Source organism: Trichechus manatus, unplaced genomic scaffold, assembly GCF_000243295.1.
Source record: "Trichechus manatus latirostris isolate Lorelei unplaced genomic scaffold, TriManLat1.0 scaffold00122, whole genome shotgun sequence".
NCBI classification, from domain to species: Eukaryota; Metazoa; Chordata; class Mammalia; order Sirenia; family Trichechidae; genus Trichechus; species Trichechus manatus.
In genome coordinates, this window is record NW_004444058.1 from 6,390,515 (window position 1) to 6,459,303 (window position 68,789).

At 47.6% G+C, this 68,789-nt stretch overlaps 3 protein-coding genes across 3 annotated transcripts in view; 1 reads left to right on the forward strand and 2 right to left on the reverse strand.

Annotated features, from left to right (window-relative positions):
- NWD1 (NACHT and WD repeat domain containing 1) overlaps nucleotides 1–2,593 on the reverse strand; it is a 95,437-nt gene extending 92,844 nt beyond the window's left edge. Inside the window, 1 exon segment of the mRNA XM_004384514.1 lies at nucleotides 2,471–2,593. Coding sequence (XP_004384571.1) covers nucleotides 2,471–2,593 — 123 coding nt within the window.
- A 20,923-nt stretch (nucleotides 2,594–23,516) lies between these two features.
- TMEM38A (transmembrane protein 38A) lies at nucleotides 23,517–46,000 on the reverse strand. Its single transcript, XM_004384420.2, has 6 exons — nucleotides 45,876–46,000; nucleotides 30,805–30,961; nucleotides 29,683–29,867; nucleotides 26,758–26,845; nucleotides 25,696–25,813; nucleotides 23,517–25,049 (listed from the first exon to the last, which is right to left on the reverse strand). The coding sequence occupies exons 1-6, from the start codon at nucleotides 45,997–45,999 to the stop codon at nucleotides 24,819–24,821; spliced, it is 903 nt and encodes a 300-aa protein (XP_004384477.1). The 5' UTR covers nucleotide 46,000; the 3' UTR covers nucleotides 23,517–24,818.
- Nucleotides 46,001–47,041: 1,041 nt separating this feature from the next.
- Nucleotides 47,042–60,328, forward strand: SMIM7 (small integral membrane protein 7). Its single transcript, XM_023738763.1, has 5 exons — nucleotides 47,042–47,188; nucleotides 47,270–47,311; nucleotides 47,815–47,870; nucleotides 53,365–53,455; nucleotides 56,941–60,328. The coding sequence occupies exons 1-5, from the start codon at nucleotides 47,163–47,165 to the stop codon at nucleotides 56,954–56,956; spliced, it is 231 nt and encodes a 76-aa protein (XP_023594531.1). The 5' UTR covers nucleotides 47,042–47,162; the 3' UTR covers nucleotides 56,957–60,328.
- Nucleotides 60,329–68,789: the final 8,461 nt, after the last annotated feature.

The following is a 68,789-nucleotide window of genomic DNA, read 5'->3' on the forward strand; positions in this document are numbered from 1 at the left end:
ATTTTTTGAGCCAATGGTTAACACAGCTTTTATTAAAATTAATACAATAACTAATGGACCACAACTACCACGGCCTCCACCGGACTGAGTCCAGTACAGCTAGATGGTGTCCGGCTACCACCACTGACTGCTCTCACCGGGATCACAACAGAGGTTCCTGGACAGAGCTGTAGAAAAATGTAGAACAAAATTCTAACTCACAAAAAAAGACCAGACTTACTGGCCTGACAGAGACTGGAGAAACCCCGAGTATGGCCCCTGGAAATCCTTTCAACTCAGTAATGAAGTCACTCCTGAGGCTCACCGATCAGCCAAAGATTAGACTGCCCCGTAAAACAAAACGAGACTAATGGGGCACAGCTGTCCAGGGACAAGGACTAGAAGGCAGGAGGGGACAGGAAAGCTGGTAACAGGGAACTCAAGGTTGAGAAGGGACAGTGTTGACATGTCATGGGGTTGTTAACCATTGTCATACAACAATATGTGTACTAACTGTTTAATGAGAAACTATTTTTTCTGTAAACCTTCATCTAAGTACAATTTAAAAAAAAGAAAAAAATTAATATGCTATAGACTTACAATGAATACAATATATTAAAAGCAGGGTGTTGTGGATTGAATTGTGTCCCCCAAAATATGTGTTGGAATCCTCACCCCTATAATACCTGTGAATGTGATCCCATTTGGGAATAGGGTCTTCTTTGTTGTGTTAATGATCCCTATCAGTGAAGAGTGGGTCCTAAACCTAGTCGCTTCTGAGTTATAAGCAGCAGCATAGACACAAAGAGAAGCAAGCACAAACTGGGGAAGACAGAAGCACATGTGAGGATTGCCAAGGAACCAAGGAACACCGGGGCTAGGGAAGCCGAGACAAGGATCTTCCTGCAGAGCTGATAGAGAGAAAGCCTTCCCCTAGAGCCAGTGCCCTGGAGTCAGACTTCTAGACTCCTGAATTATGAGAAAATAAATTTCTGTTTGTTAAAGCCAGGCACTTGTGGTATTTCTGTTACAGCAGCACTAGGAGGCTAAGACACAGAGGTCACAAATACTCACAACTCACTTCTGACTTTTTTTACTCCATTTGACGTGACCTCTGCTCTTGAGGTTATTCAGGACTATTAATTCTGTATGATGTAAACATTATATGTATATACAGAGAGAGAGTTGCTACTGTGCCATTCTGCCCAACTCCAGACTCAGCAAGGTAACATTTGCAGCTTGAAATTGACCATATGGGAGTATTTACACCACGGAAATTGGCAGATAGTACAAATCAAGTGTTGTTAAGTTTTTCCTAAATTTTTGGAGAGCTTATGGTTAAATATTTTCCAGCATACCATTCTATGTAGTCGTTTCCCTCATGGAATTTACAGCCTGGTCAGTGGAGCCAGGCATTAAATAGGTACACAAACACATACGTTAGATAATTACGGCTTATGGAATGTGCGATCAGAGAAGGTTAAGCGGGAAGCTTATACACAGATGTTCAAAGCAGCACTGTTCACAATAGCCAAAAGGTCTACCAGAAGATGAGTGGATAAACAAAATGGTGTATCCCTACAATGGCATATTACTCAGCCATAAAAAGGAATGAAGCACTGATACAGGCTACAACATGAATAAACCTTGATAACATCATGCTGAGTGGAAGAAGCCAGACACAAAAGGACTAATACTGTATGATCCCGCTTATATGAAATAGGCAAATGTATAGAGACGAAAGCTTATTAGTGGTTACCAGAGGTGGTAGGGAGGGTGAAAGGGGGAATTTTAACTTAGGGAGCATTGAGCTTCTGTTAATGGTGGTAGAATAGTTTGGAAATGGATAGTGGTGATGGTTCCACAACATGATGGAGTAATTAATGTCACTGAATTGGACACATAAAAATCGTTGATTTGGCACATGTTTGTTACGTATATTTTTACCACATAAAGCAGTTTTTTTTTTTTAAAAAAGAAATATGTGTGGGCTGTGCTGGAGGATAACAGAGACTACTTTATATTGAGGGGCAGAGAGGGGCTCCCTGAGGAGGGAGTGTTTACGCACAGGTCCCAAAGGGTGGGAAGAGGAAGGAGGAGAGAGGACTCCGAGCTGAAGAGTCCTGAGTGGGGTCTGGGGCTTCACGGGTTCCAGGATGTGCCAGAGGCTGGTATGGCCACAAGTGGTTAAGGGGAAGTTCATAGGAGATAAGGTTGGGGAGGTGCATTTGATGTCTGTGATGCAGTGTGCTCATCATAAATATTAGCTGCAATGTCATTTAGCACCACCAGCACCTCTACTGAGTGGGATTCAGCCTGGCTTATCTAGGAGGAAACGGAGGTTCCAGAAGGTTCCACCACACCGTGTCCCGCATGGGTCACTGGCTGAACTACATTCTCGTCCAGTCTCCCAGAGCCCCCCGGGCCATGCCCCTGGCTCTGGCACCCCGAGAGAGCTCACTTGCCTCTAGGGCCCCAACCCTGCGCCCACCTTACCTGAGACCGTGGAGCTGATGAAGATGGCCACGCTGCTGGACGGGGGTGCTGGCAGGGGGCCTGGCTGGCCCTGGAGGAGTCGCCGGCGGGTGCCCGGGCTGAGGGGGCCCACGCTCATGCTGCTGCCCACCTGGAGGACCCTTACCCACCTTGGAGACCTCACGCCCTCCTGGGAGGCCAGCCGGAGAGGGCCATCTGGAGTTGGGGGGCCTGTCTCACTCTCAGGGGCCCCTTTGGTGACCTGCAGCCCTCGTCACAGCTTGCGTTGGTCTGCAAGTGCTAACGGGGGGACACTGGGCAGTGGCCTTCAAGCCAAGCCCCTGGACGTGGGTCCTCCAGGCTCTGGAGCCTTTTCCCCTCAACCAAGTATCTCCTTGCCCTCACAGCTCAGCGGTCACCACAGCAACTGCGGTTTCCTGGCACTGGGCTTTGGGGCCCAGGGACCAGCCAGCCACTCCAACACCTGGGTCCCCTGGGAACTCTGTGTAAGTCGAGCTGGGCCCAGGTGTGCAGAGGGGAGCCTGCGGGATGCTGGGAGTCGTGCCCAGCCCTGGCAGGGCTGGCAAGAAGGACAAGGATCAGGTGAAGCCCCCACCACGTCCTGCTCTCACCTCCCCTTCCAAAGAAGCAAATTCCTTCCAAGCCTAGGTACCCTCAGTATTATTTAAACCAGCAATTCTCACCTGGGACCATTCTGCCCCCAGGGACGCTTGGCATTGTTAGGAGTCATTTTTGGTTGTCACTATGAGGGGGGGGATGCTACTGGCATTGAGTGGGTGGAGGCCAGGGATGTTGCTCAACACCCTACAGAGCACAGGACAGTCCCCACAAAAAGAATAATCTGGAACCAAATGTCAGCAGTGCCGAGGCTGAGAAACCATGCTTTCCATCAGCAAGCCAGATACTCCTGCCTGCAGAAGGCAGGAACATTTGATAAGAAGGGAGATTAGCAAGTCTCTGAGGGACAGTTAAACACCTGTTCATAACAAACGGAGATGTGCCCTTTGAAATAACCAAAAACATGGGTTGAGCATAGAATTACCATAACAAAACCAGTTGCTGTGGAATCCATTCCGACTCATGGCAACCCCATGTGTGTCAGAGTAGCACTGTGCTCCACAGGGTTTTCAATAGCTGATTTTTCAGAAGTAGATTGCCAAGGCTTTCTTCTGAGGCACCTCTGGGTGAACTCTCATCTCCAACCTTTAGGTTAGCAGCCGAGAGCATTAACAGTTTGCACCACCCATGGACTCCTAGAACTACCATATGACCCAGCAGTCCCAATCTTAGGTATATCCCCAAAAGAATTGAAAGCAGGGACTCAAACAGATACCTGTGCACCCGTGTTCATTGCAGCGTTACTCACAATCGTCAAAAGGTGGAAGCAATCGGAGTGCCCATCAACAAGTGTATGGATAAACACAATGTGGGCCATCCATACAATGGAAGGTTATTCAGCCATAAAGAGAAATGTTTGATACACGCCGTTATGTGGACAAACCTTGAAAACATGATGCTCAGTGAAAGAAGCCAGACAAAAAAAAAACACCACATATTGTGTGATCCCACTTACATGAAATGTCCAGAATAAGCAAATGCATACAGACCAAAGTTCATTAGAGGTGACCAGGAGATGGGGTGGTGGGGATAGGGATTCATTGTTTAATGGGTACTGAGTTTCTATATGGGGTGATGAAAAAGTTTTAGAAATCGTGGTGATGTCTGTGCAACGTGGTGAATGTAATTCATGTCACTGAATTGCACACTTAAAAATGGTTAAAATGGCAGATTTTGTTACATATATTTTACCACGATAAAAAAGTTAATTTTTTAAAAAGTAGGAACCCAATAAAAGTGATAGCATGATTTTACACATGTTAAAGGAGCCCCTGGATGGCACAACTACTAACTAAAAAGTTGGCAGTTTGAATCCACCCAGAGGCACCTCGGAAGAAAGTCCTGATGATCTGCTTCTGAAAGGTCACAGCCTCGAAACCCTATAGAGCAGTTCTACTCTGCACACATGGGGTCACCATAAATCAGAGTTGATTCGATGATAAATAACAATTACCAACAAATGGTAAAGAAATATATAAATACTACAATAAATATAATGCTTTAGTTCAAAAAGAAAAAAGGGGGGGGGCTGTATTGACAAGGGAAAGACTTTTTCCCACTTCAACATTGTTTAAAATGTCCTTGTGGTATAAGCCCTGGCCACCTGCCTACCAATAGTAATAAACCACCATAGAGACAGAGAGAGGATTGTGTACCTTGGCGCCCATGGGCCTGGTTTGAGTCCTGGCTCCTCCATCGCCTTCCTGGATGATTTAAGCAAGTGGTCTCCCTCTTGAGGCAGCAGACACATCGTCTGTGAAATGGGCACAAGAACCATCAGGCCGGGCTAGGGTTAGAAGAGTGGGGTACTCGCCTCCGGAGCAACATTTAAGGGAGCCCAATGTGCTGATGCAAATGGTGAACGTGCTCCAACTGAAAGGTTGGAGGTACGAGTCCACCCAGAAGCACCTCAGAAGACAGGCCTGGCGATCTACTTCTGAAAAATCAGCCACTGAAAACCCTATGGAGCACAGTGCTACTCTGACACACGTGGGGTTGCCATGATTTGGAGTCGACTCAATGGCAACTGGTACTGGTTATGCAAAGTTTCTCCACCTCGGCACTGCTAACATTCAGGGCCGGATCATTTTCTGTGGTGGGGCTGTGCACTGTAGGGTATTGAGCAGCATCCCTGGTCTCTACCCAGTAGCACCTGCTCTCCAAGTTGTGACAACCACAAATGTCTCCAGACATTGCCAAGTATCCCCTGGGGGCAAAATCACTCCTCCCAGTTGAGAGCCCCCGGGATAGATAGATTGGTAGGTAAGTAGGTAGGTAGACAGGCAGGCAAGCAGGCAGGCAGATAGGTAGGGAGGGAGGGAGGGAGGTAAGGAGGGAGGGAGGCAGGCAGGCAGATAGGTAGGTAGGTAGGTAGGCAGGCAGGCAGGTAGGCAGGCAGGCAGATAGGCAGATAGACAGGTAGGGCAGGAGGGAGGGAGGGAGGGAGGCAGGCAGGTAGATTGGTAGGTAGATAGGTAGGCAAGTAGGTAGGCAGGCAGGCAGGCAGGCAGGCAGGCAGGCAGGCAGGTAGGCAGATAGGCAGGTAGGCAGGTAGGCAGATAGGCAGGTAGGCAGATAGGCAGGTAGGCAGGTAGGCAGATAGGCAGGTAGGCAGGTAGGCAGATAGGCAGATAGGTAGGTAGGTAGACAGATATAAATAGATCAAGATAGGTAAGTGATAGACAGACAGGGTCTCATGTTAAGGTAGATTTCTTAGCTTTGGCACTGTTGACATTTAGGGTCAGATCGGAGCCCGGAGGTGCAGTGGTTAAGACCAAAAGGTCGGCAGTTGGAATCCACCAGCCGCTCCTTAGAAACTCTATGGGGCAACTCTATTTTGTCCTGTAGGGTTTCTACGAGTCAGAACCAACTCGATGGCAACAGGTTTGGTGTTTTTTTGTTTGTTTGTTTGTTTGTTTGGTTTTCGTTCTCTGTGGTGGAGGTCATCCTGTGCAGTGTAGGGTGTTAGTAGCATCCTTCGCTTCCACCCACTAGATGTCAGTAGCACCCCCTCCCCTGGTTGTGACAACCAAAATGTCTCCAGACATTGCCAATGTCCCCTAGGGGTTAAGGTTGCCCCCCTACCCCCAGTTGAGAACTGCTGGGGTACACATCCAGCTTATTCCAGCCTCAGGGCCTTTGCATGTGCTATGCTGAACTCTCCATATCAAGTACATCTCAGCTTCAGTGCCACCTCCTGAGAGCTCTCTGACAATCCCCTTGCTCAGTGCCCACCCCCTAAATCTCTCTCTAAACCCTCACCCTATTTTAATTCTCTGCACAATACTCACCACCGGCTGATTTAGCTCTTCTTTGTATGTCTGCTGTTTGACTCTGCCACGAGAGTGCGAGTTCCATGAGCACAAGGACCTTGTCTGTGGGGTCAGTGAGCCAGGCACGTAGTAGGTGCTCAGTTGTTGTTGTTAGTTGCCGTCCAGTCGATTCTGACTCATAGCAACCGCTTGTGTTACAGAGTAGAACTACTCCATAGGGTTTTCCTGGCTGTAATCTTAATGGAGAAAGAGTGCCAGGCCTTTCTTTTGAGGTACCACTAGGTGGGTTTGAACTGCCAACCTTTCGGCTAGTAGGTGGGCCACCCAGGAGCTAGGTGCTCAGTAAATAGTTGTTAAGTCAACAAGCCCATCTTTCTCGACTTTTCTTTGTTACCTCAGGCAACTCGGCGAGACTGCATTGCTCTGAAAATCCCAGTGCCCACCTCACAGTGGCCACCTTATTTTCATTGCTGCTCCACCTCTCTCTCCACTCACTGGTGGTGAAAGGGCCAATTCAGAACCCTCTGGGGAAGTAGGTCAGAGAAGTAAGTTTTCCAGACCTGATGGTGCCCGGAAGACTACTCCCAGCAACCAGAGTCACTTTTGTCTTAGAGACTTTGCTTGTCTCTCCCTGCCCCATTCTCCCAGCAACGGAGATAATGAAAGAAATTGTTTGGCTCACGACACTGGCTTAGCTGGGCTCCTGGCCAGACACGGCAGTTAACCAATGTGTGCTGGGTAATACAGCTCATTGTAGGAGATGTCACTTGTTGGGGGGTGTATGAGGTGCCAGCAGGTCAGCAGACGTCACCGGCAATCTACACAATGACCCCGAGAGGGAATATTATGATTATGTCCCACAGAGGAAGAAAAGGAGGCGCAGAGAGATAAAGCGCCTTGTCCCTGAGTCTTGACTTCCTGTGCCTGAATTTTCACAACGACCTGGGTTGATGAATGGTATGATTAAATTGTGTCGCCCAAAGTCCTTGGAAATGGAATTGCCTTTGTTATGTTAATTAGATCATACCTGAGGGAGGGAGAGAGAGATGATTGATAGATGATAGATAGGTAGATAGATACATAGACAGACAGACTATAGACAGACAGATAGATGATTGGTAGATAGATAGATGACAGATAGATAAACTGCCATTGAGTAGGCTCTGACTCATGGGGACTCCATGTACAACAGAACGAAATATTGCCCTGTCCTGCGTCATCCTCAGAATCACCAGCACGTTTGAGTCCATTGTTGCAGCTACTGGGCCAATCAATCCATCTCACTGAGGGTCTCCCTCGCCCTCGATGGCCCTCTGCTTCATCATACATGATGTCCTCCTCCAGTGATTGAGCCCTCCTAATGACGTATCCAAAGCAAGTGAGTCAGACAATGTTCTATTGTGACCCATAAGCCTTTTACTGGCTAATTTTCAGAAGTAGATCACCAGGCTTTTCTTCCTAGCCTTAGTCTGGAAGTGCTGCAGAAACCTGTCCCACCATGAGTGACCCTTCTGCTATTTGAAATATCAGTGGCATAGCTTCCAGTGTCACAGCAACACCCAAGCCACCATTGTATGACAGACTGACAGACAGGTAGTGGTACCTGAGTAGGGTGGGTTCTAAATCTGATTACTTCTGAGTTATAAAAAGAGCAGATTAGACACAGAGACACACATACATAAGGGAAGACAGATGCCATGTGAGGACAGTCTTCAAGTCAAAGAACAAAGGAACACCAAGGACAAGGAAGGAATCAATATGGCCCAGACCCTGATTTGGACTTTTAGCTTCTAGAATGGTGAGACAATCAATTCCTGTTCTTTAAAGCCACCCACCTGTGGTATTTCTGTTACAGCAGCACTAGGGAGCTAAGGCAGTGAGACAATAAAACACACTTATGCATATAATGAGTCTAGCACCGTGCCTGGCTCATGGGAAAAAAAACAAAACAAAATCAAACTCCTTGCTATCTAGTAGACTCCGTCTCATGATGACTTCACGTGCTGCAGAGCAGAGCTGCTCTGTAGAGTTTTTTTTGGCTGTAATCTTTACAGAAGCAGATTTCCAGGCCTTTCTTCCATGGAGCATCTGGCTTGGTTTGAACCACCAAACTTTGGGTTAGTAGTTGTCATGGGTGAATTATGTCCCCCCAAAATGTGTGTATCAATTTGGCTGGGCCATGATTCCCAGTATTGTGTGGTTGTCCTCCATTTTGTGATTTTAATTTTATGTTAAAGAGAATTAGGGTGGGATTGTAACACCCTAACTAAGGTCACGTCCCTGATCCAATGTAAAGGGAGTTTCCCTGGTGTGTGGCCTGCACCACTTCTATCTTACAAGAGATAAAAGGAAAGGGAAGCAAGCAGGGAGTTGGGGACCTCATACCACCAAGAAAGCAGTGCCCGGAGCAGAGCGCATCCTTTGGACCTGAGGTTCCTGCGCTGAGATGCTCCCAAACCAAGGGAAGACTGATGACAAAGACCTTCCTTCAGAGCTGACACAGAGAAAAAGCCTTCCCCTGGAGCCGGCACCCTGAATTCGGACTTTTAGCCTACTGGATCGTGACAGAATAAACTTCTCTTTGTTGAAGCTGTCCACTTGTGATATTTCTGTTATAGCAGCACTAGATGACTAAGACAGAAGTCAAGCACAAACTATTTGCATCACCCAGGGACCTTGGCTCATGGGAAGGGCCAGTGACATCTTGGCCATTGTTAATTACTATTATTACTGCCGCAAGTTTCATCCACCAAGTGGTGGAGCCAGGAATCCAACCCAGCTCTGCCTCCAATGTCGATGTTCCAGCCAAGCTTATTTAAACCTAAATCTCTAGGGCCCGGCTTCCCAACCTCAGCACTGATGACATTTTGTTCTGGAACATTCTCTGTGGTGGGGGACTTCCTGTGCACTGTAGGGTAGCAGCATCCCTGGCCCCCACCCACCAGGTGCCATTAGCATGCCCCACCCAAGTATGCAACCAAAAATGTCTCCCAACATCACCAAATGCCCCCTGGGAGGGAGAATCATGTCTAGGTGAGGACTCCTGGGTTAGGGGATTCCGCTGCCTCCGCGAGACTGTTTCATCATCATCTGAGCTACTAAAGTTCTAGGATGCTGCACACATTTAAATCCACACACTGACTGGGGAGGGAGAGAGGAGGGAAATTACAGAAGCTGGAGGGTCACCCTGGTTTATACCGTCTAACCCATCCGGAATTTATTCCGATGTATGGTGTGAGCAGGGACCAAACTCAATTTTTTTCCAAATAATTAATACAGGGTTTCTTCCCCTTGGCATTGCTGCCATTTGGGGCTGAGTTATTTATTCTCTGTGGTGGGGTCGCCTAGTGCACTGTAGGCTGTTGAGCAGTCATTTGATGCCAATAGGACCCCTCTCCCCACATGTGACAATCAAACATGTCCCCCGATACTGCCAAATGTCCCCTGGGGCAGAATTGTCCCCACTTGGGAACCATACCCCTAGACCTAGTAATAATAATGTTATGTTTTGGGGAACTCTTAAGATTTGTTGTTGCTAGGTGCCGTCAAGTCAGTTCCGACTCATAGCGGCCCTATGCACCGCAGAACGAAACACTGCCCGGTCCTGCGCCATGCTACAGTCGTTGCTATGCTTGAGCCCATTGTTGCAACCACTGTCCATCTCGTTGAGGGTCTTCCTCTTTTTCGCTGACCCTCTACTTTACCAAGCATGATGTCCTTCTCCAGGGACTGATCCCCCTGATAACACGTCCAAAGTATGTAAGACGTAGTCTCGCCATCCTTGCTTCTAAGGAGCATTCTGGCTGTACTTCTTCCAAGACAGATTTGTTCGTTCTTTTAGCAGTCCATGCTATATTCAATACTCTTTGCCAACACCACAACTCAAAGGTGTCAATTCTTCTTCAGTCTTCCTTATTCATTGTCCAGCTTTCGCATCTTTGACATCTTTGCTTTTCAACACTTTAAAGAAGTCTTTTGCAGTAGATTTGTGCAACGCAATGCATCTTTTGATTTCTTGACTGCTGCTTCCATGGGTGTTGATTGTGGATCCGAGTAAAAGGAAATCCTTGACAACTTCAATATTTTCCCCGTTTATCATGACGTTGCTTATTGGTCCACTTGTGAGGATTTTTGTTTTCTTTATGTTGAGGTGTAATCCATACTGAAGGCTGTGGTCTTTGATCTTCATCAGTAAGTGCTTCAAGTCCTCTTCACTTTCAGCAAGCAAGGTTGTGTCATCTGCATATCATAGGTTGTTAATGAGTCTTCCTCCAATCCTGATGACCCGTTCTTCTTCGTATAGTCCAGCTTCTCAGATTATTTTGCTCAGGATACAGATTGAATAGGTATGGTGAAAGGATGCAACCCTGACACACACCTTTCATGACTTTAAACCACGCAGTATCCCCTTGTTGTGTCTGAACAACTGACTCTTGATCCGTGTACAGGTTCCTCATGAGCACAATTAAGTGTTCTGGAATTCCTATTCTTTGCAATGTTATCCAAAATTTGTTACGATGCACAGAGTCGAATGCCTTTGCATAGTCAATAAAACGCAGGTAAACATCTTTCTGGTATTCTATGCTTTCAGCCAGGATCCATCTGACATCAGCTATGATATCCCTGGTTCCATGTCCTCTTCTGCTTAAGTTTTGAGTGCTTATATATTGTTTCTAATTCTCCCACCTACCTGGGGGTTTCATGTTACTACCCTTGTTTACTGATGGTGAAAGTAAGCCTCAGAGAAGTTAAACAATTTCTTCAAGGTCACAGGAAGTGATGAAGCTGGCGGGGTGGGGGGACGTCAAACTAAATTGTTATTCCAAAACCCAACAATTATTGGTTAAACTGGAATCTGTAGATATTAAAGAATTATTGGCAAAGTTTTCTAAGTGTGATAATAGGATTGTGGTTATGATTTTAAAAAGGTTTTTTTTTTATTTTTTAGAGACACGTAATAAAATATTTATGGAATGATATAACACCTGCTCCTTCAGAATAATACTATGATTAGTCATTCGGGAACTACAAATCTAAACCACAATGAGATTACATGTCACATCAGTAGGATGTTTAAGATTAAAAAAAATAAAAGGCAGAAAATAACAGATGTTATTATTATTACAAGCAAAGATGTGGAGAAATTGGAGCCCTTATCCATTACTGGTGGGAATGCAAAATGGTAGCTGCTGTGGGGAACAGTTTGGTGGTTCCTCAAAAAGTGAAGCATAGAATTTACTATATGCCCCAGCACTTTCACGCTTAGGTATATACCCAGAAGAACTGAAAGCAAAACACAAATAGAAACCTGTACACCCATGTTCACTGAAGCATTTTTCACAATAGCCAAAAGGTGGAAACAACCCAAGTGTCCATCAACAGAAGAATCGATGAACACAATGTGGTCCATCCATGCAATGGAGTATTACTCAACCATAAAGGGAAATGAAGTCCTGATACATGCTATGACATGGAGAATCTTGAAAACATCATGTTGTGTGAAATAAGTCAGACACAAAGGGACACATGTCTTAGGCGAAGTTCTCTAGAGAAGCAAAACCAGTGAAGTGTGTATGTGTATATATATATATATATATATAGAGAGAGAGAGAGAGAGATTGAGATTTATCTCAAGGAAATGGCTCACACAGTTGTACAGGCTGGAAAGTCCCAAGTCTGTGGGTCAGGCTGAAGGCTGAAGGCTTCTCCTGACTTACATAGCTGCAGGGGCTGATGAACCCAAGACTGGCAGGTCAGATGGCAGGCTGCTGCCTCACAGGCTGAGGAGGCCAGTGAATCCCAAGATCGGCAGGCAATACAGCAGGCAGCTGGCTCATGTCCCAAGAACCAGAGGTCAGATGATGACAAGCCAGATGCAGGATCCAGAGCAAGGAAATGAGCTTTGTCAGAATGTCCATATATATGTTGGATGTAAGTCATACCCCTGAGGAAACTCCTCTTACAACTGATTGGCTGATCATAACACATCACATCACGGAGGATGACTACATCATTACATAACTGCCAAATTACATCATTACGTAACTGCCAAACTACATAATTACGTAACTGCCAAACCACTAAGAATCATGGCCCAGCCAAGGTGACACATAACCTTAGTGATCACAGACACATATTGTATGATTCCATGTATATGAAATATCTAGAATAGGCAAATGCATAGAGCCAAAAGAAGACCAGAGTCCTTGGGTGGTGCAAACTGAACATGTCCGGCTGTTAATCAAAAGCTTGGAGGTTCAAGTCCACCCACAGACTCCTTGGAAGAAAGCCCTGATGATCTACTTCTGAAAAATCAGCCACTGAAAACCCTATGGAGCACAGTTCTACTCTGACACATGTGAGGTCACCGTGAGTCAGGGCTGACTCGAGGGAAACTGTTTTGTTTTTAAAGAAGAAGATTAACGATTAAGAGGTAGAGTGAGGGACGAATAGGGAGGTAAAAAATAACACTACAAGATGGAGAAGGGGATAAGGTGATGGTGGTCGGGGCTGGGGCTGGGGGGTCATTGTCCCATCCTATGTACTTTTGGGAGTGTTTGGAATTCTCCATAGTAGGAGTAAAATTTTCTTCAATCTGTGCTCTTGGAGAATAGTCATTATGATCCCAATTTTTTTAGTAGGTTTCGAGCCCCAGCTCAGCGGTTTACGATACCTCCTCTGCCACCCCTGCACGGCTATATTCCCACCCGACAGAAGAGGAACCCAGGCTGAGAGATGCTAGAAACCTAAATTGAAAATCTCAGCAGGCAAGGAGGTGCCTGGGCTCAGCATTAACGGGAAAGCAGCGCCCCCGTGAGGCCAATTCGGGAACTGCCGCGTGAATGGACTGAAGAAGCTTGAACTGGCCAACCTCCAAGAGGGGACTAAGCTAAGGAGAGCAGGCACTCACTCTGCCACAACATTGGAGGCAGGGCGCCAAAAAATCCAGCAATCAAGATAAATAATATTTTAATGCAATTTTTTTAAGTATTGTGGTGAAATATATATAACAAAACATTTGTCATTTCAATCATTTTTAGGTGCACAATTAAATAACATTGATAATGTTTATCATGTTGTACAACCATCCCCATCACCCATTTCCAAGTTTTTCATCCTCTTTAACAGAAACTCAGTAACCTCTTCCCTCCCACTCACCCCTGATAACCACTAATAAAATTTTGTCTCTGTGCATTTGTCTATTCTAGATATTTCATATAAATAGGATCATACAATATTTGTCCTTTTGTGACTGACTTATTTCACTCAGCATATTTTAAAGTTTGATCCATGTTATAGCATGTATTAGAACTTCATTACTCTTTATGGCTGAATAATATTCCACTATATGTATTTTGTTGTTAGTTGCCACTGAGTCGACTCTGACTCATGGTGACGCTATGTGTGCAGAATAGAACTGCTTCATAGGGTTTTCAAGGCTGCAGATCGGAAGCAGATTGCCAGGCCTGTATTCAAAGGTGCCTCTGGGTGGGTCTGAACCGCCAACCCTTTGGCTAGTAGTTGAGCGCTTAACTGTTGGCACCACCCAGGACTCTGATCCTCTACCAATTATGATGTCCTTTTCTAGTGATTGGTCTTCCCTGATGACGTGTCCAAAGTGAGTTGAAGTCTCACCATCCTTGTTTTTAAGGAACATCTGGTTGTATCTCTTCCAAGACTGACCTGGTCCCTCTTTTGGCAGTCCATGGTACATTTCTATATGCGATATTATTCGCCAAGACCACAGTTCAAATATATATATATATGTGTGTGTGTATATATATATATACATACACATATATACATATATATACACTCTATATATATATACACATATATATACACGTATATATGTACACATATGTATATATATATAGAGAGAGAGAGAGTCCCTGAGTGGCACAAATGGTTAAGCACTCAACTACTAACCGAAAGCTTGGCAGTTTGAATCCACCCAGAGGCGCCTCAGAAGAAAAGCCTGGTGATCTACTTCTGAAAAATCAGCCATTGAAAACCCAGTGGAGTGCAGCTCTACTCTGACACACATGGGGTCGCCAGGAGTTGGAATCGACTCAACAGCAACTGATTATATGTATGTTGTTGTTAGTTGCCGTCGAGTCCATTCTGACTGTCGGCCACCCATGTGTGCAGAGTAGAACTGCGCTCCATAGGGTTTTCAAAGCTGAGACCTCTTGGAAGCTGTAGTGCAATGAATCGCTTTTATATGGCCTTTCACACCATGGTCTTGAAACTCCCACCAAATGACCGGGTGAGACTATACAAACAAGGTACTTGTGGCCCTCCAAGGGGATTGGATAGCTTACTAATGATGCAAATAAGGTGCTTGGTACCCCTGTGGGGGTTGGACCATGCAAATAAGGCATATGGAACCCTAATGAGGGGAATGGTCAGTTTTGCCATCCCGCTAGGCTTAAAATGAGCCATCCCAGAGGCAGATGGTGGGGGTTGGGGGGAACCTCACTACCGCCAAGAAAGAAGAGATGGGAGTGGAGCACGTCCTTTGGACCTGGGGGCCCTGCAACGAGAGCTTCCTAGACCCAGGCGATGGAGACACAGAGCTGTAACAGAGGAGACGATGCAAGACAGTGTGAAGCGGCAGCAAGTGTGGCAGAGAACTAGTAGCAGCAGAACCAAGAGACCGGCAGGAGATGGTGTGGTGGGCTTCCCGGCCCACAGAGCGAGAAAGCTAAGCGCCTTTGGGCAGGAGGCTTGCTGGTGGAGCGGGGTGCCTCCAGGCACTTGTCGGCAGAGTTAAAGAGCTTTGTAACACTTGCCAAAGGGGGGCAGAGGCCAGGCCAAGAGGCTGAAGGCCAAAGAGAGAGACAGGCCTGCCTGCAGGCACAGCCAAGCTGTCCTGACCGAAGAACTGTATCCTGTCGTTCCTGATCCTGAATTGTAACCTGTTACTTCCTTAATAAACCCCATAATCGTGACTATGGTCTGTGAGTCTTGTGTGGCCATTGCAACGAATTATCAAATCCAGCAGAGAAGTAAAGAGTGCCGTGGGAGGGACAGCTGGTGTCAGCATTAGTAAAAAGACTGAAGCGTGGAGGTATGTTTGGCCTCCACTTCATAGGGATAAGCCTTGGGCTGATGTTGATGGTGATTTTCCCTCCCCCTTGTGAAGTTAGATGAGGAGGTCTGATGCCTCAAGCCATTTTTATAGAAGCAAATTGCCAGCCCTTACTTCCAAGGTACCTCTGGGTGGGTTTCAACCATCAATCTTTTGGTTAGTAGTCTAGCTCTTAACTATTTGCATCACCCAGGGATGCATACATATCTAATTCCTCTACCTGTGAATGAATATGACCCTGTTTGGAAAGAAGGGTTTTCTTTTGTGATGTTAATGAGATCACACCAGAGTAGGGTGAGTCCTAAACCTATCTCTTCTGTGTAATGTCTTACAAGAAGAGCAGAACAGACACAGAGAAACACACACGAGGGGAGACAGACATCAAGGAACACCAAGAATACCTGGGGCTACCAAGGAAGGAACCTCTCCTGGAGCCAATGCCCTGATTTGGACTTCTGGCCTCCAAGACCGTAAGACAATCAACTCCTATCCTTTAAAGTCATCCACTTTATGCTATTTTCTTCTGGCAACCCTAGGAGACTAAGAGACTCTGGAATGCTCTTCCCCCATCTTCTAATCTTCCCTGTGTATTTCAAAGCCCCTCCTCCAGGAAGCCTTCCTTGATCCTTCCGGGCCACTCTGAGTCCCCATGGCACTTCTTCCCTCTCTCGGGGAACCCCTGGAGGGTGAAGAATGGGCCCTTGCATCTCTGTGCCCCCAATGCCCCACACAGGGACAGACACACTATTTGTTGAATGAATTGATGTCGATCCTGATTATGGTCTGTTTTCTCTTTTAATTGTCTTTTTAAAATTATTATTACTATATTATATATTATATTATTATTAAAATTCTTATTGTGGTCAATATATACACGTAAAAACATTCGACAACACAACTTCCATGTGTACAACTCAGTGAGTTTGACTAAATTTTTCATGTTGTGCCACCATTTGCACTATCCTTTTCCTAAATATTCCACCACCATTAACACAAACACGCTGCCTCCAAACAAAAATTTCCCCTTCCCCCTCCCCTCCTACCTCTGGTAACCACTAATAAGCTTTGGTTTCTATATATTTGCTTATTTCATAGAAGTGAGATCATACAGTATTTGTCCTTTCGAAACTGACTTACTTCACTCAGCTTGAAGTTTTCAAGATACAGTTCATTTCTTCTACGAATTTTCACATTGTTTTAGAGTTAGAAAGAGACCTAAAAAGCATCTAGTCCAAAGGTTGGCAAACGATTTATGTAAAGGGCTAGAGAGGAAATATTTTCAGCTTTGCGGGCCAGATGGTCTCTGGTGCAACTACCCAGTGCTGCCATTGTGGTGAGAAAGCAGTCATAGACAATACGTCAATGAATGAGAGTGGCTGTGTACCAATAAAACTTTATTTACAAAAACAGGTAGAGGGCCGAATTTGGCCCGTGGGCCATAGTTTGCCAACCTCTGACCCAGTCCAACATTTTCATTTGACAAGGGATAGGTTTGCCTGGCTTACACGGCAAGTTAGCGGCAGAATCAGGACTCAATGCTCAGGCCCGCCAACTCTCTCTCTGTTATCGTCACTTGAACTTCTCAGCTGGCTTCTGTGGGCTCAATTAGGATCTCGTTTCCTCTGCTAATTAAGCTGGAACTTTTCCCAGATCCTACAGGCAGGTGCTAATGAGAAGGCCCAACGTAAAGCTGGAGAGTCGCCTGGGAAACACAGAGGCAGGACAGGAACTTACCTTTGCTCAGCAATTGCTCAGCGTTGGGGGTTGTGCTTAGCTCGCTCCCTGTGTGCATCTTAAACCAAAAAAATCAAACCCATTGCTGTCAAATTGATTCTGACTCGTGGCAGCCCCATGTGTTACAGAGTAGAACTGCTCCATAGGGTGTTCTTGGTTATAATCATTATGGAAGCAGATCTCCAGGCATCTTCTCTGTGGTGCTGCTGGGTGGGTTTGAACCGCCAACCTTTAGTTTAGTAGTTGAGTGCAAACCATTTGTGCTACTCAGGGACTTGTGCATATCTTACTCTTCCCTAAAGAGATGCGGAGAAGTGAAGTATAAAGGAAAAAGTATAGACTCTGGAATGAGACGGGTCTGGATTTTAATTCTACTCTGCCATTAGCTCTATGCAATCGAGGCCAAATTACTTCACCACTGAGCCTCGTTTTTTTTGGCCATAAAATGAGGGTAGCAACCCACCTCAAAGACATGTTATTCTTGTTTATTGGCATCAATCCACTCCAACTCATGGTAACTTTGTGTATAGCAGAACAAAACGTTGCCAGGTCCTGCGCCATCCTCACAATTGTTGCTATGTTCAAGCCCAGTGTTGCAGCCACCCTGTCAAGCTCAAAAGACATATTGTATGCGAAAAACCTTCTTCAGAGTTTGGCATGTTGCCAGCACTTAAGAAAAATTTCTAGGCTCAGTCTTGGCCTGGATTCACTTATGAGATCGGGAGGGAGCCTTTGAGGTGGCCCCTGTTGGTCCCTGCCTCCTGATGTTCACGCCTTGTATCATCCCCTCCTGTCTCAGCTCCCTGGTGCTGCCATAACAGAAATACCACGAGTGGGTGGCTTTAAAGAATACAAATTTATTCTCTCACAGTTCTGGAGGTGGAAGCCCAAATCAGGGTCTCATCTGTGTCGATCCCTTCCTTGTCGGTAGTCCTGGTCGTTCCTTGGTGCCTCACATGACGTCTGTTTTCTCTCCTGTGGGTGTCTCTGTGTCTATTCCACTCTTTTTATAACTCAGAAGTGATGAGGTTTAGGACCCACCCTCCTCTGGTATGACCTCATTCACATCACAAAAGAAAATCTCCTTTTCCCCAACAGGGCCATATTTACGGGTACAGGGGTTAGGACCTCAGCACATATTTGGGGGTGACACAACTCAATACATAACAGACAGCCACATGATTGATGATGGAGGCAGCGATTGGAGTGATACGGCCACAAACCCAGGAACACCTGGGGCCACCAGAAGCTGGAGGAGACAAAGAAGTATCCTCCTCTGGAGACTGGGGAGGGAGCACAGCCCTGCAACACCTCGATTTTGGACTTATGGCTTCCAGCACTGTGACAGAGTAAATTTCTGTTGTTTAAGCCAAGTTTGTGGTCAATTGTTACGCAGTCCCAGGACACTCATATACCCCTCCTTGGATTCTTGGGACAATGAGGAACATAAGACAGATTCGGTGCTCATTAAAGAGCGCACGAGGAAATCCCTTGGAAGGTGGACACTACTCTCTCTTGTTGGTATTAGACCCAGGCACCCCACAGCTCTGCATCCACCTCATCTTTCACGCTACAGATTCTTTCAGAACCTTTCAGGATCTTCCTCTCCATTCAAGACCAAGCAAGCTATCGAGCCACTCCTACAGCTAAAAATCAGCCTGGACGGAGAGCCAGCCTCCGAGTTCTCACATCATCACGAGCGCCAGGGCCAGCCAGTGGCTGCTGTTGGGGCCCGCCCCCTTCCCGGAATAGACTGGGGAGCTATGTTGGTACAGTCTGTGCTCGCAGATGGTGAGACCCCACAGCATTTGTGAGGGGAGGCTGGAAGCAGCTTATCTCCCCTGCCTGGTGCCGAGCAGCCCAGGTAGGAGGTCTCCCGGCACTTCACAGAGCTGGGTCTGTAATCCCCACCAGACCTCCCGCCTGAGCCAAAGGCTTTACAGAGACTCCACCCAGTGAGAAAACCGAGGCTCAGGGAAGGGGGGGGGTGTCCGCCCATCACACATCGCAGAGGGACAAGGCTAGGATATGATACAGTCTTGACGGCTCCAGACCTGCACTACTCCCCACCACCTTCCTTCTTCATCTCCTCTTCCTCCTCCTCTTCTTCCTCCTCCTCCCCTCCTCCTGCTCCTCCTTCTCTTCCTCCTCCTTCTAATTAAGACATAACTTAAGCAAGGAAAAACAAGTTACTGTTGAGTTGATTTCAACTCATGGCGACCCCATGTGTGATAGAGTACAACTGTGTTCCATAGGGGTTTCTTGGCTGGTTTCTGGGCGACACAAGTGGTTTGTGCTTGACTACCATCCTAAAGGTTGGTAGTTTGAACCCACTTAGCAGCACCACAGAAGAAAGACACAGCAATCTGCTTTCGTAAATATTACAGCCAAGAAAACCCTACGAAGCAGTTCTACTCTGTTTAACACATGGAGTCGCCACACACTGGAATTGACTCGATGGCAATGGGTTTGGTTTTTACTTTCTAGTTTAATCTTTATAGAAGCAGATCACCAGGACTTTCTTACGTGGTTCCGCTGGATGAGTCAGCTAACCAGCAGTCGAGCGAAAACTGCTTGCACTACCCAGGGACCTAAGGTATAAAACTCACCCTTTTCAGCATACAGTTCTGCAAGTTATGACAAACACAGCTGTCGAGCCATCACCACAGTCAGGATACAGGGCAGTCCCATCATCCCTCAAGTCCCCCTGGGCCCATTTGTAGTCAACATCTCCTCCCACTTCCAGCCCCTAGCAACACCCAATCTGTTCCCTGTCCCTATATGTTTGTCTTTTCCAGAATGTCTTATCAATGGGATCACACAGTAGGCAGTCTTTCAAGTCTGGTTTCTGTCCCTGAAAAAATGCCTTGAGACTCAGCCTCATCATCTGGAGTGTCAGAAGCTCATTCCTTTTCATTGCTGAGTAGTGTTTCATCTCGTGGCTGGACCACAGTTATTTATCCACTCACCTGTTGATGGACAGTTGCTTGTTGTTTCCAGTTTTGAGGGATTACAAATGCTCTGAACATTTATACCCAAGTCTTTGTATGGACACGTGTTTTCATTCATCTTGAGTGAATACCTAGCAGTAGAATGGCTGGGTCATATGGCAGGTGTGTGTTTAACTTTTTAAGAAACTGCTAAACTGTCTTCCAACGTGATTGTACCATTGTACACTCCCCCCAGCAGTGTCTGAGAGTTAAAGTTGCCCCACATCCTCACCAACACTTAGTATGGTCAGTCTTTTCCATTTTAGCCATTCTAGTGAGGGTGAAGCGGCCCTGGTGGCACAGTGGTTAAGTATTTGGCTGCTAACTAAAAGATTAGCAGTTTGAATCTACCAGCTGCTCCTTGGAAACCCTATGGGAAGTTCTACTCCGTCCTATAGGGTTGCTATGAGTCAGCATCGACTGACAGCAGTGGGTTTGGTTTTTTTGTTTCAGTGAGTGTGAAAGTAGCCCGGGTGGCATGGTGGTTAAGAGCTCAACTGCTAACTGAAAGGTCAGTGGTTCGAATCCACCAGTGGCTCCACAGGAAAAAGCTGTGGCAGTCTTCTTCTGTGAAGATTATAGCCTTGAAAACCCTAATGGGGCAGTTCTACTCTGTCCTATAGGGCCTTTATGGGTAGGAATTGACTCATGGCAATGGGTTTGGTTTGGTTTCTTTCGGTGAGTGTGAAGTGGTATCTCACTGTGTTTCAGTTTGTGCTTCCCTGATGGCTAAAGATGTTGAGCATCTTCTCATATGCTTATTTATATGCCAATCGAATATCCTCTGTGGTAAAGTGTCTGTTCAGATCTTTCCTTCATTTTTTTAATTGGGTTGAAATTCACATAACATAAAATTAACCATTTTAAAGTGGGCAATTCAGTGACATTTAGTCCATTCACAATGTTGTGCAACCACCACCTCTATCTAGTTCTAGAACATTCTCATCATCCCAAAAAGAAACCCGTGCCCATAGCAGTCACTCTCCATTTCCCCCTCCCCCAGCCGCTGGCTACCACTAATCTGCTTTCTGTCTCTATGGATTTGCCTGTTTTGGACATTTCATATCAGTGGGATCGTACAAGATGTGTCTTTTGTGTCTGACTTATTTCACTCAGCATGTTTTCAAGATTCATCCACACTGTAGCATGTACGAGGACTTCATTCCATTTTATGGCTAAATAATACTCCATTGTATGGATAGACTACATTGTGTTTATCCATTCTCTTTTGCCCATTTTAAAATCAGGTTTGTTTTCTTATTATTGAGTTTTGAGGGTTCTTTATATATTGTGGATACTGAGTCAAAATCAACTCGATGACAGTGGGGATATTCCTGCTGGACTGTGGCTCAGCTGTCATTCTCGTAAAAGGGTCTTCAGGAGACGAGCCTGCGCTTAGCCACAAACCCCAATCACCCATTAATTCTCCCTCCTACCCTGTGGGTGGGAGTCCTGATGGCTCAGTGATTAAGCGCTTGGTTGCTAACTGAAGGGTCAGCAGTTCAAACCCACCAGCCACTCCGCAGAAGAAAGATGTGGCACTCTGCTTCTATAAAGATTTACAGCTTTGGAAACCCTGTAGGGCAGTTCTACTCTGTCCTATAGGGTCGCTATGAGTCAGAATCAACTTGAGGGCAATGGGCGGGTACCCCAACAGGCAGGGGTAATCACCACCCCTTTTTTCCCCCAAAGCAAACAGACTCAGAGAAGTGATCAGCCTGTTGGCGGAAGAATTGGTCGTTACAGGTTGAATTAAACCCAAACAAAATCCATTTCCATCTAGTCAATTCCAACTCACAATGACCCTATAGGACAGAGTAGAACTGCCCCACAGGGTTTCCAAGCAGCGGTTGGTGGATTCAAACAGCCATACTTTTGGTTAGCAGCCGAGCTCTTAACCACTGTGCCACCAGGGCTCTCTAATTGAATTGTGTCCCTCTAAAAGATATGTTGAGGTCCTCACCCCTTCACTGGTGAACGTGGCCTTCTTCAGGGAAATAGTGTTTTTCTTTGCAGATGTTATCAGTTAGGCTAATGAGGTCATACAGGAGTAGGGTGGGTCCTAATCCTAATTCCTTCTGAACGGTGTTTTATATAAGGGCAGACATGGAAACAGTCTCACACACAGGGGGAAGACAGATGCAGATGCATCTATAAGCAGCCAAGGTATGGCAGTCACTAAAAAAAACCAAAACCCGTTGCCATCAAGTCAATTCTGACTCATAGCGACCCTATAGGACACCGCAGAACTGCCCCAGAGGGTTTCCAGGGAGCGGCTGGTGGATCCGAACTGCCGATCGTTTGGCTAGCAGCTGAGCTCTTAACCACTGCGCCACCAGGGCTCTGTGGGAGCCACTAGAAAACTAGGAAAGAGACACAGAATTGTTCCCCTCTCTAAGTCTCCAGAAGGAATCAACCTACAGAGACCTTGATTTGGACTTCTAGCCTCTAGAACTGTGAAACGATCAACTTCTGTTCTTTAAAGCCACCCACTTTGTGGTATTTTGTTATGGCAGCTCTAGGAGACTAAACCAAACCTATTGCCATCCAGTAGCTTCCGACTCATAGCAACCCTTTAGGACAGAGCAGAACTGCCCCATAGGGTTTCCAAGGCTGTAATCTTTATGGACGCAGTCTGCCACATTTTTCTCTCACGGAGCAGCTGGTAGGTTCAAACCACTGACCTTTTGGTTAACAGCCGAGTGCTTAACCAGTGCACCACTAAGGCTCCTTTAGGAGACAAGACAGCATCTAATTGTGGCCTTAGTTTATTTCCTTGATTACTACAAGGTTGAACATCTTTCATATTTGTTATTTTAATCTCAGCTTCTTGAAATTGCCCATTCACACATCTTGCCCATTTTTCTGTTTGCTCGCTTTCCTTTTACTAATTTATTTGTAGAAATTATTTATATAATTTGTGTATAAATTATTTGCTTGTTAGGTATTACAACAGTGCAGTCTTTTCAACAGCGTCTTGTTCTTTTCTAATTTGAGTCTTTCTTTTGCCTTTAATCACTTGAAGTGTATTTACTGCATATTATATTATACATCTGATAATTCTTTTATGTGAAGTTCTTGAGGATTTGATCTTTCTCTACAATACTGGGATTCAAACTCAGGTCCACTTGACCCCAAATCCCAGAGACCTCCCCCACTGCCGCCATCTTCCCTGGCAATCAGGAGCTACCTTGAGCTTCACTCCAGTAGAAGGTCACAGCATCTGGGGATACAGACCCCACCTGTGTCACTTCGTCTTGAGGCTGAGAGCATGGGAACAAATCAGACCAGCATCAGGGTTCATTCACAATGGATTTATTTGCTGACCTCTCAAGGACATGCAAGGGGATGAACTTGGGGCGTGACAGCTTCAGAACCCACCCAGCTTTCAGGCATCACCCGGAAAAAGGCACTTTCCTAACAGCTGGGCAACTCCTGAGACCACCACCAAGCTTTGGCCAACCTCATGCTGATCTCTAGGTTGCCCCCAGCTCCTGGTGGATGCCCTGAGCATGCCCTGAGCACCTACTTATAGTCCTAAGCCCAACCCCCACCTGAGACTGGAGATGCCCAACCCCCACCTCAACATCTCATGCTATTTGACCTCTCCCGGCAGCCTAGGACCACCCACTCGCTCAACCCACAGCCAGTCCTTGGCCCTCCCAGCACAAGGCTTGGCACAGAGCAGGCATCAGGATGTTTGCTGAGTGACTGAAGGAGCCACAGTGAACGAGGCCAGAATGACGGAGTTCTGATGCTTCCAGGGTCCACACTGAGAGCTCTGGGCTCCTGCCAGAGCTGGGTCTTAGAATACTGGCCCAGTCTGTAGCACTTCTTGGGTTCAAGGGCAGTGGAAGGTCAGAAAGAGTCTTCCCCACACCACAGGCTCTCAAATCCAGTCTCGACATGTCTTCTGGAGGCCTCCTCCATGCCGAGTTACCGGCGGGGTCCCCGATCTGCAAACTCAAACGATCTAAAATGCAAAGCCACTTTCAATCATAATTAATAACCCCTCCAACACCACTGAGCCTACGAGCTTATAAAGCTTTTTCATGTCCACATGAAGACCTTCTCTGGCCAGGCGGCCCACACCCCATCAGAAGCGGGTGCGAGGCTTCTGCCCATTGTACAAAGGAGGAACAGGAGGCTCAGAGAAGGCAGGTAACTCCCCTGGGGATGCCCAGCTAGGGCTGGAACTTTCCAGGCACAGGGAAGTGGTCTAGGCCCTGGAGAGCTTACGCAAGAAGAGACTTCAAAATCGTGCCAGGGCCTCTATGCTGGGAGCAGGGCATGGGTCACAGCAGGGACTCAGCAAATGTCCATCAAATAAATGACTCAGAGTTCCTTAAAATTCTTTGAGTCAAGAACACAATTTTAGGGAAAAGTAGAACCAAGAAAATGACAGCAGGGTTTTTGGTTGGAGCTGCTGCTGGGATTCTGTGTGGCCCCCTGAAAGCTAGGAGCCTGGCAGAGAGGGCGACCCCCTCATCCCTGTACCCCCATATCTTACTTAATCTCATAAGCCCCAGGAGGTGGGCAGATGGCCCCAGTTTGCAGACAGGGAGTCAGGGCCCAGAGGGGTAAGCCAAGCCCAGGATGCCCCCTCCCTGGTGCCCATGGCCCCTGGGCAGCCCCCTAATCCACTTTCTTGGACTTCTTCTTCCTGGAGCCCTCACTCAGCTCCTCCTTGGACTTGGAGGGCAGGGGTGAGTGCAGAGCACCCTGGCTGTCACCATGGGACGTGCCCTGGCTCCCATGGTTGTCATGATGGTCATCCCCACAGCCTTCTCCGAACAGCATGGGGCACATGTAGCCCTCCAGGACATCAAACGGGGATCCGTGGGAGTGGGTGGCTGTTAGGAACACCTAAAGAGGAATAGAGGGGGAAGCAGGTGGGGAAGAGGGGACAGAAGGTCAGCAGAGTCAAGGGCAGAGGTAGCCTAGCCTGAAGTCTGGCTGTACATGCCCCCAGGAGGGGGACCCACCATCCTGGTGGGGTCCCAGGATACGGGACTTCTAATGGTAAAACCAGGACTGGCATACCTGCCCCCCTCCCCAGTGGTTTCCACTGGGCTCAGAGAGGTACAGGGCGTGGCCTGGGGTTACACAGCAAACAAGGGACAGAACAGGACTTGGACCATCTGCTCCCCTCTCCTCCTCCCCTGAAATTGAGGTTTACGTCGGGGGAGGATATGCCTCTGTGCTGGGGCCTTCCATCTCAACTCAGGGTGGGTCCCCCCATGGGGGGCTCAAGACTTAGCATGGACCAGCACTAGCCCTGGTCTAAGTGCCCCAGCGCCTCTTCCTGTGCTCTCTGCAACCCGAGGCTCCAATTCTGCCCATTTCCCAAATATACCTGGCACCCCCAGGGTAGGACCTCTGCCAGAGTGCTTCTCCTTCCCCCATCCTCACCCCACCGGCTGGACCCTGCACCGAAGCTCCCCCCTTTCTGTGCTGGCCACCCTCAGCCAGAAGTGACCGCATCCTGAGCCCCTCCCCAACCCCAGCTTACCTTGCAGGACACCATGAACATGGTGAAAATGAAGATGAGGCTGGCTTTGGAGATGGGGAGCCAGCGTGTCTGCTGGAGGGTGAAGAGCACGGCTCCATACAGGCTGGCTTTGGTGGGGCTGGAAGGGAGGGGCGTGGCTGGTCAGGGCTCCGTGGAGGACCCTCCGCCCTGCTCCCACCCCAGCTTCTCCTGAGTGTGAGGTGGGAACACGCACTGGCGGCTTGGATGAGGTGATGTTGTCCTGAATCCTAGCAAGTGACATAAGTGCTCTGGGTCTATGCGTCCTCATCTTTGGGCTAAGGACAGGGCAGACTTCTCACAGGGAGGAAATGAGGTACCCCGTGTTTTCCAAAGAGTAAGATGGGAGAAGATTTTCAGTGGTATATAGGTGAGCCCCTTAACTTTGTCACATTTAACTGGCTATGGCTTTATTTATTGTGTCTTGGGGAAAATGTAAGTAGCCCAAAACTAAAAGATCTTTTAGAAATGTGTGAGGCTAAATACAATGCAGGGTCCTGGGTTGAGTCCTGGATACTGTACCTGGCCTGCCCACTGCTCCTCACCTTGTCCTGGCCACACTCCCCACCCAACCCCATGCCCCCCACCTTGTCCCAGCCAGACGCCCCACCCCACATACCCCACCCTCCCACCCCATGCACCCCACTCAACCTCACGCTCCCAACCCCACTCTCACCCCATGCTCCCCACAAAGCCTATGCTCTCCAGTACACCTCCCTTATGCTCCCCACCCTTCACTCCCCACCAAGCTGCACACTCCCTACCCCCACTCTCCCACCTTAGCCCCTCTGAACTAGGCCCCATCTCTTCTCTTTCCTGACTTGCTGCTTTGCAGAGTTGGTGACCAGAGGGCTCCTTCCCTGCTGAAAGTCCTGCTCATTCTTCAAAACCCAAATCAAGTGTCAGCTCTCCTCTGCAGCTCTGCCCACCCCTGCCCAGCTCCTGGAGGGGAGAACCTCGGGCTGAGGCCTCTTCAAGTTACCTAGCCCAGGGTGAGGCCCGAGGCACTCATGAACATGGGAAGGTGGGTGGGTGGCTACTCACAAGGACATGTGCAGGATCTCGTTGGTCTCCGGCTTCCAGACGCCTCGGAGCAGCTGCTCAACGTTGGACATGAGGGTGACTCCAGAGCCTACGGGCAGAAGCGTCTGAAGGAGTCACTCCAGCTCCAGGTTCCCAACGGGCAGCCTCCCCGCCCCTGAGGCTTCCCCTAAGGGGCATGCAGCCTGGGTATGTGTGATCACCAGATGCAGGTGAGGAAACTGAGGCTCAGAGGGTCACATGGCACATTCAGAGCAGAACTAGCATGAAGGAGTATTGAGGATTGAATTGTGGCCCCCTCCCAAGATATGTGTAGGAGCCCTGGTGGTGCAGTGGTTAAGCGCTCGGCTGCTAACCTAAAGGTTGGCCGTTCAAACCCACCAACCGCTCCACGGGAGAATGATATGGCAGACTGCTGCCGTAAAGATTTACAGCCTTGGAAACCCCATGGAACAGTTCCACTCTGTCTTATAAGGCTGCTATGAGTCAGAATCGACTTGACAGTAGTGGGTTTGGATTTTAAGGATATATGTGGAATCCTAACCCCTATAACTGTAGACAGGAGTCCCTGGGTGGCACAAACAGTTAACAGCTTGACTACTAGCCAAAAGTTCGGCGGTTCAAACCTGCCTAGAGCTGTGTCAGAAGGCTTTGAAAGACCTGCTTCTGAAAGATCACAGCCTTGAAAACCTTATGGAGCAGTTCTACTCTGACACACGTGAGTCCAAATTGAGGAGATGGAAATTAACAACATCCCTGTGGATGTGATCCCATATGGGAACAGGGCTTTCTTTGTTATGCTAATGAGCCCACATAGGATACAGTGGGTCCTTAGGTTATCACTTCTGAGTTATAAGGAGCAGCACAGACACAGAGGCGAGTGAGCACAAACAAAGGAAGATAGGTAGGTGCCCCGTGGAGATAGTCAATGAATGCTGAGAAGAAGCTAGAGAAGTTGAGACAAGGACCTTCCCCTGCAGCAGAGAGAGCCTTCCCCTACGGCCAGCACCCTGAATTTGGACATCTAGCCCCCGAACCGTGACAAAATAAACTTCTGTTCACTAAAGCCACCCAATTGTGGCACTTCTGTTATAGCAGCACTAAGAAACTAAGACAAGGAGTAATGGTGGTACCTTCCCCCCACCCCCCCACCCCTGCAAAGTGGGTCTTGGACACACCTGGCGTGGTCTGCCCGGATGTCCCCAGCCCAAGCTTCCAGAACTCTCTCAGCTTCTCTCCTCCTCGGGCTCTGAGTTTTCAATCTTCCAAGCCACCCACCCTCTGGGAGGCATGCTATACCCTTGGGAAACTGCTTTGTAGTAGAAGCTTCCTGGAGAGGGAGAATAAGGAGACCCAAGTGGAGATATAATGTTAAATTTCTGAAAGAATCTCCCATTTATCCCAAAGGAATTGGCTAATGTGGAGGCTTGGGCACCCCCACCTGGAGGAATAGGTGAGACAACTGGGTGGGGTGTGCTGATATGTACCGGAGGTTCAAACTATACCTCACATAGGTTCTCAAATGGGGGGCAGGGGACAATGGCAATGCCTGGAGACATTTTTGGTTGTCACAGTTGGGAGGGTAACTACTGGGATCTAGTAGGTAGAGGCTGGGAAAGCTGCTCAACACCCTACAATGCACAGGACGGGCCCCGCCACAGAGAATGAGCCAGCCCCATTATGGATTAAGTTGTGCCCCCCCCAAAAAGAAATATGGAAGTCCTAACCTCTGTACCTTGAATGTATCCCTGTCTGGATATAACGGTTTTCTTTTATTACGTTATTTCGGTCATACTAGAGTAGGGTGGGCCCTAAACCTAATGCCTTCTGAGTGGTGTCTTATAAAAAGAGCAGAACAGACACAGATACACACACAGGGGGAAGACAGATGCCAAGGAAAGCACAGGGACTCTCGGCCTACTGACAAGGAAGGACCCTCCCCTAGAACAGATGCCTGGATTTGGACTTCCAGCCTCCAAAACTGTGAGACAATAAATCCCTCTTCTTTAAAGCCACCACTTGTGGTGTTTTTTGTCCCTGCAGCCCTAGGTAACTAAGACCAAACCAAAAACCAAACTCACTGTCATCTAGTTGACTCGGACTCATGGTAACCCCATGTGTTACAGAGTAGAACTGAGCTCTATAGTGTTTTCTTGGCTGTACTCTTTATGGAAACAGAACTTTTTTCCATGGTACCACTGGGTGGATTTGAACCATCAACTTTCAAGTTAATAGTCAAGCACAAACCATTTAAGCCACCTAGGGGCCTAACCAGTTGCTGTCAAGTCGACACCGACTCATGGCGACCCCACGTGTGCAAAACAGACCTGCACTCCATAGGGTTTTCAAGTTTGTGACCTTTCAAAAGCAGATCGCCAGGCCTTCCTTCCATGGCCCTGCTGGGTAGGCCAAACTGCCAACCTTTAGGTTAGTAGTCGAGTGCAAGCTGTTAGTGTCACCCAGGGACCTAACCAGTTGCCAGTGAGTAGATTCCAATTCATTGCGACCCCATGTGTGTCAGAGCAGAACAGCGCTCCATAGGGTTTTCGTGGCTGGAACATTTATGGAAGCAAATCACCAGGCCTTTCTTCTGCAGCCCCGCCAGTTGGGTTCCAACCTCCAACCTTTCAATTAGGTAACAAAAGCAGGCCCCAAATATTAACATTGCTGCAGTTAAGAAACCCTGCCCTAGAGACATCAGCTATCAATGTTGTTCCAATCATCGTCATCCTATTTACCTCTGGTGGTTAAATTTCTGGAAGAATCTTCCCATGTACCCCAAAGGTATTGGCTAATAAGGAGAACTGGACTCCTGCTAGACACCCCCCCAACCTGGAGCAACAGCTATGCCAATGGGGGGGCCTGACATGTACCACTGGGGCAGGGGTCCTCAACTGTGGCCATGTTCATTGTTGCCATCCTACTCACCTTTGACCCAGCCGGTGGCGATCATGACAAACCAGCCATGGTGGTAGTGATGGTGCGCATGGTGGATGCCCACTGCGATCTTGCGGACCCTCACCACCTCCTTCATGGCCACGAAGATGAGCTTCACGGGCAGGAAGCAGACACACTTGTAGAAGAGGTCCAGGGGGCAGAAGAAGATCAGGTACCTTGGGGAGAGAACACTGTGTGTCGGGGAGTGGCTGGGGCCCCGGGAGGGGATGTGGTATCTGCAATTTCATTTTCTTTAAAGGCTGTGTTGACACAGTTTTGAGGCCCTGGCTGGATGCAGGTCTGTCCACCCCACCGACACCTTTTTTTTTTTTTTTGCGGAGTAGAACTGCTTCATAGTGTTTTCTTGGCTGTAATCTGTACAGAAGCAGGTCACCAGGTCTTTCTTCCTCAGTATCGCTGGGTGGGTTCGAACTGCTAACCTTTCAGCTAGCAGCCAAGCGCAAACTGTTTGCACCACCCAGGGACCTTGTATGAAAAATACCATCTTCAAACACTAGAATCATCCTCGGAAAGCTGAGATGCACACACCATGACAGGTACACGGGAACCGAGACCAGTTTGAGGGGACAGCAGAATCACAATTTGCATCTAATGCTTACACCGTAGTTAGATGCCTTTGAGTCGATTCCAACTCTTAGTGAGCCCATGTGACAGAGTAGAACTGTCCTATAGAGTTTTCTTGGCTGTAATCTTTATGGGAGCAGATCGCCAGGCCTTTCTCCCATGGTGTCACTGGGTGGGTTTGAATCGCCAACCTTTTGGTTAGCAGTTGAGCGCTTAACTGTTTGTACCACCAAGGCTCCTAGATGCTTATATACCCTGAGAACAAATATATATGCAAAAACCAGTTCCCTTCTATGGCCGCCCTGAATCCTCTTTCCTGCATCACACCTGACTTATCATGCCATGAATTTGTTGGAGCTTGTCCAGAGCCCCCCCTCTGTGATGTGTGGAGCCTGGGAAAGACCTGGGTGTGGGGCATGGTGGTCATGCTTGGTGTGCGGGGGTCCCAGTTCTTCCCGCTTCCTGGACACCCAACACAGGAGACATCTCCGCCCCCAGCCCCGCTCTCCATCCCCCACGGCCGCTCACCAGATGGCTGAAGCCAGGAGGACGCTGGAGTTGTTGCTGAAGTAGTCGATGAGGGGCTCCCCAAGCAGGAGGTCTGCCAGGATGTAGCTCCCGAAGCAGTGCAGCATGGCACAGAGCCAGGATGCAACAGGATGGCGCCGGGAGAGCTCGACCGCTCCTGGGGGGCACAGGGGAGTCCCCCACCATCAGCTGTCAGAGAATCGGGCACATGCTCTGTCCCTACGCCTGCCCGTCAGCCCGATGTCAGGGCCCCTGCCCATGCCGAGCAGTCTCACCCATTCCAGACAGAGAATCAAAGCTCAAAGAGGTTGTGTGTGTGGCCCAAGGACACACAGCAAGCAAAGGCAATGCTAGGTCAAGCTCTGTTCTCCCTGCTCAGTGGTTTGGCTTGAATTGTGCCCTCCCACCCAAAAGATATGTTAAAGTCCTAACCTTGGTACCTGTGAACCTGACCTTGTTTGGGGAAACAGGGGTTTTGTTTGCGGATGTTAGCAGTTAAGTTCCTGAAGTCATACTGGAGTAGGGTGGGTCCTAATGCAATATGACTGGTGCCTTATAAAAGATAAGAAACAGAGAGATACACACACAGAGAAGAAGACCATGTGGAGACAGAGGCAGAGATAGAGTGATGTGGCCACAAGCCAGGAACAACTGGAGCCACCAGAAGCTGGATCAGGCAAGGAAGTATCCTCCTCCAGAGCTGTCAAAGAAAGCACAACCCGCAGCCCTGCGCACCCTGAATTCAGATTCCCAGCCCCCAGACCTGGGAGAGAATACATTCCTGTTCTTATAAGCCCCCCAGTTAGCGTACTTTGTTACAACAGCACTAAGACACTGATACAAACATTAAAAGGACAACAAAGAAAAACAATAAAACTTATTTTACAGTTTCTGCAACCAAAGATACAAAACCCTAAACCCAGCGCCCTCCAGTCGATGCTGACTCATACGTATCCTATAGGACAGAGTAGAACTACTCCATAGGGTTTCCGAGGCTGTAATCTTTACAGAAGCAGACTGCCACATCTCTCTCCCAAGGAGCTGCTGGTGGGTTCGAACCGCCAACCTTTTGGTCAGCAGCCGAGCACTTTAACCACTGCATCATCAGGGATCCTCACAACTAAGGATACATGCTGATAAATATTATTAAATGTACCACTACAAACTCAAGGTGACAAAATACAAAAGAAGGGCCTTGCTGAGTGAGTGATAGGGAGCCCATCCTGAAAGCAGCAGCTCAGCATGCGCCTTGGATTGTTCACTGAAATTTTATCACAGGTGTAGTAGCCGTCACCACAGTCAGGATACAGAAGGGTTCCATGACCACAAGGAAACTCCGTTTGTGGTTAGATCCTCCTCATAACCCTAATCAAAAAAACCAAATCAGTTGCCATGGAGTCGACCCTGACTCATGGTGACCTCATGTGTGTCAAAGCAGAACTGTGCTCTACAGGGTTTTCAATGACTGATTTTTGAGAAGTAGATCACCAGGCCTTTCTTCCAAAGTGTCTCTGGCTGGACTTGAACTTCCAACCTTTTAGTTAGCAGCCAAGCATACTCATTGTTTGCAAAACCACCCATCTGTTCTCCATCAGTATGCTTTTGTCCCCTGGAGAATGTTATGTAAATGGAATCATGCCATATGTAACCTCCGAGACTGGCTGTTTGCACACAGGATAATGCCCTGGAGATCCATCTAGGTTGTGGCATATATGACTGTTGCTGTTAGATGCCATGGAGTTGGCCCCTGATTCATGATGACCCCATGCACGATGGAACAAAATGCTGCTGGGTCCTGTACCACTCCCATGATCAGTTAAGGATCAGATCATTGGGATCCATAGGGTTTTCACTGGCTGATTTTCATAAGTATATCACCAGGCCTTTCTTCCTAGTTCCTTTTAGTCTGGAAGCTCTGCTTAATCCTGTTCAGCATTATAGCGACACGCAAGCCTCTACTGACAGATGGTTGGTGGCTGTGCATGAGGTGCCTTCAGTGGAAACTGAACTTGGGTCTCCCACATGGGAGGTGAGGATTCTAACACTGAACCACCACAGCCCTCATCCAGTGTATGTACAAATTGCTAAAGAAGGTCTGTAGTTAATAGTATTGTACCCATCTCAATGTCCTGGTTTTAATAGTGAGCTGTGGTTACATAAGATGTTGTCATTGGGGGAAGCTGGGTGACGGGCACATGGAACTCTTTGTACCACTTTTGCAAATTCTTGTGAGTCTTAACCTATCTCAAGGTAAAAAGCATTGTTTAAAATTTCCACATTAAAGGCGGGGGGGGGGGAACACATTCTATACAGTCATGAAGAGAAATGAAGTTTTGATACATGCTACAACATGGGTGAACCTTGAAAACATTATGCCGAGTGACATAAATCAGACATAAAAGGACAAACACTGTATGATCTCACTTATATGTAACAGGCAAACGTATGGAGACTAAAGCTTATTAGAGGTTACGCAGGGTGGGAGGAGGGCGGAGAGGGGGAATCATTGCTCAGTGGGCACTGAGTTTCTGTTAATGGTGGTGGAATAATTTGGAAAAGGATAGTGGCGATGGTTGTACAACATGATGAATGTAATCAATGTCACTGAATTGGATGTGTAATAAATGTTAAATTTGAAAATGTTCTGTTATATATTTTTTCCACAATTAAAACAACAACAAAAAGGCAGGGGGGGGTGGTGTCTGGCTTTTTAATAAACTCACAAAAACACAACACTAGGGGAGCAGGAATAATGTCTCTTAATCAGTTCTTCCACTTTGTATACCCATTTAATGTCTTTATAATCTTTGTAAGGGGTTAGGTTGTACCCTCATGCTAATATTGTCACAATCTTCTAAAGCCACACCCTAGAGTCTGAACCTGGGTGTCTCCCTGGGTGCAATGACTTATTTCATCATATTGATTCCCTCCTTCCGGCACTAGTTTCATTTTCCAGAAAGTAACCTCAGGATTGAGTTGTAAAGAACACCTATTCAGCTCTCACTGCCACAGACTAGACACGTTGTTGCTGTTGTGGTTGTCAGCTGCTGTCGAGTTGGCCACAACTCATGGTGACCCCATGCACAATGGGATTGGACCACTGTGCTCCATAGGATTTTCACTGGCTGATTTTTGGAAGTAGATTACCAAGCCTTTCTTCCAAGGTGCCTCCGGATGAACACGAACCAAGTGCCTAACTGTTCGCACCACCCAGGTGTCCCCCAAAATTTATGTCTACCTGGAATCTCAGAATGTGACCTTAATTGGAATAAGGATCTTTATAGACATAATTAAGGAGCTCTGGTGGCACAGTGGTTAAAGCTCTCAGCTGCTAACCGAAAAGTTGGCAGTTCGAACTCACCAGCTACTCTGCAGGAGAAAGATGTGGCAGTCTACTTCCATAAAGATTTACAGACTTGGAAACCCTAGTGGCAGCTCTACCCTGTCCTACAGGGTAGCTATGAGTTGGAATCGACTAGACAGCAATGGAGTTTTTTTTGGCAGACATGATTAAGGTAAAGTTCAAGATGAGATCATCCTGGATTAGGATGTTAATGACCAGTTTCCCTGTAAGTAGAGGAAAGGACACAGGGAGACACACAGAGGAGAGGACCATGTGAGGACAGAGGCAGAGACTGGAGTGATGTGGCCACAAGCCAAAGAATGCCTAGAGCCATGAGAAGCTGGAAGAGACAAGGAAGGATCCTCCCCTAGAAACTTTAGTGGGTGCACAGCCCTGCTGGCACCCTAAATTCAGACTTCTGGTCTCCAAAACAGTGAGAGAATAGATTTTTGTTGTTTCAAGCTACCCAGTTGTGGCCATTTGTTACAGCAGCCCCAGGACACTCATACACCACCTGACAGATGAAGAAACTGAGGCTCCCCAAGGTCAAGTGACTTACCCAAGGTCATCATGCATCCAACAAGTATTTTTGAGCACCAATTATATGCCAGGCCCTTGCTAGGCACTGGGGGTACACCTGAGAGCAACAGCAGGTTCAATCATTGCCTTCGCGGGGTTCACAGTCTGGCGTGGAGGCAGCACGGTCGAGTAATCCCACAATCAAATGTCAAGTTCCATAAAGGAGATGCACAGGATGGTGTGAATAGGTCTGCCTGGCGGCTTGGCCTAGTGAAGGCAGTCAGGGAAGGCTTCATGTAGGAAGTGATGCAAGTTCTTAAATGTCATAGAAAATGGTGTCATACTGAACACATCCTTCTGCAGCTTGCTTTTCATCCCACATTATGTTTTCAAGATTTATACACATTGATTCTCATCGTGGATACATGTCTGTCTATCTCCAGAGCCATCATCGAATCAACCCCAACTCATGGTGACCTCAAGTGTGTCAGAGTAGAACTGTGCTCCATAGGGTTTCCAATGGCAGAGTTTTCAGGAGTAGATCACCAGGCCTCTCTTCCGAGGCACCTCTGGGTGGACTCGAACCTCCAACCATTTAGTTAGTAGCTGAGCCTATTAACTGTTTGCAGCACCCAGGGACTATGCATTCGTACATCACGATAATTTTGACTGCTGTAGAGTATTCCACTATAGGACTAAATCTCTCCTGAGCCATTCCCTTGCATATATTACATTTTAAAATCAGGAAACATGGCCAATAAAAGTTGTTTTCAAGTAAATAATCAAAATACTCCCCTCTCTCTTCACCATTCCCACCATCTAACCATGTGAACTGGAGCAAACATTTCTCCTTCCTGAGCCCTGTCATTCTTTATCAGGTGGGGACCCTAATCCTCCTTTCCTCAACTCCTCATGAGGGCTGGAATGGAATTTTTCCTCCTCTAATCTCATCCTCATGGCGATGCCACATGTGTCGGAGTAGAACTGCTCCACAGGGTTTTCAAGGCTGTGACCTTTCAGGAGCAGATCGCCAGGCCTTACTTCTGAGGCAGCTCTGGGTGGATCTGAACCACTAATCTTCCGGTTACTAGGCAGGTGTTTAACCGTTTGCACCACCTGGGGGTTGCCATGAGTCAGAATAGACTCGACGGCAACTAACAACAATAATCTCACCCTGGAGTTACAAGCTCAAGTGTATCTTCTCCCCACCCTCAAGGCTGTCTTAAGTCTCGACATATACCGAGGTCCCAGGGTATGAAGCACAAATTCTCTCTCCTCTAATGGGCTTCTATTTAAGACGCTGCATGCTGAGAGTTAATCCTTTGAACAGCTGGTGGACCCTAGGAACCTGAGTTTAGCAGAAATGGATACTTCTCCAACTAAAAATAACCCCAGAGGTTGAATTCAATCCAGGGCTTTTGCTTGTGTCCTCTGGGACCGTCCCAGGAACCAAGGAAGGGTGTGAGGTTGGGGACTGGGCTTGCACGCATAACACTCGTTCCAACCAGCGGGCTCTGGGATCTGCACCCTGCCTGCACCCTGCCAGAAAAGTCCACGCTCGGGTTCTACTCTGCCACTCCCTCAGACCTGGGGCTAATAACCCCCACCCTCAGTTTCCTCTAAGGAGCCCTGGTGGTACAATGGGTAAGTGCTAGGCTGCTAACCAAAAGGTTGGCAGTTTGAACCCACCAGCGTTTCCACAGAAGAAAGGCCTAGCGATCTGCTTCCGTAAAGATTAGAGCCAAGAAAATCTTGTAGGGCAGTTCTACTCTGTAACAAACGTGATTACTATGAGTCAAAGTAGACTCAATGGCACTCAATAACAAATTTCCTCCATTATCAAAAGGAGAGAATGAAAGCGCACATCCTTACTTAGTTAGGATGATTCAATGAGGTTGTGCAGTATTACCATTATCCCTATTACAATAACTGACACCAGCCCAGTAAATTTGGGAAGGAGTCTCCCGTTGCCACAGATGGGAAGACTGAGGCTGAGGAGGGGGCCTGATGGAGGTTCCACAGCATGGTGGTGGCCGAGAAACCAATTCCCGGGCTCCAAAGCCCTTTCCCTTAGCTACATTTCTTCTCAGTTCCCCCTGCTGGGTCTCGGTTTCAAACCCAGGGTTGGCGTCAAATCACTGGGTGGGTGTAGGTGAGTTACCCTCCTCTATGGACCTCAGTTTGCTTATGTGTACAATGGGATGATATCTAGGGTGACCAGGCCCACAGGTGGTGCTAACAATTTGTGCTTGACTACTAATCTAAAGGTTGGAGGTTCAAATTCAGCAGCGGTGCCACAGAAGAAAGGCCTGGCCATCTGCTTCCGTAAAGAGTACGGCCAAGAAAACTCTATGGAGTTCTACTCTGTCACATACGGGGTTGCCATGAGTCACAACGGACTCGACGGCAATGGACTATCTAGGGTGACCAACTATCCTGGTTTGTCTGGGACCGAGGAGTTTTCTGGGACTTGGGACTTCTGGTGCTAAACTCAGAAAAATGTCGGCAAACCTGGAAGAGGTGGTCACCCCAGTGCAATCTTACAAGAATGAAAAGAAATTGCTTGGTGCTTAGTAATTACGCAGGAAGCGTTCCTGGAACCAAAGTGAGATGGAAGTTGCTTGTGGGCAGAAATTTCTGTGGACGGATTTTTTTTTTTTTTTAAATCAGCTCTGTCTTAGGAAACATGGCTGAGTTACTCCCCAACCCCACAGACCTCAGTTTGTTCGTACGTATAATGGGGATGCTATCTAGGGTGACCAGGTCTATGAGTGGCACAAATGGCTTGCACTCAACTACTCACCTAAAGGTTGGCAGTCTGAACTCACTAGCAGTACCATGAAAAAAAGGCCTGGTAATTTGCTTCCATAAAGATTACAGCCAAGACTTTGGGTCCCTAGTTGTGGCCTGGGATGGGCTCCGTGGCTTTTCCTTGCCAGGGTCAGTGTCCCATTTGTAAACATCAGGGCAGTGCTAGAAGATTCTCAAAGGCACTGTCAGCACCACCATTGTTTCTTGCTACTTAGTCTGAGGTCTAAATGCATGTGGTCTATTGGCAGAGTCTCCTAGCAACTCTAAGATAAGTACTATTCTCTGCACCTCCCAGCTCAGCCCTCTGCCTCGGTTTCCTCCCCCCTAAAATGGAGATGGCATCCTTGCTCACAAGGTTGGAGGGTGGGCAGCCCCTCCACCCAAGGTCACGGACCAGAGATGTTCTCTTTGGCCCTCACAGTGTTTTAAAACTGTTAGAACAGCTGACATATAAACATGCTGTTAGTTGCCATCGAGTCTGCCCCTGAGTCATGGCAACCCCATGCACAACAGAATAAAATGTTGCCTGGTCCTGCGTCATCCCCATGATCGTTGGTCTGCTTGAATCCATTGTTGCGGCCACTGTGTATTCTGAGTGCCTTGTAACCTAGGTGGCTCATCTTCCAGCGCTGTATCAGACAATGTTCTCTTGTGATTCATAGGGTTTTCACTGGCTAATTTTTGGAAGTTGATTGCCAGGCCTTTCTTCCTAGTCTGTCTTAGTCTGGAAGCTCTGCTGAAACCTGTTCAGCATCCTAGCAACACACAGGCTCCACTGACAGACTCGTGGTGAGTGTTTATGAGGTGTATTGGCCAGGAACAGAAGCCGGGTCTCCCGCATGGAAGGCTAGAATTCTACCATGGAACCACCACTGCTCTTGACATATAAATACAGGGACCTTCAAGTCCAGATTTCCAGCTTCTCTGGAAAAATCAGCCTTGGCAGCTCTAGCCACAACCAGGTAGAGATGCAGGTCAACTCCCCTGGGGTGTCCCTACCTGACTCATTTTACTTGTATCCTCTGCCTGGCCCCTGGAGGCATTTGAGCTTGAGACCCCTGGTCTAGTGGTTCTCAATGGGAGGTGACTGTGTCCCCCAGGGGATACTTGGCACTTTTGAGTGTCACGACAAGGGGGATGCTCCTGGAAACAAGCAGGTGGAGACCAGGTACGCTGCTCAACAGCCTACAATGCACAGGACAGCCCTCACCACAGAGAACAATCTGGCCCCAGATGTCAATGGCACTGTAGCCGAGAAACCATGGTGTAGAGAACTGTTCTCAAACTCAGCTGTGTGAGGAAGAAGGAGAGTCAGGAACTGGAGAAGTAAATACTGTCACCATGAACATCTGCCTCCTGTGCCATGAGACCAGAAGACCTGGATGGTCCCAGCTACCATCACTAAATGTTTTGGGCTAAAATTCTGTAAAAGAATCCTGATCAAAAGAGGGGGGAATGACAGAACAGAATTACAAATTCTCATGGAATCCAGACCGTCTGGAGCCACTGAGGCTGGATGAACACCCAAAACTACTGTCCTGAGATAATCTTTAAACCTTAAACATCAAACAAAAACATTTCCCAGGAGTCAGCTTTGAACCAAATAACAGTTTAGCCTAATTACTAGTAGTAAAGTATGTCTGCCTTGAGCATTGTGCTCTCTCAAAGATTTATCTACGTGGGATCAAATTGACAACAGCATCTCAAAAGGTAAGATGAGAAGCTTAGGGAACAGTGACTTTGCGTTAATGGTGGTGGAACAATTTGGAAAAGGATAGTGAGAACTGTCACACGACTTGAAGAATGTCAACACTCACCAAATTGTACATATAGCATTTGTTGAAATGGTGTATCCTTTACTGTATATATTTTCACAAAAAATAAAATCAAAAAAAAAAAAAAAAAAAAAACCAAAAAACTGGGCTACACATTGGAACCATCTGGAGAACTTTGAAAAATAGTGACTCCTGGCCCCACCCCGAGAGATCCTAATTTAAGGGGTGCAGCCTGGACAGCAGGAGTTTGAAAACTTCCCCAGGTGATTCTAATGTGTAGCCAAGTTTGAGAACTACTGGTCTGGAGGATTCTTTGGCTGGGTCAGGCTTAAGGTATCCAGCATGTCAATTCATTCATTTATTCGTTCCTTCACTCAAACATATAGTTGACATCCACTGCTTCCTCTTCTCTCCCCTGTCCCAGACTAGGGGTCCCCAGGGTGAGTCAGAACCCAGAAACCAGTTCTAGGTTTACTTCTTCCTTTCCAATTTGGATACCTTCCTCTTTCTTGCCAAATTGCTCTGGCCAAAACTTCCAGAACAATATTGAACGGTGTTGCTGTTAGTTGCTGTGGATTCTGACTCATGAAGACCCCATGTGTGCAGAGCAGAACTGTGCTTCATGGAGTTTTCAAGGCTGTGACCTTTTGGAAGCAGATCGCCAGGACTTTCTTCTGAGGCACATCTGGGTGGGTTCAAACCACCAACATTTCAGCACTTAACTGTTTGTGACACCTAGGGACTCCTCAGGAGCCCCAGGTTTAATAAGCAGCTTTGTCTCTTTTGCTCCAGTATGTATGAGCAACCCTGGGATCTTCCTCAAACGCAGATTCTGATGCAGCAGCAGGTCAAGGTGGGGTCTGGGAGTCTGCATTTCTGAAGCTGCTCACCTAAGGACCACACTCTAAGTTTCATCCCTGTTCAGGATTCTCACCAAAGCCTGCCCCAGAAAACACATCTCCCAGGTAACAAATCCCTACTCAGACTTACAAATAAAGGTGCCTGTCAAGGTGCCCCAGACCTACTGCTGACAGAATTTCCAAAATGTCCTCACATTAACCAGGAAAGGGACACCAGGATTATTTTTACCAACGACCCCGTTTTACAGTTGAGCAAACTGAGACTGAGGGCGGTGAAGTCACAGGCCTGGGGTTTACCCAGTGGTGGAGGGCAGAAGGAGGTCCCTGGGTAGTGTAAATGGTTTGCGCTCAACTACTAACTGAATGGTTGGTGGTTCAAACCCACTGTCTTAGTCATCTAGTGCTGCCATAACAGAAATACCACAAGTGGATGGCTTTAACAAAGAGAAATTTATTCTCTTACAGTCTAGTAGGCTACAAGTCCAAATTCAGGGCATCAGCTCCAGGGAAAGGCTTTCTTTGTCGGCTCTGGAGGAAGGTCCGTGTCATCAATCTTCCCTTGGTCTGGGAGCTTCTCTGCACAGGAACCTCAGGTCTGAAGGACACGCTCTGCTCCTGGCACTGCTTTCTTGGTGGTATGAGGTTTCCATGTGTCTCTGCTTGCTTCTCTCTTTTTATATCTCAAAAGAGATTGGCTTAAGATGCTATCCAATCTTGTAGACCTCATCAGTATAACTGCCACTAATCCATCTTATTAGATCATAGTGATTGAATTTACAACACATAAGGAAATCACATGAGATTATAAAATGGTACACAGTTATACAATACTGGGAATCCTGACCCAGCCAAGTTGACAGATATTTTTGGGGGACACAATTCAATCCATGAAACTCAAGCATCGGCGCCACAGAAGACAGGCCAGGTGATCTGCTTCCATAAACATTATAGCCAAGAAAACCATACAGAGCAGTTCTACTGTGACGCACATGGGGTCGCCATGAGTCAGAATCTACTTAATGGCAATGGATTTGAGTTTTGGGTTTTAAAGGGCAGAAGTAACTCCCAGTTCAGAGATCTTTCATTCAGGCCAGACTGGTTCTCAGAATCAGCCAGGGCTGGTTGCCCAGGCAGTTGACCTGTGTAGACACCCAGGGCAGTGTGCTCAGAACCCACACTTGGTTTAATGCTCTGCTGTTGCCATCTTGGATTTGCTGGGTGGTGCAAATATTGAATGTTCTTGACGGCTAACTGGAAGACTAGAAGTTTGAGTCCACCTAGAGGCACCTTGGAAGAAATGTCTGGCAGTCTACTTCAGAAAAGTCAGCCACTGAAACACCCTATGGAGCACAGTTCTACTCTGACACACATGGGGTGGACGTGAGTTGGAGTCGACTCGACAGTAACTGGTAGTGATGGTCACCATCTTGAAATCCTTAATCTCAGAACCAGGGGCCCCACACTCATTTTGCACTCGGTCCAGCAATCAGCACGTGAATTCCAAGAAGAAACGTTGATAGTGGTTCCAATTATGTACCAAACTGGGGACTAACCGCTCAGTCCAATGCCGTGTTCTTTTACTAATCATGGTGATTTCATAAAGTCAAGCAAACTTGGGTTCAAATCCTGATGCTCTTAACATCTACGAGCCACAGGACATCATACCCATTGCTACTTAACCTTGCTGAGCTTCTATTTCCCCAGTTATGAAACGAGAGAATTGAACTGAGCTGGGGGTTCTCAACCTTGGCAGGCTACTGAAGTCACTGGAGGAGGAGTGCTTGAAAAATGCTCATGCCTGGGCCCCACCCCAGACATTTTGATTCAATTGGTCTGGGGTGGAGCCTGAGCCTGGGGGAAGAAGGGATTTAAAAGGCCCCAGGTGAAAGCAGAGACTCTAACAGGTACTTGTAAACCAAAGTCCATAGCAGCAATATTCACAATAGTCAAAAGGTGGAAACAACCCAAATGCCCATCAACAGATGAATGGATAAACAAAATGTAGTCCACCCTCACAACGGAATTAAGCCTTAAGAAAAAATGAAGTCCTCAATGATAAAGAACAATGAAGAATCTGCAAAACATCTCACAACATGGATGAATCTGGAGGACATTATGTTAAGTGAAATAAGGCAGTCACAAAAGGACAAATATTGTATGAGACCACTATTATAAGAACACAAGAAAAGGTTTAAACACAGAAGGAAACATTCTTTGATGGCTAGGAGGGTGGGGAGGAAGGGAGAGGGAAATTCACTAACTAGATGGTAGACAAGAATCACAATACAGGGGAAGTCAGCACAACCGGACTAAACCAAAAGCTAAGAAGTTTCCTGAAAACAACCAAACACTTCAAGGGACAGAGTAGCTGGGGCTGGGGGCTGGGGACCATGGTGTCGGGGGACATCTAGGTCAACTGGCATAACAAAGTTTATTAAGAAAATGTTCTGCATCCCATTTTGGTGAGTGGCATCTGGGGTCTTAAAAGCTTGTGAGTGGCCATCTAAGATGCATCAATTGGTCCCAGCCCACTTGGAGCAAAGGAGAATGAAGACCACCAAAAACACAAGGAAGACATTAGCCCAAGAGACAAATGGGCCACATAAACCAGAGACTCCATCAGCCTGAGACCAGAAGAACTAGATGGTGCCCGGCTACCACCAATGACCACCCTGACCGGGAACACAACACAGAGCTCCTGGGAGCGGGAGAAAAGTGTGGAGCAGAACTCAAATTCACATAAAAAGACCAGACTTAATAGTCTGACTGAGACTGGAGGAACCCCTGAAGCCATGGCCCCCGGACACTATGTCATCCCAGAACTAAAACCATTCCTGAAGACCACTCTTCAGACAAAGATTAGATTGACTATAAAACAAAATAATACTTGTGAAGAGTGTGCTTCTTGGTTTAAGCAGATATACGAGACCGAATGGGTGGCTCCTGTCTGGAGGCAGGATGAGAAGGCAGGAGGGGACAGGAGCTGGTTGGATGGACATGGGAAACCTGGGGTGGAAAGGAGGAGTGTGCTGTCACATTGTAAGGATTGCAGCTAATGTCACATGACAATGCATGTATAAAATTTTGTATGAGAGATTAACTTGAGCTGTAAACTTTCACCTGAAGTACAATAAAAAAAATAAAGAAAAAATGAAGTCCTGATAGATGCTATACATGGATGAACCTCAAAAACATTATGCTCGCTGAAAGAAGCTAGGCACAAAAGGACAAATGTTGTATGATCTCACTTATATAAAATTTTTAGAATAGGCAAATGCATAGCAACAGGAAGTAGAATAGTGATTCCAGGAGGAGGAGGGAGTAGGGAAATGGGGAGTTATTGCTTAATGAATAGAGTTTCTGTCTGGGGTGATGAAAAAGCTTTAGAAATGGACAGTGGTAATGGTTGCACAACATTGTGAATGTAACTAATCCCACTAAATTGTACATTTAAAAATGGTTAACATGGTAAATTTTGTTATATATTTTTTTAACCAGAAAAAAGAAGCCCCCAGAAGCTTCAAATGTGCAGCCAAGGTTGAGAACCACTAAATCTTCTCAGCCTTCAGGAATTTTCAGAAACCTTCAGGCTCCCATACTTCTAGCTCAGATGATTTACTCCTGCAGGAATCTCCTGACCCCTCATCCTGGTCTCCCGGCATTAGGACCTTCATGCCCAGGAGGGTCCTGCCTTCCACTGCTTCGGGTTCTGCAGGTCTCTGGGCAGCGTAAACAGTTTGCGCTCGGCTACTTACCTAAAGATTATCAGTTCAAACTCAGCGGCACCGTGAAAGAAAGCCCTGGCCGTCTGTTCCCGTAAAGATTAAAGCTAAGAAAACCCTATGGAGCAGTTCTACTCTGTAACACATGCAGTTGCCATGAGTTAGAATCCACTGGATGGCAAGGGGGTTGGTTTGGTTTTCGTGGATTCTGCACTGGCCTGGGGGCCTTGCCTGAGCCACCAGGTCTACCCCAGACAGGAAACACAGCCCAGTGTCCACTCTAAAACAATACAAAACTTATTTTGCTTTGCAAAGTGGCTGCTTTCCCGAACAGCTTTTAAAGACACAGACTCTGGCATGTAGGTAGGCGAAAAAAAAAAAGAACAAAAACGCATGGGAAGGAGAGTATCATCCTCTTTGCTAAGACCAAGCATTATATCTATAACTACATGGGTACAGATGCGTAGGAAGGGGTCTAGAAGGGTGGCCACCTTCGATGTTAACTATACGTAATTATCTTTTTCCCTTTGTGCTTTTCCGGGTTTTTTTCTGTGAATAAACCTGAGCACCTATTTTTATCATCTGAAAAAAAAGGCTATTTTTGTACAGAGAAAAGAATACAGAGATAATGTACATCTAAGATGGAGAAAGGGTCCCATAGTTGTGGGTTGACTGGTCTTTTTTCCAGGGCTAAATGCTACCATTCATTTAGTCAGTGTGCTAGAATAAGTAAAATACTATGAGATGAAGAGAAACATTTGCTCCTGGGAACCTTGCACAAAAATAGAACACAGTCTAAGGAGGTCATTAATCCTCATTTTGGAAATGTTTATAAAAATCCAGAAGCAGGGTCTCCTCTCCTGAAAGTCCCCAGTGGAGGTCTAGGGCAGGAGGAGGAGGCTGACCCCAAGTCACCCTGCCCTAGGGTGGGCTCCATTCCGTCTAAGTGTAAAGGATCCACCAGGGCTGGAGGAATTCATGCCAGGGTGCAGAGATCCAGCGGCCAGGGGGGAAGGGAAGGAAGGGGAGGGCGCCCACAGCGGGGTGGGGACACCGGTGTCACTTTCCCTGAACTGAATCGAAGCCCCCAGCGTAGCCAGACCTTATATAGACACCCAGCTGTCGCTCCCTCTCTGAGCGCCAAGGACAAGAGAAAGGAGAGAGGTCACGGCTAGGGGGGACCAGGACATCTGCTGACCCCCCGCCCGCGCCCTTGCCAAGACATGCACCCCCAGCCCGTGTGCGCGCGGTCATCCCCGCCAGGACCCCCCGACCTTTGCCCTCACCCTCAGCACCTGTTCCCCGTCTTTTGAAAACACTCCTCCATTTCCCTCCGCCCGCACCTGCTCCCCCTCCCGAAGCCCCTCTGGCCCGGGAGCTTCTCCCCTCGCCCCCCCAAAGTCTCCTCCAGCCCACGCCCCGCAGGGGAGCACCCTGAGATGCCAGCGCCGCCTACTCAACCAAACCAGAACCAGTCCCTGGGCACAGGCGTAACGAGGAAGGATGGGGGTGGGGGGTGGAGGGGGACACTTGCCCCTGGCACAAGTCCAAGGGGGCTCCTCCAGACGAGGTGCAGAATGACATTCCAAGGTGCCACAAATATGAAAGGTGCCTGACTCAGGGGGCTGGACAAGAGGCGAGAAGGTGTTTCTGCTGACGTTTAACGGCTATCAACGTCTACTCATCTTGAAACTGGGGGGGGGGGGGCACAATATAGAGATTACCCCGGGCGCTGGAATTGGGGGGGCGCGACTTAGAGATTGTCCCTGGACGCTCGTTACCCTCACTACTGCCCCTGTCCCTGGGTCTCCCCACCTCCATTCTCTCTGGACCCCCGGGTTGACCCCCAATCCTGTCCCCTCGGGTTTACTCCCGCCCTCCCCGCCTCCAGCCCACGCCCGAGGGGGCGAACTCCACGATGCCAGCGCCGCCTCCTCCCCCGAACCAGCCCCTTGGTCGCCCCCCCCCGAGCCCCCCGGCAGTCCCCCATCCCATCCCCCGCTCCCCATGCCAGCCCCTCCACGCCCCCAGCTCAGCTCACCTGGCTCATACTTGAGGTAGAGAATGGAAACGATGAAGTAGCTGAGGTCGAAGACCGGAAAGAGCGGCACCCGCGAGAAGCTGAGCGCCAGCTCGCCTAGGCTCAGCGCCGACAGCAAATCCATGGCGCCCGCGCGCCGGGTCCGACCCCGGCCCCCGGTCCGGCTCTGCGTCCCGCAGCCGCAACTGCGCCCCCGCGCAGGGCCCGCCCCACCGCCAGGCACCGCCTCGGCCCGGCCCCCGAGAGGAGGGGCGACGGCCTGCCTTACAGCCCCGGTCCCTTGGCCACCGCGACCCCATTCAGCCCAGCGAGGCGGACTGCGGGCCCCCAGTGTTGGGTGAGTCGACCGGGGCGGCAGTCCATTCTGGGGGCCTGTCCCGCAAGGAGCCCACCCACTCGGGACTCCTGTACCCGTGGGTTCGGTAAGGACACCTGTTCCCTGTGGGACCCAATCCATCTGGATCCCCGCCTCTATGGGGCTCGGTCCCCTGTGAGACCCGCTCCGTCGGGACCACCGTCCCCGTGGGTTCTGTGGGTAAGAATCCTCATCGTCTACGGAGCTCAGTTGGGACCATCGTCCTCCGTGGAACTCCACAAGTCACGATCGCCGTCCCCCGAGGGACCCGTGGGAGTCGCTCGGTGGGGACCCCCATCCCCTGTGGGACTCACTCGGTCCGGACCCCAGTTTCCCGTGGGTCCCGCTCGGTCGGGACCCCTGCACCCACAGCGACCCGCTTGATGGATGCTCCCGTCCCCCGTGGGGCCCGCCCGTTGGAGACACCCGCCCCTGGTGGGCCTGCACCGTCGGGGACTCCTTCTTCTTCTAGAGTACAGTCAGTCGGGGCATCCTGTCGTGGGATGCCCACTGCGTCAGGACCCTCGGCCCTTGTGCAGCTCCGCGGCGGGGGCTCCATTTCTCTAGAAGCCCAACCGGGATTCCCAGCAGGGGAGAAGGAACCTCCTCTGCCCTCATTCTCCGCCCGCTGGACCATCACGCATGCGCGGCTCGCTTCTAACGCGAGGCCCAACCCCGCCCCAGGTGGCTCCGCCCTTAGGTGTCGTCACATTCTAGCCCCGCCCTTCCCGTGGCGCTGCCCGTCTCCCAGCTAGGAGGAGCTTCGCTTTCGCCTAAGGAAGCCTGGCTTGCAGGGGGCGGGACCTTGCCTGCCTCTGCCTTCGATTGGACCAGCCCTCGCGAGCGTTGTTTCGAGATTGGTCGACTCCTGCCTCTTCCTTCCCTCTCCCGAGCTCCCGCTTCCGGTTCTGACGGACCCTTCGGTCGTAACGATGATCGGGGACATCCTGCTGTTCGGGTAATTGGGGGCCCAGGGACTGGGGAGAGAGAGCCAGACAGGGCGCGGGGTGGCTCCGGTAACTGCATTCTCCCTCCGCAGAACGCTGCTGATGAACGCCGGGGCGGTGCTCAACTTTAAGCTGTGAGTAGGCAGCGCTGGGCCGGGGCCCCGCTTGGGGAACCCGTAGCCCTGCCCCCGCATGCGTGAACCCGCCCCACCTCACAGCCCCGCCCACAGCCCAGGCCCCGCCCTCATCTCAGCCCCGCCCCGGGAACACGCCTTCTGGTCTTGCCTTCCTCCTGTTTGTCCTCCTGTGACCCTCCCCGCGCCTCCACCTTTCCAAATCCGACTCTCCGTTCCCCAGACAGCCTCAGACCTTTCCCCCAACAGAGCCCCCTCAATTCCGCCCAGAAAACTTTTATCCCTATACCGACTCTCTGTCCACCACCTTGTCGCTTATCGGCAGCATAGATGGTCGTCTAGAGAGGGTCATTGTGCCACCCGCGGTCGCACAGGAGGTTAGCGGCTGGGCCAGAGCTGCACCTGCGTCTCCAGGGGAGACACCTGAGCCAGGTGTCAGGGCCAGGGGAGTGCACGGCCCTTATGTCCCATTGAAAGTGAACAGTATGTGCTCCTCTTTGTAGGAAAAAGAAGGACACCGCACAGGGCTTTGGGGAGGAGTCGCGGGAGCCCAGCACAGGTAAGGCCTCCTCCCTTCTAGTCCTTGTGGCTGCCAGCACTCCCACCTGGGGGCCCTGGAATTACACCGTCCATTTTGGGAAGGACAGTTCTTTCTCACCAAGTCCAGCCCTCATTTGCTTTTTAATTTGTGTGTGTGTGTGTGCGCGCGCGTGTGCGCGTGCGTGCATGTACATGTACACGTGTGAGGTCCCTGGGTGACGCAAATGGTTTGTGCTTGACTATGAATCGAAAGGTTGGTGGTTTGAACCCACCCAGCAGTGAGACAGAAGAAAGTCCTGATGGTTGGCTTCCCTGGATTAAAGCCAAGAAAACCGTATGGAGCACAGTTCTCTGTAACACATGGGGTCACCATGAGTCACAGTTGACTTGATGGCAACAGGAAACAGGGCAGAAGACAGAGCTAACACCAGGTAGAGTTTGAGAGAGACAGAAGGGATGTTCTGGGGGGGGGAAGAAGCTACTATTATTGTTAGGTGCCATCAAGTTGGTTCCATCTCTTAGCAACACTATGTACAACAGAATGAAACACTGCCTGGTCCTGCACAATCCTCAGAATTGTTGCTATTTGTGAGCCCATTGTTGCAGCCACTGTGTCAATCCATCTCATTGAGGGTCTTCCTCTTTGTCGCTGACCCTCTACTTTACCAAGTGATGTTCTTCTCCAGGGACTGCTCCTTCCTGATAGCATGTCTTCTAAGGAGCATTCTGGCTATCTTTCTTCCCAGACAGATTGGTTTGTTCTTCTGGTAGTCCATGGTATATTCAGTATTCTTCGCCAGCACCACAATTCACATGTATCAACTCTTCTTCGGTTTTCTTTATTCATAGTCCAGCTTTCACATGCATATGAGGCGACTGAAAATACTATAGCTTGGGTCAGGCACACCTTAGTCCTCAAAGTGACATCTTTGCTTTTTAACACTGGAAAGAGATCCTTTGCAGCAGATTTTCTCAGTGCAGTATGTCATTTGATTTCTTGACTGCTGCTTCCATGGGCCTTGATGTGGATCCAAGTAAAATGAAATCCATGAAAACTTCAGTATTTCCTCTGTTTATCACAATGTTGCTTATTAGTCTGGTTGTGAGAACCTTCGTTTTCTTTATGTTGAGGTGTAATCCATACTGAAGGCTATAGTCTTTGATCTTCATCAGTAAGTGCTTCAATTCCTCTTCAGTTCAGCAAGCAAGGTTGTGCCATTTGCATATCCCAGGTTGTTAATGAGTCTTCCTGCCTCTTAGTCTATGTACAGGTTCTGCATGAGCACAATTAAGTGTTCTGGAATTCCCATTCTCCACAGTGTTATCCATAATTTGTTATGATTCACACAGTCGAATGTCTTTGCATAATCAATAAAAACTAGGTAAACATCTTTCTGGTATTCTCTGCTTACAGCCAAGATCTATCTGACATCAGCAGTGATAGTTCTTGTTCTATGTCCTCTTCTGAAATCTGGCAGTTCCCTGTTGATATACTACTGCAGCTGCCTTTGAATTATCTTCAGCAAAATTTTACTTGTGTGTGATATTAACAACAGTTGATAATTTCTACATTCTGTTGGCTCACTTTTCTTTGGAATGGGCACAGATAAGGATCTCTTTCAGTCAGTTGGCCAGGCAGCTGTCTTCCAAATTTCTTGGGATAGAAGAGTAAGCACTGCCAGCGCTGCATTCATTTGTTGAAATATTTCAGTTGGTATTCTGTCAATTCCTGGAGCTATGTTTTTTGCCAATGCCTTCAGTGCAGCTTGGGCTTTTTCCTTCAATACCATAGGTTCTTGATCGTGTGCTACTTCCTGAATTGGTTGAACGGGGACCAGTTCTTTTTGGTGCAATGACTCTTTGTATTCCTTTCATGTTCTTTTGATGCTGCCTGAGTAATTGAATATTTTGCCCATAGAATTCTTCAGTATTGCAACTCGAAGCTTGAATGTTTTTCTTCAGTTCTTTTAGCTTGAGAAATGCCGAGCATGTTCCTCCCTTTTGGTTTTCTAACTCTAGGTTTTTGCACATTGCATCATAATACTTTAGTTTGTCTTTTTTGAAATCTTCCGTTCATCTCTTTTACTTTATCAGCTATTGTGCTTGGTGCGATTTGTGGGAGATAAGACTCCCTTCCATGCAGGAAAGCTGCGTTCGATTTCTGACCAGTGCACCTCACGTGCAGCCACCACCTGTCTGTGGAGGCATGTGTGTTGCTATGATGCTGAACAGGTTTCAGGGAAGCTTCCAGACTAAGATGAATTAGGAAGAAAGGCCTGCAGATCTACTTCTGAAAACCAATCCTAATGGTCTGATCCACAAGCAATCATGGGGGTGGCGCAGGACTGGACAGTGCCTGGGATTGCCATGAGTTGGGGGTTGACTTGATGGCAGAGAGTTTAATTTTTGGTTTTGTGTTGTGTGTGCTAGGCTTGAGAATGTACTGTTCCTTCTGTCCATCCCTGTCCCCACTTTGTCCCGCCAGGTTTCCCCAGATAAGTCAGCAGTTACTTCTCATCCTACAGTTGTAATTTTCTTTCTGGTTGCCGTTATCTGGCTAACGTCTGCTCTCACACTTGACCATAAACCCAGAGAAGAGGCCTGAGACTTTCAGGCTGCCAGTCCTGGCACTCCAGCATGCCGGAATGAATGAATGAATGAACGAACGAACAAACAGCCTCAAAAGCAGCTATTGCTTTTGGTGTGATGGACTGATGGATAGATGCAGACCTGTTTTTGGCCTACGTGGTGTCATTTTTTTTATTTTTTTAATTAAAAAAACCAAACCCGCTGGCATCCCGTCGACTCCGAGTCATAGTGACCCCACGTGCACAGAGTAGAACTGTCCCTTAGGGGTTTCTTGGCTGTAATCGCTACGGAAACCGATTGCCAGGCCTTTTCTTCTGCCTTGCTGCTGGATGGGTTCAAACCGCCAACCTTTTAATTAGTAGACAAATGCAAACCATTTGTGCCATCTGTTAGATGTCAACATTGCTAGACTTTGAATAAATTGTGACTCCCGCCCTGATTGAAAATCAGGTGTCTGGTTTTTCTTGGAAGATTGGAACATCCTGAAGGCCAGCGTTCAGGTAACCTTTTGGCAGCTGTTGAATGGGGTTGAGAAGCAGAACCCCTTCTAGCAGGGCCAGGGGCCTCTGCCTCACCTCAGGTCCCACCCCCTCATATTCATACATCTCACTGCCTGGCCCTTGGAGGCCCTGGAATTTGCACCACCTGATGAGTTGATTCCTGTGACTGTTTGGAGTCTGATGAGACCTGTTCGTGACTGTTGTGTCTATTCACTCATTTATTCATTTGCCAAATGCTTATTGAGAACCTACTAAATGCTGGCCACTGGGTGGGATGCTAGGGGCACAGCGGGGAATAAGACAGTGTCCCTTCCTGTGGGACTCGCCACGGAGGGGCAGACATTTCCAGGTGGGGTAAGTGCTGACGAGGAGTAACAGGATGGTGAGGGGGTGCCACTCTGACTTGGGTGTGCCAAGGGAAGCCTTCTCTCAGCAGGCGGTGTCATAGCCCAGGCGTCCGTGCCACCATGAAGCATTATACAAGGGTTACTGAACCCTGAGGGGACTGTCAAACAGCAGCCATCTCCTGGGGCCCTGCTGTGTTAGATGCCTCTTATGGGTGTTTCATCCAGTCTCCTGGCCCTGAAAGGAAAGGGTCGTCTTCCCATGCTCATAGCCACGCGGCAAACCAGTAACAGTTGGGGTTCTAATGTGGGTCTTCCTGGTCCAAGAGGTTGTACTCAACCACTAGACCGACTAACCAACCCTTCATTCATTAATCTGTTCATTCAGCAGCTATGTATTTTTGTTGTCAGCTGCCATTGAGTTGGCCCCGACTCAGGGTGACTCTGTGCACAGTGAAATGAAATGCTGCCCAGTCCTGTGCCATCATGATCGGTTTGGTTTGGGCCATTGTGATTCATAGGGTTTTTACTAGCTAATATTTGGAAGTAGAGTGCCAGGCCTTTCTTCCTTATCCATCTGAAGCTCTGCTGAAACTGGTTTGGCATCACAGCAACACACATTGCTATGTACTGCCTATCTACCATACTGTGTGGGAGACTCTATTCCAGGCCCTGGGGCTGCATCCTCCAGGTCTGAATCAGAGCTGTGGTGGGTGGGAGATCGAACATAAAGGCTGGGAGGCGACAGGAGCCCATTTAGTGACAGGGGTGGCCAGCATGGGGGCTGTGCCTTGACACTGGGCTCCGCAGGCCCTCCTGGCTAGGCCTTTTTTCAGCATGTTGTGTTCTCCTGCAAGGTACTTTCTGGTATCTGGTCAGGGGAACGCTGCTCCTCCTTCTGTTCTGTCTTCTTGGTCCAACTGGCTCTTCCTGCCTTAGCAGCTACATTTGTGGAGCACCCCTGTGTGTGAGTACTGTGCTGAGGTCTTCTCAGCAGCCTGGCACCCCCACTACACAGGAGAAAACCCAGGCATGCAGAGGCCAAGGCCTGGCTCAGGGCCCCTGCACGGAAGGGCAAAGCTGGGCTTTGAGCCCACATTTCAAGGTCTAGCTTGTGGGGTCCTCAGAGAGACTTCTTCTGATTCCCATCTCTGACACACACCCTTGATCGGATCCCGCAGTGTAGGCTGTTACAGCACCCTGAACTTTTCCATCCTAGAGGGCATCGTGGGGAGTAACCACGTGTGTGATTTGTTCTCTAGCATTTGTCATTCCTGTGAACTCCTGAAGGGCAGGGCATCTATCTTATTCCTCCCTGTGTCCCCAGCACTGGCTGCTGCCTGGGACTGGGGACCTCAGTCAGCATCTGTCAGTGGCAGGGGATCCCGTTTACCAACCCTGGGCCTGGGGAGGGAGTCCCTGGGTGGTGCAAGCAGTTAATGCACTCACTGGTAACCAGAAGGTTGGAGGTTTGAGTCCACCCAGAGGCACATCAGAAGAAAGGTCTGGCAAATTACTTCTGAAAAGGCAGCCATTGAAAACCCTATGGAACACAGTTCTAATCTGACATGCAGTGGATTGCCAAGAATCAGGATCAGCTCAGTAGCAACGTATTTGTTTGTGTCTCACAAAATATTTTCTTTAATAATTGAAAAATGTAAAAACCATTCTTATCTCACAGGCCATACAAAATCAGGCAGCAAGCCACATTTGGCCCATGGGCTTTGGTTTGCCAACCCTTGCTGAGAGAACTGAGCTTATATCCTCCCAGCTCAGGAAGCCTGGCAGAAAGCAAATGCCTCTTTCATAGCAGCTGGGGCAAAAGCCCCAGGGCTGGCTCTCACTGGACAGGCTTGGGTCACATGTCCCTCCCTGAGCCAGTCAAGGGCTGGGGGCTTGGTGTTCTGTGGGTGGGTGTCAGTGGCACTCAAGGCCTGTGCACTGAGGGTGAGGATGTTGTGGAGGCCCAGAGGAGAAGCTGGGGCACTGGGCACCAAGTGGGCAGAAACCGAGGAGACCCACAGAGGCCGTTACAGCAGAAACGCCAGCCATGTTATAAAAGTGTCTTTTTACTTTTCAGGTGACAATGTGCGGGAGTTCTTACTGAGCCTCAGATACTTCCGGATCTTCATTGCCCTGTGGAACATTTTCATGATGTTCTGTATGATCGTGTAAGTCTGTTGTTCACTTCCCGAGTGTCTTTCTCCAGAGTGGCCTAACCGGATGGTTGTTGTATCACACTTCTTGTTTTCAAAGTAATAGCTCTCCCAGTGAGTGAGGAGACCGAGGGCCCGCAGGGGTTAAACCACGTTGCCACGGTCCTATGGGCCAGGCCAGAGCTCTGGCTGGGACAGGGTGTTCTCGGAGGCCTGCCTGTGTCAGGTGCCTTGTCAGGCGCTGGCCAGAGACACCTTCTCTTAGTCCATGACCCGGTCACCTCACACCAGTATGGGACATGTGGCTTACACGGCCAGTGCACCGTGGTGTCCTGCTTCAGCCCTGCTGCAAAGCAGCAGAAACTATTCAGACTTTATTTTCATTCCCACACCTGTTTTCATTTACGCATTAGGCAAAAAAAAAAAAAAAAGCCCCAGTAGTTTGGTTTGGGGGCTGTGGTGGTGTGGGAGACCCAGGTTCAATTCCTGGCCACTGCACCTCATGTGTAGCCCCTACCCGTCTATCAGTGGAGGCTTGTGTGTTGCTGTGATGATGAACAGGTTTCAGTGGAGCTTCCTGGCTAAGCGGATTAGGCAGAAAGGCCTGGCAATTAGCTTCCGAAAATTAGCCAGTGAAACTGTTACGGATCACAATGATCTGCTCTGCAACCAGTTGAACGACACAGGATAGGGCAGCGTTATGTTCCACCGTGCATGGGGTTGCCATGACTTGGACGAAACTCAACGGCAAGTTTTTTCAACTGGTGGATAAGGAGGAGTCCCCCAAGGAAGGCCTCTGCTGGGGAGGCAGTGACTTGCTTTCCCAGGATGTTGAAAAACTGCAAACCACCTAAATATCCAAAAACAGGGGAAGGGTCAGGTAACTTGAAGGACACCTGTTTGACCAGCCGTCATGTCACCATGACTGATGATGTTCTGGAAGGTTCTTTCTGCAGGTGAAATGTTTTAAAAGTAAAAAGGGCTGGATAACACCTGTATGCATAGCCTGAGCTCAAATGAGTCTTGCTGTCAGTAAATGTGGAATAAATATTGAATGAGTGCCTGAACGATGTGAGGGAAACACTGCTCTGTGAAGGTGTTGGATCTGCTCCAGATAGTTCATGGAGGTGACTATCCTGCCATTGCTGAGGAAGCTGGTGGAGCTTGGGGATGGTTCATTTTTCCCTGCGTCCACTTCTGTGCTGTTTGACCTGAACTACTGTGGGAATTTGTTGTTGTTACCTGCCATTGAGTCACTCCCCCCCAACCCCAACTCTTGGTGACCCCATGCACGATGGAACAAAATGCTTCCTGGTCCTGCACCATCCCCACGATTGGTTGCAGATAAAACCATTGTGATGCGTAGCAATTTCATTGGCTAATTTTCAGAAATAGATCACCAGGGGTTTCTTCCTACTCCATCTTAGTCTGAAAGCTCCACTGAAACCTGTTCAGCGTCATAGCAACGTGGACAGATGGGTGGTGGCTGCGCATGAGGTGCATTGGTTGTGAATCGACCCCAGGTCTCCCACATGGAAGGGGAGAATTCTACCACTTAACCACCAATGCCTCATTTTGGAAATTTAAAAGTCATGAAAAACTTTAAAATGAAATGCGGGGAGAAACATGTCGGAGTGTTTAAGGATGAAGTATATTGACGTCTGCAAGTATTTTGAAACATATCAGAAAATAAAGTGGAGGATGGGTGGATAGATTCATGATAAAGTGTTAGTTGCAGAATCTAGGTGGTGTGTATGTGGGTGTTCACCAAACTCTTAACTCTTCTATGTGTTGAACTTTCCGTAATAAAATATTTGGGTGGAAGGTAGGGAGAAAATGAGGGTGTCAAACCATGGAGAAGGATTTACAACCAAAAAGTGGAAGTCTGTCTTTACAATTCAATGCTTTTCAATATATAATCAAATTCCAGAATATTCTCAACATCCCAGACAGAAACCCTGTACCCATTAGCAGTCATTCCCCATTCTTCCTTACCCCGTCTCTGGAAGTCATTAATCTCTCTCTTCTGAGTATTTCACGTAAATAGAATCACACAGTACGTGTCCTTTTGTGTTTGGCTTATTTCATTCAGCATAATTTTTCTTGGTTCATCCATGTCATAGCACGTATCAGGACTTCATTTTTGTTTGTGACTGAGTAATATTCCATTGTATAGATGGTCCACATTTTGTTTATCCATTTGTCTGTTGATGGACATTGTAATGTTTCCATTTTTGGCCATTATGAATAATGCTGTTATGAATGTGTACAAGTTTTCTTGTGGTTGTATATTTTTCATTTCTCTTGGGTATGTACCTAGGAGTGGAATTCCTGTCATGGTAACTCTGTGCTTAACTTTTTGAGGGACTGCCAGGCTGTTTTCCAAAGCAGCTACATTTTAGATCACCTTGACCAATGTAGAAGGGTTCCAGCTTCTCTACAGCTTCACCAACATTTATTATTGTCCATCTTTTCCATTATAGCCATCCTAGTGGATGTGAGGTAGTATCTCATTGTGGTTTTGATTCGCATTTCCTAAATGACTAATGTTGTTAGCATCTTTTGATGTACTTATTGGCCATTTGTGTATTTTCTTTGGAGAAATGTCTATTTAGATCATTTGCCCTTTTTTATTGGGTTATTTTTCTTCTCATTATTAAGTCAAGAGTTCTGTCTATATCCTGGATACCAGTTTCTTGTAAAATATATGACTTGCAAATATTTTCTCCCATTCTGTGGAGCATCTTTTTAGTTTCTTGATGGTGTCCTTTGAAGCACACAAGTTTTTAATTTTGATGAAGTCTCATATCTGTTTTTTTTCTTCTGTTTCTTGTGCTTTTGGTATCATATCTAAGAAACCATTTCCAAATCCAGAGTCATGACGTCTTGCTCCTATGTTTTATTTTAAGAGTTTTATTGTTTTGGCTCTTATATTTAGGCTTTTGATCCAGTTTGAGTTAATTTTCATATATGGTATGAGGTAAGGATTCACCTTTCTTTTGCACGTGGAGATCCAGCTGTCTCAGCATCATTTGTTGTCATTTTGGAAATAAACCTTTTATTCTGGAATGATCTTAGATTTGTAGAAAAGTGGCAGAGATAGTACAAAGAGTTCCAGTACTTTCTTTTTAACAGAAATTGGTTTTCCACTGTGGAGCTGAGTCATAACTTAGGTACCCATTCTCTGACCTGATGGACATTTATATCGTTTTCAGGTTTTTGCTCTTCCAGATTTTTCTTCAATGAGCAGAGTTACCTTGAAAAAAAAAACAATTATTTGCTTATTTAAAGTCCTTTTTTATTTATGAAGTCACTGTTGATATGAGGTAATAGAAAATGGCCTAAAATGGTATAGGTTCATATGAAATGTATACTTTTTTTTAGAATTACTTTTAAAAATCAGAAAATAAAGTAATAGTAATGTAAAATAACTTACAGAAGTGTTTTTAGAGCATTAACTTCCTAGCTTCACAGAACTTTCTGCCCTCTGATTTCCCCAGGCTGTTTGGCTCTTGAGCCCCCTGATACAGACCCAGGATCACACCTTCCCGGATGTTGACTCTGCGCTCCTCCGTTCCTGACTACTTCAAGAATGTTTTTGGAACATTCCGGCAACCTGCCCAGAAAGTTCAAGTTTGTGGTGGGTGGAACAATGTTCTCCAGGATGCCAGTGGTTTCCCAGCCATGCCATTTTTGTCTTTTCGTTTCGTTTCAAAGATACTCTCACTTCGGCCTCTGAATTGGAACGCTGTCCACTTGAGGAGTGTCAGGAGCTGTGATAAAATCACATCCCTTGTAGATGAAAAGAACATTTTAGATTGTTTTATCGCATTGGAATCTCTCTTCCAGCAAGCCTTCACTCGGTACCTGTTTCTGGATATTTTTTTGTTTCTTTTTAATAACCATCTTTTTGTTTATAATTGTACAGGTGTTTTTGTCATTTTTACCTGGGGATCTGAGCAGATAGCTTGGCATGTAAGTGTGACATAGCCTTTCTTTTGGACACTGTTTATGCAAAATGAGTGAGTTCGGAGTTGCTGGGTCCGACAGTGGAACTAGGACCAGTGAGGGGCCTGGTGTCCAAATTCCTTTCCTGTCCTGACAGGCTCTGCTCGGCCCCTTGGTGTACCTGGGGTCGTCCTCAGGACTTTAAAGAGCAGGTCACCTGTAATGGGGACACTGATTTCCTGTTTAAACACTAAACTGTTAGCGAGCAGGATGAGATGAGTACAGGTGAAGTATTAGTGATTCCCACAGGAGAGGGGGATGGGCGGGCATGCTGTGTGAAATCTTGCTTTGCCTTGAAGCCCTTTGTGAAATAAAGTAACTTTGGGGCCATTAATTGTACAGTTGCTAGAATGAGTGATTTACATGGTGATATCAAGACTGTGTTCTGGAAGCTTGAGTTTACGGCTCTCCCTTTTCAAGGTGGTGATTTCAAGGTTGAGAAACAATTAGCCTTGTTCTAGGAAACATGGTGATTTCCACATTAAGCGTCTTTGAGAGGGGGTTCTGGTGGATTCACCAAAGTGAAACACCGGCAGTCACTTACCCAAATCCCAGAGGCTTTTGATTTGCTTGTTGTGTTTTTTGAAATCTTGACTTGGAAGTAAACCCGGAGGGGGAAAATAAGTAAATACACAGACTGCTAGAAATAAAATAGCATTGAAAATAAAAGCTTGTTTCTAAAAAGGACCTTTTGCTTATACATTTTTTACCAAGAAGCCGACTTCAATTTGAGTTGTTTAGAATTACCCTTTGGAAAACACCTAGGATTCACTTTGGAGGTTGTCAAAAAGACAAGAAGCGAGGTTAGATTTTTTTTACTTTTGGATTTTGCTAAATAAACGGCTGATAAGATTTGTGCAAGTATGGTTTTGACCCGCGCTGCTGCTAGAGGTCACGAAAGTGCCTGGGATTGCTGTGGGGTTTTGCTGAACCAGGGTCAAACCCATTTCTACTTTTGCTTAGCTAACATAAAGGAGTCCTTGGGTGGTGTAAGCGGTTAAGCGCTCAGCTACTAACTGAAAGGTTTGAGGTTTGAGTCTACCCAGAGTCACCTCGGAAGAAAGCCCTGGCAATCTACTTCTGAAAAATCAGCCACTGAAAACCCTATGGGGTGCATTTCTGCTCTGACACCAGTGGGGTTGCCATGAGTTGGGGTTGACTCAACAGCAGTTGGTTTGATATAATTTTACTTCATTGCTTCTGTAATTTATTCTCTTGTCAAGTCTGGGCCAAGTGTCACCTCATGGTCTGTGAGTAGCAGCGATTGTAGCTGCTGAATCGATCACCACTCGGGCCCGCATTGTTGTCTGAAAGAATAGATGGCCCAAGGTCTTGGCTGGCCCCTCCTCAAGGTGTGTGAATGGTGAGAAGGAAACCTTCCAGTTATTCACACCAGCGCTGAAGTCTCATTGTAGCGATGCAATTTGTTCATTATGGGGATGAATTGTACTCTAAGTATAGAATCCTGTCTTGAGGATTTTGTCTCAACTGTTACATTTTTCTCCCAAGAACTATTATGTTGTTGTTCGGTTTTTATGAGCAGCGTAGCTTTTCAGGATGTAGTAGGAGACTACCAGCATCCCTCGGTGGTGCAAACAGTGCATGTGCTTGGCCGCTAACTGAAAGGTTGGAGGTCTAAGTACACCCAAAGGCACCTTGGAAGAAAGCCCTGGCGATCTACTTCTGAAACATCAGCCATTGAAAGCTCTGTAGAGCACAGTTCTACTCTGATGCACATGGGGTTGCCAGGAGTCAGAGTCAACTCCACAGCAACTGGTTTTTAAATTCATAAATGCTCTCTGCTACTCGCTCTGTGGTGTGGAGTCTCGCATATAGAGAATGAAAGGAAGGCCACAGTTTGGAGTTCCTGCCCTTGCCATGTTTTGTTTGGGGGTTCCTCTGCCCTTGCCATCTTGAGAAGTAGAGCACATCTCTCCTTTTCGTGGGTTTCTCATTGTATGTCAGTTTCAGCTGCTGTAGGACAGTGGTTGGCAAACTACAGCCCACAGGCCAAGTCTGGCCCATCACTTTTTTTTATAAATAAAGTTTTATTGAAGCACACCCATGCCCATTTGTTTATATATTGTCTGTGGCTGCTTTTGTGATATACAGCAGCAGAGAGAAGTCATCGTGACACAGCCCATCTGGCCCACAGAGCTGAAAATATTCACTACATGGCCCTTTACAGAAAATATTTGCTGATCCCTGAGTTAGGAGATGACAGAGAATCTCAAGGTGTCCTTCCTGCTTAAAGCCACCCAGAGGTATTCGTCACCATGCCTTGTAGTCTTGATTATTTTTCTTTCCCTGCTCTATTGTTTTTTTTTTGGTGGTGAGAATATACACGACAAAACATGCTAATTCATCATTTTCCGCCTGTACAGTTCAGTGACATTGATTACATTCTTCAAGTTGTGCTGCCATTCTTGCCATTCTCACTATTCTCACTATTCGTTTCCAGATGATTCCACCACCATTAACTTAAACTCAATGCACCCTAAGCAAAAGCTCCTCCTTTATCCCCTCCCTCCCACTCCTGGTAATCACTGATAATCTTCGGTCCCAGTGCCTTTGTTTATTCTGTGTATTTCATGTAACTGGGATCATACAGTATTTGCCCTTTCTGCAACTGACTGACTTCACTCAGCATGATGTTTTCAAGGTTCATCCATGTTGTGGCATGCATCAGGACTTCGTTTCTCTTTATGACTGAATAATTTTATGTTGTATGGGCAGACCAAGTTGTGTTTATCCATCATCTGTTGATGACATTTCAATTGTTTCCACCTTTTGGCTATTGTGGTCTTGATTTTAACAAACATTTTCAAACACATTCTTCAAATTTGTCGAAAATCCGGCTGGCCGTTTTCAAGTGATGTGGCTAGTAGACCAAAACCCAATTTTATTTCTCTGGATGGATGGACGGGTGGTTGGGTGGGTGGGTTGGTGGGTGGATTGGATGGATGGATTGGATGCATTAGATGGATGGGTGGGTGGATGGATGAATGGATAGGGAAAGATCCCTCTTGGGCTCCCAGCGACTCCTCACAGCAGCTCAGATGAACGTGCCAATGAGCTCAGATCTCAGGAAGTAGTTAGATTTCAAAAGCGAGCACGATCATCATTAGTGATCGTTTTTCCTTCATTTCAACCACTTCATTATCTCCTTCTTAACCAAATGTGAATTTATGAAATACTCGGCAAGCTTCCTAATGTTTTATTGTTGACAATCCCCATGTTGATGAAGGACGTGTGTTTGTATATCAAGCAGAAGGCCTGCTATCAAACAAACAAAGACGAAAATTCTATTCGGGGCTTGTTTTCCCCATTCCCTTGATTACTAGCGCTATGCAGAGAAAGCACTGGATCTGCACTAAGCCCCTTTCTTCTCATGAGAGTTCCTAGAAATCAGAGTGTTGGTAATCCCAAGTATTCCTGGAATAGAAATCGGGCAAAAGGGTCAATACCAGTTGCTGTTGAGTGGATTTGACTCCTGGCAACTCCACGTGTGTCTGAGTAGGACTGTGTGCCATAGTTTTTGATGGCTGATTTTTCAGATGCAGATCACCAGGCCTTTCTTCCAAGGCGCCTCTATGTGGACTCAAACCTGCAACCTTTCTGATAGCAGCTGAGTGTGTTAACCATTTGCACCCAGGGACTCCAACCAGTTGCTGTCAACTCATAGCTGATTTTTTGGAAGTAGATCACCAGGCCTTTTTTCCTTTCTGTTAGCAGCTGAGCACTTTACCGTTTACCATCCAAGGACACAGCACAGGCACCCCATAATTTTTATCAGTGTCGCTATTTTTATTAAGAGACCTGTTCAGAAGGGTTTTGTGAGATTGGAACAAGATAGCCAAGTGTGTGGCTTGCAGTAGATACTCAGCGTCACCTGGGCTGATGGTATGGCTTTGAGGCTTTAAAAAAAAAAAAATCTGTGCAGTCTTGGAAAGTCCCTGAGAGTGCTGGGAAGGTCTTTGTTTCTGGATGCTCCATGTTAAGGTCTTTGTGTTGTAGTGGGCTAAATAATGTCCCAGGTTTTGTGGGGTCTGAAACTTAAATAATTTGCAGAGCCCTCTTCAAAAAAAAAACAATAAAAATTCCAAATATAAAATTACTACAGGACCTCAGAACGGGTCTGTGAAAGTGAGCTTCAGTTGCTTCCTGCTTTGTCCACTGCCTTTGGCAAGAAGTCTCCAGGTAGGGCAGCTCTAGTGAAGGTTTATCCAGCCACACACCATCCTCAGTATGTCAGCCCATCCTGTCACTGGCTTTTCTCGTGGTCTCAACATGGTTGCTTCATTCCAGCCATCACATCCAGCATCCCATTGTGGCCACATCCAGAATGAAGAGGCTATCTCTTCATTGAGTCTGTTTTTGAAAGCATGGAAACCTCCTCCAGAACCACCCCCTCCTCCAACAGGTGTCCGTTTGGGTCTCATTGGTCAGAACTAAGTGACAAGCCCACTTTTAACTGTTCCCTGGGAAGGCAGTGTTATGGCCACAATTGGATGAGACTGGCAGGATTCCCCCCTCGAGCAGGTGGCAGGGAGGTCGGGGAGTGGGTGTGCGTCTCAGCTGCCCAAGTAAACATGAGAATGTCTTCATTACCCGTTTGTGAGCTGAGTACAAGTGTTGATGGCTGTGACCCAGTCATTTATCTTCTGAGCATAGCCCCTAAGGACAGGGACAATGGGAATCTTGTCTTAGTTCTTGGAAATATATATGCACAGCAATTGCCATTCTGGTATTATTTATATGAGAGAGAATTTGGAAATTATCGGAATGTCTAACCTTTGGGGTATGGTCAAGTAAACGGATGCATCCTGTGGATACCTGTGCTGTCCAGTGCCACCATGGCCACTAGCCCCACGTGGCTGTTTAAATGAACTAAATTAGCCCAGTCCCTCACAGCAACCGCATTCCCAGTAGCATTTCATGGCAGGAAGTTCTAGGGGCAGGGCTGTGTCTAAAGCAGAGGGCCTCTAAGGGCTGTTAGGAGTTTTCAGTGGCTGCTGCAACAAAAGACCATAAACTCAGTGGCTTAACATTCTGGAAGCCAGAAGTCCAGATTAGATGTCCCTGGGCTAAAATCAAGGTGTTAGCAGGGCTAGTTCCTTTCTGGAGGCTCCAGGATAGAATCCGTTTTCTTCCCTTTTCAAGCTTCTGGAGGTCATCCATGTTGCTTGGTGCATGGCCTTGCTCTCTGTCTTCAAAGTTGCAACATTGGTGGAGTCTTTCTCATGACACCATCTCTGACCCTGACTCTTCCTGCCCTGTTTAAGGACCCTTGTGGGGACATTGGGTCCACCCAGATAACCCAGGATTATCTCCTCATCTTAAGGTCAGCTGGTCAGCACCCTTAATTCCATCTGCTACCTTAATTCCCCCTTGCTGTGTGAGGTAACATACCTTCTAGGACGTGGACATCTTTGTGAGGTCCTTATTCTGCCAACCACAGGAGAAGATAGTAAATGTTTTCACACACACATCATAAACATGCACCACACACGTACACACACACACAGCAGGTGTGTATCACATGCCACACACGTCACACATCACACGACATGAATACGGCACATGTGCTGTACGTGTGTCTTACCACATGCTATACATGTCACAGCACACATGACACACACACGGCGCCTACACGCATATCACCTAGCTCAGACCCTTTTCAGATCGAAGGACATCTGCTGGCTCACTTCTCCTGACCTTCCCTGTGGAAACTCACCGAGATAAGAACATCTTGTAAAGCCACTTGGCGTTGATGTGACACTCTAGTTCTGAGATTCGCTTTTAGAAAAGTGAGCTGTAGTTGCCAGCATGGTGGAGGGAGGGAGGGAACATTGGGGGATGGTGTGGTTCCCAGTTGGATGACTTGCCATCCAAACTGCACTCTCATCTGCGAGTCTGTGACCTCAGTAACCTTGGAGAGTGAACGACAGGGCATGGGTGGTTCAGGAAAGGCCTGGAGGAATTTTGTTAAATGGCTCTGTTCTGTTTGTGCATGGCGGGGGGGGGGCATGTGTTTGTATGCATGTGTGGCACATGTATGCTGTGTGGCATGCATTGGTGTGTGGATGTGAGTGGCATGTGTGATGTTTGTGCTGCATGTGCAGTGTGGTGGATGTGTGTGGTATTGTGTGATGTGCGGTGCACATGTGTGATAAGTGCGTGCGTGGCATTGTATATGTGTGATGTGTGTGTGTTTCTGTGGTATGTGTGGTGTATGTGGTGTGTGTGATGCAATATGTGTGGTGTGCGCAACCTATTGCAGTGCCTGGCTTGCTGCTCCCTCTTGAACTGCACTTTGTTTAATAAGCTCAGAGAAGCCACACTTACTGTGCCAGAGCTTTTATATTTGCTGCCTCTGTTCTGGAACAAAACCCAAGGCCACCAGGAGTATTGGCATCACCCCTGCTGTCCCCATATGAAATGGAGACTAGGCCCGGGGGAGCTGGTGTGGACCCCAGCCCCCTGGCCCCTCTCCTTCATCTGCTCTGCTGCCTTCCCATCTCGGGTCCTTCTGGAAAGTTGGGGGCCAGCTGTCTTTGGCTCAGCATACCACCATTTGGGCTTGCATCAGGTGCTGACGAGGGTTCGGTGAGCTGATGTGATGCCTAGTGCATAGTAGGTCCTCAGGAGACACCATTTGCTGCTGCAGCCCCTCCAGAACCCCTTGGCTCAAGAGGTATTTCAGAAGTCAGAACTTGCTGGGTTTCCAAGAGGTAGTGTGATGCCTGGGTCCCTGGGTGGCACAGTTTGCGCTGAACTACTAATCGAAAGGTTGGTGGTTTGAACCCACCCAGGAGCACCATGGAAGAAGAGACCTGATGATCTGCTTCCATAAAGATTACAGCCAAGAAAACCCTGTGGAGCTCAGTTCTACTCTGACACACATGGGGTCACCATGTGTTGGAGTCACGGCAACTGGTTTTACTATTTAGGCAGGAAAATGGAGAGGACACGGGGATGGCTTGATTCATACAGTGTCCACTGGGGCCAGGACTAAACGGGGCTTCTTGACTCACATGTTGGCGTCTCACTCAGGTGTCTGGGGCTCCATCATCACTGTTGGATGGGTTTCTTCGTTCTCCACGGTGGCCCAGGGCCCCTCCCTCTCACTATGTGGCCCCTCCAGCAAAGTCGTCAGACTTCTGACATGGCAGCTTGGTACTCCCAAGACTGCGGAATCAGAAGCTGCCAGGCATTCTCCTCCTCTTTTTTTTTTTTTAACCACTTTATTGAGATCTAATTCACATACCATAAAGTTTACCTGTTCAATGTGTACAATTCATTGGGTTTTAGTATGTTCAACAGGTTGTGCAACTGTCACCATAATCTAATTCCAGAACATTTTTATCACCGTAAAAAGAAGCCCCATACCCATTAGCAGTCACTCCTCGTTTTCTCCTCCCCCCATTCCCTAGACAACCACTAATATACTCTCTGTCTCTGTGCATTTGCCTGTTCTGGACATTTCATTTAAATGGAATCATATAGTATGTGTCCTTTTGTGTCTGGCTTCTTCTAGTTAGCATAACATTTTCAAGGTTCATCCATATGTAGCATGAATCAGTACTTCATTCCTTTCTATGGCCAAATAATATTCCATCGTAGGAGTAGACCACATTGTGTTTATGCATTCATCTATTAATGGACACTTGACTATTGTGAAGAGTGCCACTATGAACATTCATGTACAAATCTTTGTGTGCAGATATGTTTTCCATTCTTTTGGGTTGATTCCTAGGAGTGGGGTTGCTGGGTCATGTGGTGACAGCCAGGCCTTCTTATGTCAGTAGCCTGGAATGGCCAGAGCCTTGCTTCCACTGCATTGTCTTGGCTGAAGTGAGTTGCAGGCCCAACACAAAGTCAGGGGAGGGAATGACACAAGGGCCTGAATATCGAGAGGTGGTGTTCATTGGGGGTCTCGTGCAAAGTTTTCAGCATGGAACCTGACACACATTAGGTGCTCAGTAAATGTTACTCCCTGTGATGCTTTTTATTACTAAGATTAATAATACAAAACCAGGGCAGTAAGGAAAACTCAAACTGTTAAGACTCAAATCTGCATCCACCCTCAATATTTAGGGATCATTGGCACAGTCTCAGATTGGCGTGGTACCAGATCCACATGCTGAGAACTGTGAAGGCTACTAGAGGTCAGAGACTGACCCCAGCACTTGACAAGATGCATAGGAGGCAATACATGTTCATTTTAGAAAATATGAAACTAAAGGAAAAAACGTAAGAGGAAAATAAAGTCACCTGTCCTTTTACCCACAGAGATAACTACTGTTAATATTTTGCTTTCTCCCCTTCAAGTATTTTTTCTGTGTCACGTATATAAGCGTATATATTTTTTGTATGCATTATATGCATAAGCATATAAACAAGACTTCCTGCAAACCCAAGTAGAACACTGAACCCCATCCCCCATCTCTAGGTACTTCTGAGATAACTGACCTGGTTGAATGAGTTTATATATGAGAAAGTGCTTTTTAAAAATCCCCACGAGACTGTTAAAATCAGGACAAACATATGGGTCAAAGTGAGGTGGTAGGTTTTGTCACATTTATTTTTCCTATTAATCACCAGAGCCCTTACATGGCTTATTAGGGGAAGTCCAGTAATTTCCCCTCCTTTAAAGTGCCCAGGACTCCTAGGGACTTACTATGGCTAGAATGACAACAGCTGCTTCTGACTTCAGGCTAATATATTCCCACTGTTGCTCCTTGCAACCACCTGGTGTTGCTGTTGAAGACTGATCCCACGCAGTTTTGGTAGCCAGCCTGCTCACTGCTTCCTTGTCCAGATTCTTGCATGGTCCATAGTGTTTCGTCAAGGGAGAAAGATCCCACTCCTTCAGTGCTAAACTTGACTCTGGATGCTCTGCTTATGGGCTCCTGAAACTATCTTCTAGCCACTTCCCAAAGCAAGAGCGAGTCATGGACTTAAAGCCACTTGCTCTTCCTTACTCCTTAGGGGCTGCCTCACTAAGAGATGAGACAGCTTTTTCAGGGGTGTTCCAAGCACAGAAGGTCTTCTCCTCTCAGGACAGTGGGGCCAAAACTCTCTGTACCCAAATAATTAAGGGACATATCCTTGGGGAAGAACCATTACTGCGAGAGGACTTAACCTTGCATCTAACCTTTGTGTAACTGACAGGAGTCATTTCAAGTGTCTCTTCTTTGAAGCAGAAGGTCGGCTAGGTGAACTGCAGTGTCTGCCCTGGACCTAGGATGAACCGTTCACACTTTCAGGACTCCTGTTCACTGCCTATGTTATTTAATCTTTACCATTGCAAAGCACCCTTTTATAGACAATGTTAAGGGAATAAAATTATGTATTTATATATTATTGTGTGCACACACGTGTGCCTGCATGCATATATAGTATTATATTTTATAAAATATTTCACTCATTAAAGAAACGTTTATTGAAGCCCCCTGTGTACCCAATGTCCCTGGGTGGTACAAATGGTTTGCGCTCAACTAGTAACAAAGGTTGGAGGTTCAAACCCACCCAGTGGCACCATAGAAGGCCTGGAAATCTGCCTCTGTAAAGATTACAGCCCTGTGGAACAGTTCTATTCTGACACACATAGGGTCACCGTTGAGTCAGAACTGACTTGAGAGCAACGAATTTGGGTTTGTGTGTGTGCCAGATGTATGTAACTGAAATGTGTGTATATGTATGTGTGTGTATACAGTTGTCATGTATTTGAGAACACATTCATTTACTTACTCCACAGATATTTAATAAGCACTTTTTGAAGTAGATCGCCAGGCCTTTCTTCCAAGGCGCCTCTGAGTGGACTGGAACTGCCAACCTTTCTGTTAGTAGCCAAGCGTGTGAACCATTTGTACCACCCAGGGGCTAATAAGCACTTTTCTGTCTACTGGGGATACTGAGACGAGTCAGTACCCTCATGGAGCTCATAGTTATATTAATGCTGCTTCTTAGTTTAAAAAGAGCAGGTAAGTTGAGTACTTTTCATAAAACAACCTGACCTATGCAAAACATTATTTCTGCGTAATCCTTGACTTTTCAAAAAGATGTACCTCTGAGTTGGAAATTCAGAGAGGCAGGACCGCATATGCTTGGGGACAGGCTTGTTTATTTTGCTTATCTGAAGTGAGATAAAGAGTATCTCCAAATGGGCCAGCTTCCAACTTAGGCCATATATACAAAGCACCTCATTTTAAAAGAGAGAGTGTAAATTATTTTGCCCGTGTTTATTGTCTGCTACAAGAGAGATGTAGAACTTTTCACATGTGCAGAAGCAGCAGTTTTTGCAAATAAAAAGGCTTCCCGGAAGCATGACAAATGCAAGACTAACAGGTGTAGCACAGATTGAAGGCGCACGCGTGGTTCTCATCAGCTGCCACCCTCCTGCTTTAAACCTAGGTCTTCCTGTAACAACAACGAAAGTTATTTCTCCTGAGGCTAGGGTTGATAATCCTCCTTTCCACCCCTTCTCGTAACAGCATTTCTTACAGAGGTTCCACAGAGAGGCGAGACAGCCAGCAATTAAAGAAGGCACCTGGAAGGGGTAAAAGGGAGGAGCCCTTAGACTTGACATCAGCAGTTCTGGGTTTGACCCAGAACTGTCTGGGTGATCTTGGGTCTGTTACCTCCTTTGGTTCTGAGAATGACAGTTTCAGTTTTTTGGCACCCCCAAGCAAAGCAGGGTGGAAGGGGCCTGTCAACCAGCAGTTAACTGCTCCCCAGGGGGCATTTGGCAATGTCTGGAGACATTTGTGGTTGTCACAACTTGGGGGCGGGGAGAAGGGGGGAGGAAGGATGCTACTGGCATCCAGTGGGTAGAGGCCAGGGATGGGGCTAAACATCCTGCAAGGCACGGATGGTCCCAAATGTCAGTTGTGCCGAGGTGGGAAAACCCAGGTTTGCAACCTTGGGGTCAGCTCAAGGGGGCTGGTGTTTCAGCTTCCCGAGCTCTGGTGGCAGCTCCTCCGAGGCGCGTTGTCCTTTCCCGTTTTCGCGTCGTAAGGGACGGACCCTCGCCTCACACCCACGCCGCACTAGGAGAGGCGGGGACGCAGCCCTATTCAAAGCCTCTCAGGTGACCCTGCTGCACGCAAAATCGCAACGGGGACGTCTGTGGCCCCGCGCCCCCCAGAAAAATCGCCCGAAAGGCTCGGACGGCTCCCGCCGACGCTCGCGACGCCCGTCATCTGCGCCCTGAGACCCGGCTCTCGACCACCTGACCTGCCCAGCGCCCTCGCGGCGGCCGCCTGGCGCGCCGGGTTCAAGAACTCGGCGCGCGCGCGCGCAGACGGCGCGTTTCCGTCGGAAGCTGCCGGCGCGC

Excerpts from the sequence above, each read along its gene's own strand:
- SMIM7 (XM_023738763.1), top strand. The coding sequence starts at position 47,163 with ATGATCGGGGACATCCTGCTGTTCGG. Across the intron at positions 47,189-47,269 it reads GGGGACATCCTGCTGTTCGG|AACGCTGCTGATGAACGCCG; the intron begins GTAATTGGGGGC and ends CTCCCTCCGCAG. Across the intron at positions 47,871-53,364 it reads GTCGCGGGAGCCCAGCACAG|GTGACAATGTGCGGGAGTTC; the intron begins GTAAGGCCTCCT and ends TTTACTTTTCAG.
- TMEM38A (XM_004384420.2), bottom strand. The coding sequence starts at position 45,999 with ATGGATTTGCTGTCGGCGCTGAGCCTAGGCGAGCTGGCGCTCAGCTTC. Across the intron at positions 29,868-30,804 it reads CTCCTGGCTTCAGCCATCTG|GTACCTGATCTTCTTCTGCC; the intron begins GTGAGCGGCCGT and ends TCTCTCCCCAAG. Across the intron at positions 26,846-29,682 it reads CGCCACCGGCTGGGTCAAAG|GCTCTGGAGTCACCCTCATG; the intron begins GTGAGTAGGATG and ends TTCTGCCCGTAG.